Below are 71,527 nucleotides of genomic sequence, written 5' to 3' on the forward strand. Positions count from 1 at the left end.
GGTGCTACTCCCCTCAATGACCGGCACAATTGGTCATTGAGTGGAGTAGCACCTCCCCTTGATGACCAACACAGAACGGTCATTGAGGGGGGTGTTACTCCCCTTGATGTCCGGCACAATCATCCATTGAGGGGAGTAGCACCTCCCCACAATGGCCGGCACAGATTGTTCATCAATTCCTCCCCTTGATTGAAAAACTCCAAAGAACTAAGATTGTTTCTTTGTCAGACTTTCTGTTATTGTAAATACAAAAGACTGATGGATGAAAATAACAGAAGTCTTGAAGTGAGAAAGAATTACCTAAGAGCAGGAACTAGGCCGCTCTCTACTAATTAGAGAGAAAGAAAAGAAATGAAATGGGAAATGAAGATATCTGTTGAGTTGATTGATTGACTCGGTCTTATCTAGACAAACAATATCTCATTGTTAGTTCCCGACCTTTCTTTTCTCTTTTCTAAAGTTGCGGCGTTGTCTTACTGGAGGCGGTCGTTTGACCTGAGGGTTTCCTCACTCGGCTTCGGCGAAACGGCTAAGGAGCGATGCAACGTTGTCTGTTTATGAAACAACATTGCGTCAGCCACTGCCTTTCTTTTACCGCATTGCCTGACTAGGGACACAATTCTCTTACCGATAGTTTCTCCTGCTCTTTGAGCGGTATTGGAATGGTCGGTCTGGTTGCTCTTGGCAATTTTGCCTAAAAGAAGCGATAGCACGTTAGTGACTATCTAATCAGCTTATCTTGAGTTTCTGCAGTTGCTCACCTTTGGCGCTAACTGAGATTCTCTCGATGAGTGACCGTGGGCCAGGATTTTCCTTGAGCCTAATCTTGTCGCTCACGTTCGCTGGAACTGTAACGTCAAAAAGATGAGTTAAGTTTTGCAACTCCCGCTACGCTGACTTGGACTGCGGAAGTGGTTCGCGTTTGCTTACCAAATTCCGCAGCTGGTTCGGTTCCTGGCGCCTTTCTCATTTTATGAGGTCGGCGCCGCTCCCCTAAGCTGGAATTCTCACATTGATGACCAATCTGTGCTGGCCATCAAGGGGAGGGAGCGTAGCAACCCCCTCAATGACTGGTCTGTGTTGGTCATTGAGGGGAGGTGCTACTCCCCTTGATGTCCAATTGTGCCGGTCATTGAGAGGAATAGCACCTCACATTGATGACCAGCACAGACTGATCATTGAGGGGAGTCGCACCTCCCCTTGATGACCAATCTGTGCCGGCCTTCAAGGGGAGATGCTACTCCCCTCAATGACCAATCTGTGCCGGTCATTGATGGGAGGTGCTTATATTCCTCTCAAGGACCAATCTGTGCCGGTCATTGAGGAGAGTAGCACCCCCCTCAATGACTGGTCTGTGATGGTCATCAAGGGGAGGTGCTACTCCACTTGATGAACAATTGTGCCGGTCATCAAGGGAAGTAGCATCCTCAATGACCGGTCTGTGTTGGTCATCAAGGGGTGCCACTCCCCTTGATGACTGATGTGTAGTTGGGCGGGTGGGTGCAGCACCCCAGATACATCTGGGGTGTTGAGTGGCTCACCCCTTTCACAGGCTGACATATTGGAGTACATACTGGCGGTTTGCACCCCAGTATGATGGGGTGTTGTGGCTGTGTACACCATAGATTTCACCGGCTTGGGGATGCCCTGTGGCTCACCCCAAATTACGTGGGGTATGAGGTGCTGAACCCCATCTTCACAGGGGTGCGCAAAAGTACACCCCAAGTGGTTTGGGGTACATTTCAGCAGTACCCCTTTTTGGTGTACATGAAGTGAATGTTTGGGGTGCATTCAGGCTGACCCCATGAATATAAATATGTCCAAACTTTTTTTTAAGTGCAGTTTGTTTTTAAAATGCGCACTATGAGGTACCAACAAAACTGTAGGAGCAATAGCTAGTGATAAGAGGTGTCCTATTAGACTACAACCATTTCCAACAAAAATTTTCAATGTCACATTGACAGTGAATCATGATTATTGGAAAATCCAATACATAGTTTGGAAGGAAATTCCTTCCAAGTAAGCCAAGCTTTTTTGGATTGGCTGTACCAAGACCGCACATATTACACTAAATTACATTAGCGCCGCTACAAGTGTAGCTTAGCGGGGACCCACTGACAAATTTGGTTGTTAGTGTTAGCTGTAGCTAGAAACCGCTATTTTTATTGCTAACATAGTGCACTTTGCGCTACACATGCAAGCCCCTCCTTGTAGCTTAGCAGATTGGCCCTTGCTAACGCTAAAAAAACTGTAATCTAGCGGTGTAGGGTTCGGCAGCGCTAAAAGTTCCGCTGCATGCCTATTAGCGGGCAATGTATTACAGATTACCTATAGCGCAATGCGCTGCATTTGCAGTAGCGGTTGAAACAATACATTTTAAACCCAGCGCAGCTTAGCGCAGCACGCTAAAGTGTCAATTACGCAGTTAGAAGGCAACTTCTCACCCACATTTCTTGCCAAGCTTCAAACCTAAGTCCAGCTGGGCCAGCACCAAATCAACCCCTCCTGTACATCTAGGCTAATCTCCTACAATCTACCTGTGTGCTCTTCACTGGTTATACTCTTGGGTTGATATTTTTATTTATCCGGACCGTAGCCAAAAAATAGAAATTCATTCCTTCAAAAATTCTATCTTATCATGAGTGAACCACAACAGTCTACCCCACCAAATCAAACAAACTCCAACCCAAACCTTTGGCAATTGTCCCGTATTCGCACTCCCCTGCAGCGCCCTGGGTTTATTCAGACACACAATGAATCCCGAAGAACACATCCTGCTCCTTCATTGTCCCAGGAAACTCATATGCATACTAGTAACTCTAACTCTGCTCAGCCCTGTCAGGATTCAGGGTTAACCCCGAATCAAAGGAAGCGCAGGGCTATTAAACCTAACCCTACCAGGGAGCAAGGTAAGCCGGCGCGACTCCCAGGCGCATGCAATATGCATGCAGCTCCCAGGTGGATGGAACAAGCGAAAGCTAATTCCTCCGCCCCTTTACTTTTAGCCACGTCACCATCCAACGCAGAGCCCAAGCGACCCAAACAAGCCAAGCAACCTTCAAGGTAAGCTTGCTGATTGGGATAGCCATAGCTAGGAGGAGTGTAGCTGACTAGACTTTCTGTCTAAAGTTACAGCACACTCCCACCCGACGCCCAACCAGACCAATCAGGTTCCAGCCTTCGTGATAGGATCTCTAACTCTGCAAACAGAGGTAAGTCCATCACTGTTGTGCCTCTAGCTGCAAAGGTACTAAACTGATAAGTCGAACATGCTACCAGCATTTGACATTAGCAGTCTCGGTACCCTCGCGTCATGTATTGGCAATAATATTGCTCCAGGCTCATCAAGCTAAAGTAAGAGAAATCTTACCTTACTCTCCGCTATAAGGGAGAGCTTTTACTGATGATGACTACAGTCCTCATCAGCAGATCTATTGATCCCACAGCTGCACAGCAGCCAGCTTCTTCTATCCTTAGTACCCAAGCAAATCCGCTCTTAGGTACATCAACTACTCTTGTCTTTCTATTTCTTTTATCTTTGTCATGCGATCAGCATTAGTTCTAACAAAAGAAATATAACTCTTAGTTGTGTCAAAATTAACAGATTTACAGTCTCGACTGCTCCAACCTTTGATCTCAAGCGTAACTAAGAGCGGATCACCATGGCCGGTACTCGTCAAAATCCAGCAGCCTCCACCTCTGCTTCCACTTCAGCCGCCGCTAATAACACCACAAGCGAAGAACGGGACCTTTTTAAATGTCCTACCTTCGACGGCGATAAATTTCCTATCTGGCAGAGAAAAGTGAAGACGTACCTAGCAGTGAAGAGTCTGCTCAAATGCATAGAGCAGCCGCTTCTGGCGAACGCATCTCAGGAACTGAAGCAAGAATATATTTGAGCCGCGGCTATTCTAAGCGGCCATGTCAAGGATGATATTTACAATCACATCATCACCGACGCGAATATACACGATGCCAATGGTGGGCCGCTACGCTAAATTTAGTCCGTAGTTCAGCGCAGCGTAGCGGATCTAAACTACAAATGACAGGGTTTTCCGTTAGCGGGCAGTGATTGCCCGCTACCGCTAACAGGCACCCCTTGAAACTACAGGGCCTCTATCGCCGCTATCAGCGCTAGCAGTGCTATTCAACCGCTAAAAAAGCTGATAGCGCTGTTAGCGCCCGTTAGCGTAGCGTAGCGGCCCGTAGCGGGCGCTACAACTAACGGCAATGTGTCAGGAACTACGCAACGCTAAACTAGCGGATAGCGCACGCTACGGATAGTTTAGCGTAGCGGCCCACCATTGACAATGCCTTTGCTATCTGGAAGGATCTCAAGAACGAGTACGCCTCCTCGACTGTGCTAGCCATCTATCATGCGTGGCGCAAATGGGAGGATATTCAGTACGATAACGAGATCAATCGGTATATCACTCAGCTTGAAGCTATGCTGGCGGAATTTGCTGCCATGGGCCTAGATGTTCCAGCTACCATCCTTAGCTGTACTATCATTGCTTGAATCTCAAAGAAACGACCGTCTTTGATGGAGACCCTCATCAGTAACGCCGAACTCTTAGCGAATCCCAAGCATATCATCGCAAAGCTGCGAGATATTGTGCATCATGATGCTGTCACGGCTACCATGGATCGTGGCAACGCTACCTTTGGCAATTCCTCCACGGCACTTGCCACGCAAGCCTCCCAGTTTGCAAACAGAGGCAATAATCCCAGAAAACGCCGCCCAAACCCAAATGCCTGCTGAGATCACAAGCACAACCCGCTGTTTGGCCACCCGGAGGAAGAGTGCTGGACACTGCACCCCGGTCTCTACAAGAAATCACGCCAAAATCCACCAACTGGCCTTGTAACAACCGCAGCACCCAATGGAAACTCTTTGGCCAACATTGTACGCCCAGCCTTTGGCTACCTGACAGGTGTTGATGGCGATAGTGAGCGTCTGCGTATGGTTCTTGACTCAGGCGCAAGCCACCATATGTTAAATTCTTTCGACTTGTTCGACACGTTCACGCCGGTGCAAGTAAGCATTGCTACCGGTAACAAATGGGACCAGAAAGAATTGTTTGCTGTTGCTAAGGGCAACGCAACCCTCCAATTCTCAAACGGGGCCACCATTTTCCTTAGGGACGCCCTCTATGTCCCAAACCTTACTCAAAGCCTCATCTCATTCGCGCAACTGATGGAGAATCAAGCAGCTATCACTCCATCGCCAAGCGGATTCGAAGTGAAAATTGACGATTTGAGTGCTCTCACGGTTGACACATCAAATTAAATCTTTGAGATTGTAGGCTTACGGGATCTGCAAGACTGCCCAATGGCAAATCTTACGGAGGCTGCACCTTCGTCGAGGACAAGCGAGTTTGAGCTTTGGCACCGCCGTATGGGACACGCGAGCAGGAAGCGTATCGAAACAATGCTTGGCAGAACTCTGCCTCCTACTGCAACGAAGGCCTGCAACGCCTGCATGAAGGGAAAGATTACTCGTCTCCCTTTCAATAGTCACTTCAAGGCCGCAACTGAGCTGCTGCACACCGTGCACGCAATCTTAGTTGGACCAATAACACCAGCCACCAATAACGGAGCCCGATACTTTCTGACCATTGTTGATCAATATTCCGGCTACATACACACGGGAATCTTAAAGGAAAAGAGCGGAGCAATGGCTGCCATTCTGGAGTACAAGAAATTCTTTGAAAACCAAACCGGCAAATCCGTCAAGAGATTGATCACGGACGGCGGAGGCGAGTTTGTCAGCAAAAACCTGTCTGAAATCTTGAAGGAGGCCGGCATTCAACATCACGTGTCGCCACCTTACACCCCGCAGCACAACGGCTTCGCGGAACGGGCTAATCGCACTGTCATTGAAATGACTCGGACCCAAATGATGCAGGCCAACATGGCCCCGGAATGGTGGGGGGAAGCGGTTAAGTCAGCTACAGCAACGACGAACAGCCTACCTTCACTATCTAAAAGTCGAGCTTCCCCTATTGAACTAATGTTTCAACTGAAGCCAAATCAGAAGTTCTTCAGGCCATTCGGATGCCGCGCGTGGATTGTCAAGCCAAAGCAAAATTGAGGACAAAAATTTGGGTCCATAGCCTGGGACGGGGTAATGCTGGGCTATGACAATGATTTCTCCTCATATCAAATCTATTGACCCAAGGACAGATCAATAGTGACATCCAAGCAAGTCCACTTTGATGAAGACACCTTCCTGGAGTGTGCAGCAATGCACAAAAGTCTTAACGCCTTTGGTGTCAACAAACTACCGTCCTTCACTGCAGAGGAGCCGTTACCTTTCTTGGAGGAAGATCAAATCGCAGAACAAGAACAAGCTGATGATGAGGAGCGAGAGGAAGAGGAAGAAATCAATCAAATCCTTGGGCACGACGTCCCTGGCCTGCGTTGGGAGGATCAAGGCGACCCAGAAGATGACGAGGAGCATGGCAGCCCAGACCAAGAAGGCTCGATAATTGAATCCTCAAATCCGGCTAGAGTCATCAAAGTCATCGGTCCAAGGCATCCGACGCAAATAAATAGTAGCATTGATCCGGCCAATATTCAGAACTACAGTCGTCGGCAACTCTTCCATACAACGGTCTCGGCAGACCCGGCCAATCACAAACAAGCAATGTGCTCCGACGAGTCAATGAACTGGAAGGAGGCCGAGCTAAAAGAGGCTGCTAACATGAAGCAGCACAATGTGTGGCTTCAGCGAGCTAGAGAACCAACTGACGCGCGGATTCCGGCTACGTGGGCGTTCAGAAAGAAGCTTGGCCCGGACAACAAGGTTACGGAGTACCAGGCACAAATTTGCGCCCAAGGCTTTCAACAAACGCATGGCGTAAACTTTGAATCACGTTTTGCGCCAACCGGCCGCCCTTGCGCATTGTGATTGTTCATCTCCTTTGCAGTAGATAATGGCCTGGCGATACATCAACTTGATGTGCGCAGTGCCTTCCTGACATGTCCCCTCGAGGACAAAGTGACTCTTTTACCGCCCCCGGGTCTCGATTTTCCGCCAAACACGGTTCTGGAGCTGAAGAAAGCAATCTACGGATTGCGTCAAGCCCCCTTGGTGTGGTACAACCGACTGTTGACTTACCTGAAAACAATCGGCTTTTCTATCTCAGTGGCAGACCCCTGCGTCTTCTATCGACGTGGTGTACCTGGTCGCAAAGACACCTATGTCTTTGCGCATGTTGATGATCTCGTATTCGTCAGCAAGAACCCGTTGAAATTCAAAGAGGAAATGGAGGCGGAATTTTGAATAAAGTACCTGGGGGAAGCGGAGTTCTTGCTGGGAATGAACATCAAGCGGACCAACAATGCTATTCAGATCAATCAATCTCAGTTCATTCAACGCAAGCTGGAAGAATTTGGCTTCGATAAGCTTCATCCGGCCTCATGCCCTCTCAATCCAAAAGCCTATCTCAGAAAGGCAACTCAGCAAGAAATTCTAGATTTTTGCAAAACTGGTGTAAACTATCGAGCACTTATTGGGTCACTAAACTACCTCAGCGTCTTGACGCGCCCCGATATATCTTATGCTGTAAGCTCGCTATCCCAATACCTCGAATCACCGGGTATGCTGCATTATCACGCTGCAGTTCAAGTCTATCAATACCTGTCCGGCACAAAGGGGCTGGGGCTCACGTACATCAAGAACAGCAACAACGCGCTGAAGGCCTACGTTGACGCGGACTGGGGGAATTGTCCCGACACTCGTCGCTCCTCAACAGGATTCGCCATAATGTCAGGTACTCATCTACTCGCATGGAAATCGTCCAAGCAAGCAACAGTCTCCTTGTCAACGACGGAGGCCGAGTACAAAGCGCTTTCCGACCTGGGGCGAGAGCTAGCATGGCTTACAAACTTGATAACTGAGGTGAAGACTCGTCCTGAAGTCCAGCAAATCCAAGTTCTAGTCGATAATAAAGGAGCAATTGACTTGGCTAAGAGTGAAAATTCACAGAACAGTTTCAGAACCAAGCACATGTCAATTCAATTACACTTCGTGCAAGAACTGGTGGTCAGAAAACTCATCCAGCTCAACTACATTCGATCCGAAGCCAACGCGGCTGATTTTCTCACAAAGCCAGTAGGACGCGTAATCATTCGCAGAGCCCTCGAACTCATTGGCATCAAACCTTTAATTTCGTGTGCTTCCAGCCTACCGGCTCAAAGCATGGCGGGATGTCAGGATTCAGGGTTAACCCTGAATCAAAGGAAGCGCAAGGCTATTAAACCTAACCCTACCAGGGAGCAAGGTAAGCCGGCGCGACTCCCAGGCGCATGCAATATGCATGCAGCTCCCAGGTGGATGGAACAAGCAAAAGCTAATTCCTCCGCCCCTTTACTTTTAGCCACGTCACCATCCAACGCAGAGCCCAAGCGACCCAAACAAGCCAAGCAACCTTCAAGGTAAGCTTGCTGATTGGGATAGCCATAGCTAGGAGGAGTGTAGCTGACTAGACTTTCTGTCTAAAGTTACAGCACACTCCCACCCGACGCCCAACCAGACCAATCAGGTTCCAGCCTTCGTGATAGGATCTCTAACTCTGCAAACAGAGGTAAGTCCATCACTGTTGTGCCTCTAGCTGCAAAGGTACTAAACTGATAAGTCGAACATGCTACCAGCATTTGACATTAGCAGTCTCGGTACCCTCGCGTCATGTATTGGCGATAATATTGCTCCAGGCTCATCAAGCTAAAGTAAGAGAAATCTTACCTTACTCTCCGCTATAAGGGAGAGCTTTTACTGATGATGACTATAGTCCTCATCAGCAGATCTATCAATCCCACAGCTGCACAGCAGCCAGCTTCTTCTATCCTTAGTACCCGAGCGAATCCGCTCTTAGGTACATCAACTACTCTTGTCTTTCTATTTCTTTTATCTTTGTCATGCGATCAGCATTAGCTCTAAAAAAAAGAAATATAACTCTTAGTTGTGTCACAATTAACAAGCCCAGAGGCCAGATCAAAAGCAAAAACACCAAGGAACCTGTATCACTTCCCGCAACGGACAGTCAGGTATGCTTTTTTTTGGTGGTTGTATAGCTAATTATCCTTAGGTTCATAATGATTGATAACTTGCCTACACTGTACAGCCTACTCTCAAAACTAGAGATTGCCCGTGGGTACCCGGTATCCGTGGGCGGGTACCCGCCCGCGGGTGTTGTGTGTGGGTCCGGGTATGTAAATTTTGGATGGCGGGTACCTGTCCAGGTACCCGCTGCAAAAGGTCTGGAGACAAGCAGTTGCGGACAAACTTTTGCAGCGCGATCATGGCCCCTGAAAACCTAACCCTGTCGGTGTCCAGCGCATGCTGGATGCTGAGAGGGCATACACTCTTGACGTCCGGCACAGAGCGGACATCGGGAGGGTGTACACAGCGGGCCCACGGCAACCAATCGGGGACGCACCCGGATGGTCGCCGCGACCCCGCAACAAGGGGACGTCGGGGTCAAGGGAGTCAGGTCCCACGCAGCGGGGACGCAACCCGTGAGGGTCCTGGATGGGTGGCACGACAAGGGAAGCAGGTCCCCGGAACGCACTTCTGACCATATGACCCAGGGCTCATCCGTGGGCTGAAAGATTATTCGGTCGGATCACGTGGATCATGTTATCCGGTCAAATGACTCAAAAGTGGTCCGGACAGTGACCCGTGAGAAACGTGCCAGATATTCTTTGGGGGCCTGGGTTTTTGGCCGGACGGACCGAGCGATTACAGCAAAATACACTGGCAGTTTTTTTTTTTCTCGAGGGGCGGGGGGAGTATATGGATGAGGGTACATAGGAGATTACATAGAAAACTGTGGGACAGAAACTCAGCCAGATAATCGCTCTGCTGGGCCTGCTGGACACCGAGGGGGCATACACTCTTGATGTCAGCCACTGAGACAATTGTCCATCTGCCTACAATGATAATCACATCTCATGTAACCCAATGGCTAAAGACTACCTTAAGGTTGATCTTGATCTTGTGTAAGATCCTGTGTTCAACCCCTCCTGTTGCCTTATAATATTACTTTTGTTGCAATCATCACTTTATATGTACTAAACTGTATGATTTCACACTTATTATGTATTTACCTTGATTGAGAATAATAATGTACTAATGGAGTATATCTCTGTATGGATTTACCATACATAGAGAGAATAAATAATTATTCATGTAATTCCTCCTCTGAATTCCGTGGACCTCTTCTCCCTCCTTGGAGTTAAGGATCCCTCTGGGGCCTTGACTCAAAGGAGGATCAGGTCCCTGTAATATAAAAGGGGGGGATCTTTCCTCTGGAGAGATCTTCTCCCCCAAGATTATTACCATACAAACTTGTGCACCTTACTAGAACCATAGTGAGTGGGGTTTTACAATAATCAACTAACCTTTCTTCTTTTACAGCCTCAGTCCCTTTTGTGTATTTTCCTAGGTACAGGTGGGTGTTATAACACCTGTAACCTAGAAGATAAGAAGCTCATTCCTTATAAGCTACGGCGCCTGGCTCGAGTTATTGCAGCGTCCCCTTAAATTTTTAAGGGAGCTAGCCCCTCCGCTATTCAGCGTTGAGGTGTGGTTTATTCCCATTGGCCTGAAAAGGTTATAGTGTGGCCCTAATTCCTCTGGCCGCTATCCTAGCCGCTACAGCGCGAACTCAAAACCCTATCAACTCCGTGTCACCAAAGAGACCGGAGCTGACACTTGATGTCCGGCACAGAGCGGACATCGAGAATTCACACGCAGACATACCCTCTCAATGTCAGCCTTAGAGATACATCAAGTATCCAAAAGACTGCAATAACTTAGTAAATAATAATAATTATTAAATTATTATTGCAGAATCAAATTCCTCATCATAAATTAAGGGGGGTCACCCACTTAAAGTACCCCCTTGTTCCTATTCCTCCATGTACTAATTGTATAAATAAGAATTGGCCCCAGAAAGCGCCCAAAAATAATATTACATACATAAATTTAGTAAAACAAACAATGTACATAAAAATAAACTGTTGTACATTAATGAGTAATATTACTCGTGTAAAAATACCCCGTGAAAGTATTATTTAGACTTCTACTGAAGCTCTTTCACATGACAATTGGTTATAAACATGTCATGTGACAGAGTCAGGGAAATTAGTCTATTACAATACAATTAAATTACCCACAGCCAAGCCTTTTTTACGGTTACACCCCTGGATACTCCCATAGGGAGAAAAGGACTCAGTGTTTACGCCCACTGAAGTCCCCTCTATAAATAGAGGCCTATTTAGCCCTCAGGAAAAGATCCCCCAGATCATTCACCGCCCATAAACTGTAAGTTTGCCGTGAATATTCTCCTCTGCTACATGTGTAGCCACTTTTCCTTATAAACCATCCCCAGCACGTAAAATCCACTGGATTAAACCCTTTAAATCATCAAAAATCCCTTATTAGCATATTTAAAGCTTTATCCTTATAAGTAGTTGCCGTAAGACCACCGCCTCTGTCAAGCAGCCAATCAGTTTAAGCGCTTACCACCTACTTTTACGCCAAATTAATTCCCTGTAATTAATAATTACATATTATTAATTACATAATTAATTCCTCCTCTGTTACAGAGTGTTAAAACCCTTGTAGTGGCCATATTAGCCACGTAACAAGTTTGGTAAATTAAATTACCAGTGTTTATATCAGTACAGCTATAGTACTAGGGCCCAAAACCCTTATTTTGACGGGTTTTCTGCCTTAAGTTTCATAAACAGAGCTGTCACTCAATATCCGGCCCAGACCGGGCACCAAGAGGGTATCTACACCCTTGATGATGGTCTATGCCGGCTTTGAGGGTGGTGTAAACTCTTGATGATTGGCTAAGACCGGACATTGGGAGGGTATGCACACACCCTCTCAATGTCTGGTCTGTGCCGGTCATCAAGACTGTATGCCCTCTTGGTGTCCAGCAAAGACCAGACATTGAGAAGTTATACATACACCCTCTCAATACCTGGCCCAGGTCAGGCATTGAGAGGGTATATACACCCTTGATGACCGGTCTGTGTCGGTCATCAAGAGGTTACACCACCCTTGAAGCCGGCATAGACCGGCTAGAGGGTTGAATTGTAGGCGGTACCCGTGATACCCGCCACAGATACCGCTGGTACCCGCCCTACGGGTGCTGGGTCCGAGTCCGGGTATCTAAATATGCCCAAAATGACCGCAGGTACCCGCACCTGCCACAGGTACCCGGGTCCACTCGGCAATCTCTAATCAAAACCTCAAGCAAACCAGATGATTTGCCCAATTTGGAACAAGATTCCAATGAGGAGACCAAAAAGGCCCCAAAGGTCAAGAAACCAAGAAAGGGTAATGATGGCTTTGATAAACCAAAGCTATACTTCTTTGATGGCTCTCAGGCCGAGGATCAGGTGTGTTTTTTCATTATTTTTAATTCAGATATATGAAAGTGTGACACTCTACAAGCATGAATTGATATTATATGGGACTCCGTTGCCTCCCCGCTAATATAGCTGCCAAGTTAGCGCATACTGCTCAGTGCTCCCCGCTAATATAGCTGCTAAGTTAGCGCATACCACTCATCAATTACATGTTATTTTAGCGCTTAGCGCGCTAAGAAGAGCGGTAGCGTAGCGTTTTGTCGCTAATAAGCGCCACCATCTAGCAATAAGAAAAGTATCAGGCTTTAGGCACGCCAAAAAAATGCCGGATGCACACCAAAAAAGGTGTGAACTCCGGACGACTCCAAGATTTTTGGAGTGGAGGATTGTTCACTCCAAAACCAGCCCCCATTTGGAGTGCCCAACCCGGCACTCCAGGCTGGTATGGAGTGAACACCCTGCCACGCCAAAACCAGCCCCCCCTTGATGGCCGGTCTGCGCCGGCCATTGAGGGCAGTATGTACACTCAATGACCGGCACAGGCCGGCCATTGAGGGCAGTACAATCAATGACCGGCACAGGCCGGCAATTGAGGGCAGTACACTTGATGACCAGCACAGGCCGGCCATCAAGGGCAGTACACTCAATGACCGGCACAGGCCGGCCATCAAGGGCAGTACACTCGATAACCGGCACAGGCCGGTCATCAAGCGGACACACCCCTCTCAATGACCGGCATAGACCGGTCATTGAGAGACACACTCCTCTCAATCAACACTGGGCCGATAAGATACCAGTAACGGTAACATATTGATATCATATCAATTTTGACTGCGTTATCAGTACCGTTACCAGTAACGGCAGCACATTACCAACATTCAGTTTGAATTTTGGATTTTTTTTTAAGCCGTTACAATATTGCCGCTGATATGAAGTCAATATTGCCGCAGTATCAAGATTTGTTTGGCTCTTTTAGCCTTTTTTTTGCTCTAATACTGCCGTTACCACGTTATCTGCTTTACCATAACGGTAACGGTATGGTAACGCAGATAACTTTTTGATATGCACAGCGCGCAAAAAAACTTGTTACTGCTAACGGTAACGGGGATCGATTCAATACAAAATTTGGCCCAATATTGTATTGAATTGTATTGACCCAGTGTTGTCTCAATGACAGGCATAGACCGGTCATTGAGAGGATCCATCCCTCTCAATGACCAGTTTGTACCGGTCATCAAGAGGACACACCCCTGTTGATGACCGGCATAGACCGTTCATCAAGAGGAAAGATCCCTCTTGATGACTGTGATAGGCCGGTCATCAAGAGGACACGCCCCTCTTGATGACTGGGACTGACCGGTCATCAAGAGGGATGTATCCTCTTGATGACTGGGACCGAACGGTTGTTGAGAGGGATGTATCCTCTCAATGACCGGTCTATCCCGCTCATTGAAAGGACAGATCCCTCTCAATGACCGGTACAGACCAGTCATCAAGAGGGATATATTCTCTCAATGACGGGTGTGGAACTCCGACCGGTGCTGGGCCGTCGGCAGTTACTGGAAGGGGAATTGCGCCTTAGCGCTGCCTTCGCGGTGATCCATGAAAAGGGTTGTAAGGAGTTGAAGAGATAGCGCTAAGAGGTGGGGGATTTTGTCGAGAGGCGACGGGGTTTAGATCCTCGTCGGCGGTGGTTTGTTTTTTGTGAAAGATCTGGTCAAAAGGGGGCGGGAAATGTGATCTTAAAAGGATTCAGAAAAGGACTCGAAGTGGGCCGAGAGGCTTGGAAAACTCAGAAGCCCGCTGGTAGGATCAGTAAGGTTGGAATATTGATATTGAATCTTGATGAGTGATCTGAGAAGGTTCAGACGAAGTCCCATACTGCCCCATTGTCTGAGTTCAGGCTAAACTCAGACTCCGGGGTTGTGACACTCCTGGACAGGTCATCATACACCTGCGCGCGCGCGCGCGCGCGCAACAACAACAGAAAGAAACAAGCCACAACAACTCAACCAAACAAAGAAACCAGAATAAACAGGGATAAGACATATGTAAAAACCAACCCTCCTCATGCAAATCCTCTTCAACACGCGCATGAAAGAAATCAAAACAAAACAAAATAGATCAAAAGAAACAAAAGAAACCAAAACACCATCTTGATCCTAATAGGCCTTGAGGATTCCGACGCGCGCGCGGGCGCGCTGATTGATCTTGACACCCCGGGAGTTGATGTCTTGATGGCTGAAACTTTGAAAAATTGTCTGCGCCACGGGCGCCACAAAAATGATCACCACATCTCCACCACACTTGCAGTCTGTCCCTAGACTGCTCGTCTTCCATCCGTGCACTAAAGAAAAGAAAAGAAAGGAAAGAGGGGGAAAAGGATCCTAAAGGCAAAGGGGAGAAAACCGGGCGCCAACGCAATGATCACGAGTGTGGCAAGAAGTAGGTTTTTGACGTGACGGTAGTAGCTACCCAGGAAGTGCATACCAGGAGAGGAACTTACTTCTGGTCAGGAAAGTCCTCACGGGAATAAAACCTTTTCACCTGATCCGCGGCAAAACACCTTTTCAACTCCGTGCCGTCAAGCTCTGCAAGAACATAGGAGCCGCCGGGAACCTGCTTCACGACGCGGTAGGGGCCGTTCCAGCGGTGGGCAAACAACTGCCCCCACTGCGTCTCCAAAGACCTATTGAAAGCAAGAACTCAATTGCCAGGTTGGAGGGGTTCTTGAATCCGTGCCGCGTTCTTCTCTTCCCAATAGCGCAAGGAGTCACCCCGCGCGTCCATCAGCTTCTTTTAAGCAATACCACGAGTCTCCTCGCTGCGCTCTATTTGCCGGGAGCGCGCAAAAAGGAGGTTGGACGTGTCCTTCACCGCGTCCCAGTTGACGCAAAGATAAGATTCAATTTCAAGATCCAGGGGAAGCACTGCGCACTGGCCAAAAAAAATCTCATAGGGGGAGTAGCCGGTCGTCCTCTTGGTGGAGATCCGGTCGGAAAAAAGCACAAGGGGCAGGTACTTGCAACAATTCTTCCCGCTCTCACCGGCCAGCTTTACCAAAGCAGACTTGAGCGGTCCGTGGCCATGCTCGACCATGCCCTGTCCTTTGGGATAATAGGGTGTAGAGACGCGGTGCTGGCCCGGGAGCTCACGCAGCATCTCATCCAATGCACCGCCAAACTCGGATCCGCCGTCTGTTGAATAAGAGCGCGCTAGTCCGTAGCGCATCGTCCAGTTCTCTTGTAGAAAAGCTGCCACTGCCTCCGAAGTGAGATTATTCAGGATCTTGGCCTCAACCCACCCTGAGAAGTCGTCACGAGCCACAATCAGATATTTAGCGCCACTAGCCTTGAGATGAACAGTGTCCATTGAAACACGGCCAAAAACTGTTTATTCTCCGGTTGGATAACGCAGTTCTTGAGGGCGCCTGAGGTCTTTCTTCTGACAAGCCTTGCAACTCTGACACCAACGCGCCACAGATTGTTTGAGAGATGGCCACCAGAAGCGCTCCAAAACACGTCGATAGGTCTCTGCGGTGCCACGGTGGCCCAAGTTCTTGTGAAGCTTACACAGGATCAAGTCTTGCTTTGCTGGAATGGTTACGACGATGCGCGGCAAAGGGCTGCCGCGCTTCATGAGACGGCCTGCTTGCAGAAAGAAATCCACGGATCTACGCTTCAAAGCGTGAAACTCCTGCGCTTCGGAGCCATCAGGCTGAGCCAAAGTCGCCAGGAAGATCTCCATTTGGCGCCAAAAGCCTTCTTGATACCCAGAGTAGCCTGAAGCCGTGTCCACGGAAAAGGAAAGCAGAGGTCTAATCGCCGGCAAATCCTTGTCAAACTCTGAAGAGGGAGGATCTGAGTCTTCGTCGCCTTGAGGGCGGCGGGAGAGGCCGTCCGGCATGGTGAAGGATTTACCCGGGCGGTGGCAAGGCTGAAACGCTGCGCTGCGCTACAAAAAAGCCGTCTTTTAGCGCAGCGCAGCGGGAAACCGCTGCGCGGTCAGCCAAAAAGCAGTAGCGCAGCGCCAGTCCCGCTGCGCTACCGCTGAAAATAGCGAGGGCCCGCTTTTTCCCCGACCCAAAAAGCGGTAGCGCAGCGGACGGGGCCGCTACTTTCAGCGCCGCGCAGCGGGCACCAAAACAGCTGCGCTTTGCGCCGCGCTGCGCTTTTTTGGCTGGCAGTGGGGGAGCGCTACGCGGCCAGGTCAAAAAGCGGTAGCGCAGCGATGGTTCCGCTGCGCTACCGCTGAAAGTAGCGGGTCCCCGCTTCTTGCCAGACACGAAAAGCGGTAGCGCAGCGGGCGGGGCCGCTACTTTCAGCGCAGCGCAGCGGCCACCAAAACCGCTGCGCTTCACGCTGCGCTGCGCTTTTTGAAGCGCAGCGCTTTCACCCTTGGCGGTGGACAATGTCAAAGGAAAAAAGTTGGATGAAAGCCACCCAGCGCGTCATTGGCGCGTTGATCATTTGAATGAGGGACTGCGCATTGACCTGGAGCTCGAAATGCTGCCCCCACAAGATGGTCTGGAGCTTCTTGAGGATCCTAGCAACACCACATAACTCCAGTTTTGACTGAGAGTACCTTGACTCGACATTGGAAAACAGCAAGGACTCGTAGAGGGCAGGCCGGTCCAACCCATTCAAATCTTCCTGGGAGAGGACTGCACCAGCTGCGTGAAAGCTGGAATCTACCGCAAGCTTGATTTTTCCCGCCTCCGGTCCGTAATCAATCTTGACGAGGACAATGTCCTTCCCAACAATGAGCTTCAGCTCCTCAAACGCGTCCTTGCAATCCGGAGTCCAAAGAAAATCAGCGTCCTTGAGTGTCAGGCGGCAAAGTGGCAAACAGAGTTGAGACAGGGAGGGGATGAAGATCCTAATGTACACAACAACACCCAAAAACCCGCGCACCTCCGTCGCATTAACCGGGGTTGGCCAAGAGAGGATTTTATTGACCTTGCTCTTCGCCATACGACGGCCCTCCTTGCACACTACATGGCCCACGATCTCCAAAGCAGGCACACACGCCGCGAGCTTTGACGCCGACACAGTCAAACCGGATTCTTCAATTCTGAACAAGACGCGCTCCAGGGTTTCAGCATATTCCCAGATGAAGCACCCAATTCCGGAGTGCCAATCTAGAACTTCATTGTCGTAATCCAACACTGGGCTTTTGATCCCACCATCATCAATGAAAACACCCGCGTGCTCCAGGATTTCATCTTGAAGAATCCAAACCATTTGAGCCTGATACACTGCAACAGAATTCGTTGCGCCTTGAGGGAGCCGGGTGAGCTGGAACCTTCCAAGCGGCGTATCAAACGTTGTGAGTGGCCTTGAGATTGGATGCGGAGCGCGCTTGTTGTAGCCGCCCATGATGTCTCCAAGACCATAGCAAGCGCGGCCAGAAAAGGATTCTACGAATTCTTCAGTAGCCGGAGGGACACCGGCATCTCAAATTGTGACTTTATTCAATGGCTGGAGGTTGTGGACTATCTGCTGCTTGCTGTTGCCTTTCAACACGCAGAAAACAGGACTTGTTTAACTTGACGTAGATTGTTCTTAGAGGCCGTTGCGGACACGCTTGCGGATGATCCTCGTGTATTCTTCCATCTTGGCCGCAGGGATAGGAATCTTCTTCTTCTGCCAAGGTTCGCGCCCCACAACAGGTATAATGTAAGGAAGCCCGTATGACTCCTTAAGCAAACCGCGATGAGACTTGTCAAAAGCTATGGAAAGGTTTCTTTCTGCCAACACTTTCTTTTTGAGATCCAACTCCGCCGGGTATAGCCACCCTGAAGGACCAAAATTGACTACTTGAAGACTCTGCTCCGTAACTTGTCCGCACGGCGCAAAGGGGCCGGCCAAGGAACGCAAAAGCCCGCGGTAAGGATCACGAGACAGGGGAGGGCGCTGCAGCGGAGGGTTGAGGCTCTGCGGCATGGGTTGATTCACCGGCTTGACTTTTTGCGCCACCGGTTTGTATTTAGCCGCGAAAGAGGGAAATCCGCCCTCCTTCCACGAGTCCACAAGCGCCAGCTGCGCGCAATGATTGAGCCCACATTCAAGAAACCACCAGGTCCGATGTTCTGCGCTGTCCTCAAACGCTGCCTTCTCTGAGAAAGGGAGACCAGACGGATAGGAGTGGCTCACAAGTGTGGCGTGTGGTAGGGCTTTCAAAGGTGGCGGAGCATCACGCCTTGGAGGTGCACATTGGGAGGAACTTACTTCTACCCCAAATGACCTCCACGGCGGTCCAAACTCCGCCACACCACCCTCACAATCCAGGGTCCAAGAAAATAGTTTATCCTTGTTGCGGAGAAGACTTCCAATGGCCGCCGCGCCGCCTAAAGATGCCAAGAAACCAAAATTCGGGGTGCAGCTCACAGCGGTGGCATGTAATGCTGACAAAGACATAGGAGCATCTTGCCCGGAGGTGCATAATTGGGAGGAACTTACTTTTAATCCTCCCAGCCTCCGCAAAACATCAATTTCCTCCTCATACGCCCGGCCCTTTGAATCTGGGAAGCTTGACAGACTTTCATCTTGAGGGGATTCCTGAAACAAATCCTGAAACTTATAGCAACCAAGAACTTGCAGAGAATCCTGAAACGTTGTAAGACTCAAAAGTGGTAATGAAACCCTTTTGCTGAATGGTGAAGGGTATGGTGGAGTTGCAAGCTCTGCCCTTTTGTTATCAGTCAACAAGACCCACCAAGCTCAGCTTGGCAAGTTTTATTAAGTGATAGGTCTGGTCTGTTCCAGATGAAATCTGTTTGACCGGCAACGTGTAAGTTTTTTAATTACTTTGTTATAAGGGTTGAATTTTTGTTATAAGGGTTGATTTATTGTTATAAGGGTTTTAGGATTTGAGTGTGGATGAGTGTTGGGTGACCTGTGAGTTCTGGGTGAGGAACTGGGGAGCAGACCACAGTACTGGGGGTGGAGAGAGCTCCTTTTATAGACAAAAGTGGAGCCCCAAAGGGGCTTGTGGGTTAGGGTTTCACCTAATCTAGACAACAGGGTGAGGGATTTTAGCTGGTGGGAGTAGATACAAATGATGTCATAACCCCTCAGGGGCGCATGAATGGTGTCAGAATATACAACAGAACATTCTAAACATGCCAGGGGTGCATACATGATGTCAGAATATAAAAAAGAACATTCTAACGCATGCATGAGGTGACAGTAGACTGCATGAGCTGTCATCCAGGGGAAATTAGTGTATACACAAAGTCTGAGGCTGCAGAAACAGTGTAAATGATGTCATACTATGTATATAAAGGAGTGTATCTAGTTAATATGTAATGAGTGTAGCCTGACAGGGAGATGTATGTTTGTATCCTGTGATATGTATAAGTGTACTACTGTGAAACTTGGTTGGGGCAGGTGACAGCTGGGTTACTGGGGCTGGCCATGTGATAGGTGTTTGGTGGGGTCCACAGAGGTGTAACTTCTTATCCAGTGGGGTTGTAATGACCATTCCAGTGGTGAATAGGGGTGAAATTGGCCGTAGGATCCATTTCTGGGGTCCATTTGATGGTATCTTGAGGCCTAGTATGAGTAATTATGTGGCATAGAAAAAACTTTTTATTTTTCCACTTTTCCCTCTACCACAACGTCCCCCTAAACGCGTCCTGAGTTCCTTGCAAAGAGCGCGGCAAGGGGAGTTTATTCTTGTCGCGGAGACGTTCCGGATGGGATGAAGGTCCTCCTGGAACATGAGAAGAGATTGGAGTTTGTTCTTGGCTCACGAGTGTGGCGCATGGTAGAGTTTTTGACGACAAGGGAGCATCTAGCCCAGAGGTGCATAATTGGGAGGAACTTACTTTTACTCCTCCCAGCCTCCGTGTAACACCATTTCCTCATTGTGCGCCAATACCCGCGAACCATCGCCCAAAGACTGCGCCAGAGACTAGAGATTTGAGGAAGAAGCCAGAAGAGGGCTTGAGGAATCAGGAAATCTTGATGAGAAACCGGGAAAACTTGATGAAAATGATTCAGAGATAGGCAGGCTATTTTTAGGATTTTTAAGGATTTTGAATTGTTTTTCAGTTTTATTATTTTGACAACCACCGTGAGAAAAGGAAAAGAAATTGCGCCCTTGAGACTCTTGATTCAAAGTTGACTCAGCGGCGAGACTGCGAGACTCTACATTAAATCTGCCGCTTCCCGAGCCGACCTTATCTACAAAAAATGCTGGCCCTCAATAGGGTCCTCGCGGGCTTTCCCAGCACGGGTCAGCACCGCCTTCCTCCCTCCTCCGGGGAAATCGCGCTCCCACCGGCCAGAGTCGATCGCACAAAGAGAGACTTTGATCCGCCATCCATTCGAGTCCGGGAGGAGAATCCTCTCGCCTAATTGACCAGAGAAGGTCAATGTCGCGTCGAAATCCATGAGAAAGGGCCGGCCCAGTATGATGGGCCCATCCATACGCGTAATCAAAAAGTGGCACGTGCCCACAATTGACTTGCCAATCCTGATTGGGACATCTTCAGCTACGTCGACGAGCTTGCAGGCCTGGTTTCCAATACCATAAACCGCTGAGCTGAAGTTTACGCAAGGGCTGAGGTTGAGCTTTGTCGCCTTCGCGTCGGAAATCAGATTCAGCTGAGATCCTGAGTCCACCAAAGGGGCCGCGTTGCCTCCCTCCTCACCGATCAGAAAAGGGAGGTACCCCAACGGGCACGAATAGAGCCGATTTTAGTCCGCCTGATCCGGGGACTCCTCCATGAGAGTGCCTGACAACACTCGGAACTCGCCAACGCCCACCTCCACGCGTCGCCTGGAAACCCACTTCTTCATGCTGTCCGCGACCGCTGGGGAGATGGCGAATATCTCAGAAACCGTCAAATTCGGGACCGAGAGGTCTGATATCTTCTTGAGCACGCCATCGACCGCGTTCGGATGCTCTTTGGCGATGCCCCTCTCAAAACGAACCTTAGGCTGAGGTGGTCCTGACTTGGCAGCCGGTATCGGCGCCACGGGAGCTTTAGAAACCGGGTCTGGGGACGTAGCAGCTGGAGAGCGCTCAAACAGCTCGCTCTCTGCGTCCATGTCCTCCGCCTCTGATCCTGAACTCGGCGGGGGAGTCTTTCTGGCTGGCCTCTGTGAGAATGGCAAGACTTAAGGATTATATTTCACTTTGGTCAGCTCATGGTAATCTTCATGAGATAAAAAGAAAGACAAGTTGTGATGGTGTACCTTAAGGGCAGGGGTAGGCAAAGTGAGAATGAAAAATAGAAAGAACCGCGGTCTGAGAAGAACAAGAGTGCGGTACGAGGTCGTCGCAAGCTGTTGATGATAACAAAGAAATAAATGGAAGAACAGGAGAATAGAGCTGTGGTTTGTCGAGTGTGCTGAGGTGTGTGATCTGATTTTGGTGAGCAGGAGAGGTGATATGGTTGAGCTGATGTGTGGTTGGTGAACAAGGAAGTGAGTACTGAGGAACAATAAAGATGAGGTTGAGGGTTAGAGTCTTTATACCCGAGTAGCAGGTGGAGCTTCTGCTGATACTCACGGGTTTGTTGATGGCCTGGTTAAGCCACAGGGTCCAAAGTTTTCTCTACAAGTCGGGTGGTGCGCTCGGTTGTTGCTTGTAGCTGGTTTGGTTCAGGCGACAGGGTTGTTTCTTCCTGTATGTTCTGATTTGTTTCTCAGTCCATGCTCTCGTCGTCTAATGCGGACGGTATTGCAACGAACTGGTTAGTTTTTCTATCATATGGACCGGTTTGGTTGCTTCGGTACAACGATACAGGAGAATGAAGAAGTGTTGTACTTACGAGTGGGTGTGTGGGTGTTTGATACAGGAGACGAGATGGTTGTCTTGGCTACCTTTGAGTTGAGGAGCTCAGGAGCTGCGCCCGGGCCTGTCGGGCCATGGCCCAAATCCTGACAGGCTGCCGTGCTTCGTGCGTTGGAGCGCGAAGCAGAGATGCTGGTGGCGTCCCCAGTGAGGGGTTGAAGCGCCTGGACAATCTTGCTGCGACAGACCGGCTTTGTGAGGAAGTCGGCGATGTTGCTGGAGGAAGGGACATACTGAAGGCTGATGGTCTTGAGGTGGATTAGTTCCCTCACAAAGTGAAGGCGAAGATCCATATGCTTGGTTTGGAAGCTGTTTTGACTGGTCTCACTGCGAGCAAGGTCAATGGCGCCGCGGATGATGGAAGTCGTTTGCGGGGAGTCGGAGAAGATTTCCTTCATGAGATTGCTGATCCATGCAAGCTCCTTGCTAGCATCCGTGAGGGCTTTGTACTCCACCTCCGATGATGACAAGGAGACGGTGCACTGCTTGGTCAATTTCCATGAAACCAGGTGATTGTTCCAGAGTACCATGTAGCCCGTGTGAGAGCGTCTTGAGTCGGGACAATTGCCCCAGTCAGCATCAACCGAGCAAACCAGGGGAGTCAAAACAGACGGCCGAAAGAGCAATCCACAATTGATGGATCCTTTACGTTAGCGGAAAACCTGTACCACTGCAGTGAAGTGCAAGAGCCCAGGGCTCTCAAGAAAATGAGAGAGCTTGCTAACAGCGAACGAAATGTCGGGACGTGTCAAGATGCTGAGGTAGTTGAGTGAACCGATGAGAGCTCGGTAGTTAACGTTGAGTGGGACAAGTCGGGCAACGTCGGCGTGACTAGCTTTGGCGAGGTGGGTGCGCGGATCAAGAGGGCAGGACGCGGTGGGAAGGGAAGCGATGTCGAATTCAACTAGCTTGCGTTTGATGTACTGCGCCTGATGCAGGACGAAACCTCCCAGTGACCGTTCGAGCTTCATTCCAAGGAGAAACGACGCATCCCCCATGTACTTGATGGTGAACTCCGCCGCCATTTGGACGCGAAAGGAGTCAGGGTCCGCGCCGATAATTATGAGGTCATCAACCTGGGCAAAGATCCAGAGAGGGCTGGGGGAGGTGCTCCAAAAGACGCATGGGTCGGCAATGGAGATGACAAAGCCAATGGAGACAAGGAATCGACTAAGCCGTTTGTACCAGGCGAGAGAAGCCTGTTTGAGCCCGTAGATGGCCTTCTGAAGATGAAGCACGATGTTTTCGTCGGTTTTGTAGCCAGGAGGCGGAAGCATGTAGACTGTCTCTTCCAGGTCGCACGTGAGAAAAGCGCTTTTGACATCCAGTTGATGAATCAGGAGAGAGTTGGAAACAGCATGGGAGAGAAGGAGACGCAGCGACGAGGGTTTCCCCGTGGGGGCATCTTCAACGTCAAAGTTCAATCCATAGGTCTGACGAAATCCCTGCGCACAGATCCTTGCTTTGTACTTGGTGACCTGATTGTCAGATCCGAGTTTTTTCTTGTAGGCCCAGGTCGAGGGGATCACTGAGTGAGAAGGAAGCCAAGGAGTTTTGATCCAAACGTTGTGATCTTTCATGTTCTGGATTTCTTTCAGCTTGGCCGACATCCAATGTTTGCGTTCATCACATCACATTGCTTGAAAGTGGTTGCTGGGCTCAACGGTGAGCGTGCTGTAGGTCACTGCAGGTCGTTGAGGATGATTCACAATGTTCAAGGAGTCCACGTCGCTGGAAATCCTGGTGGGGTGAGGACCCAGGCGAAGGATGAGGCGCTGCCTTGGCGGTTCAGGTTCAGATTCATCATTGATGTCCATGTTATCATCATCTTCAGGGTTCCCAGGTGGGGACAAGTCTTTGGACAAGGGAACAGGTGCGGAGTGATCTTCATCATTGCTGTTGTAGGTCGTGAGAGGAAGGGGTGCAACCCCAGAGAAGTCCGGAAGGCAATCTTTGGGGTACATGTCAACGCTGGGGTTTAGTGCCGAGAGGGAGGGAAAAACAGACTCATTGAAGTATGCATTCCGAGTTTCAATGATCTTCTTGTCATCGAGGCAAACCACTCTGTACAAAGAGTAGTCATTTGTGTATCCAAGTAAGATACCTTCCCATGCTATGGGGTCAAACTTGGCCGCACGGAGTTGGTTGGGCTTGACGACCCAGTTTTTGCATCCAAAAGGTCGAAAGAAGGACATATTGGGAGGCTTTCCGAAAAGACGTTCAAGCAGGCTGACTTTGCTTTTGCTCAATGAGGTGAGACAGTTGGTGGTGGCCATGGCTGTGAGCACTGCCTCGCCCCACCACTCTTTTGCAAGGCCTGATTGGACCAACATGCATTGGGACATGTTAATGATTGTCTTGTTTGCTCGTTCAGCAACGCCGTTGTGTTGAGGGGTGTAGGGCGGTGAGACGTTATGTTGGATGCCATCGTTGCAAAGGGTGTCAGAGAGTTCTTGGTTGCAGAACTCCCCACCACTATCAGTGAAGAACTTCTTGATATGATGGCCGGTTTGTTGTTCAAAGAAGCGCTGAAAGTCGGCAATTGCCGGTGTCGCATCCGATTTCTGCTTGAGAAGAGTGACGCTGATATATCCGGTGTGTTGATCGACAAGAGTGAGAAAGTACCTGGACCCAGCATTCGTCGCTGGAGTGATAGGTCCAACGGGATCACCGTGAACAACCTCCAAGGGATGAGAGGTCTTGTCAAAGTGGCTCTTGAAGGGGGAACGGCACACTTTTCCTTTCATGCAGGTGTCGCAAGCCGAGTCGCTGACAAGATTTGGATCAGATGTGGCTTCCCTTATTCTGGCGACTCCTGCGTGTCCAAGTCTTGCATGCCAGGTTTTGAAGGCGGTGGTCCCTCCAGAGTGTGTTTTAGTGACGAGTGCCAATGTGGCCGGAGGTAGCGGGCCTATGTTGTCTTTGAGCTCGAGTATGTCGTTGCAAAGAACACAGTCGAAGGTTGCCATCCCGGTGATCGCCACTGTGCAGAGATCATTGATCCTAGAGATGTTGACGGAGGTGCAAAGGAACCGACCCATGGAAAGCAAATTGCGAGTCAGGCCAGGAACGTATAGACATTCCTTGAGAGTGACAATCTTTCCCCGGGAGTCAATGACGCTGGCAGTGCCAATTTTGGTGGCCGTCAAGTCAATCGAGTTTTTTCCCGTGCTGATGGGAATATTGCAGTCGGAGGTTTTGGAGAAGAAGGCTGGGTTGTTGAACATATGGTGGGAAGCCCCTGAGTCCAGAACTGTAGGGAGCACAAGTGGCGTTACCGAGAACATGCTGACCATGGTGACGTTGGCAAAGGCGGGGCGTTCAAACTGAGACGGATGAACGGTCGCCGGGGGTTGTTCTGTGGTTACCGTGTTGTGCTGGGTGGGTGGGACCCTAGGTTTCCTGACTGGAAGCTTCTCAGGGTGGAGCGCCCAACACTGATCCTCGGTGTGGGCCGCTTCCGGATTGTGACGGCCGTTCCTGCATCCGGACGGAGGTCTGGTCCTGGCACTGAGTGCAGTGGTGGTTTTTTCGGAGGATGACTTGTGTTTGGAAGGTTCCTCCTCCTCAGCAATATCCCTCAGCTTGCTTATGAGGAGTTCGTGATTGCGCATGAGGTCCGGTTACATAATGAAAGAGTCAGTGAGCGCCCGGCGAGAGGTTCCGAGCTTTGCGACGATGTATCCGCATATGTCTCTGCTGGCGCGAGCTTCTCCAATAGCAGCGAAGTTGGTGAGACAACGGTTGAGATCATCCAAGAAGTCGAGCATGTGGCCGTTGAATCGGAGGTTTTCCCATGCCGTGGTGCATCTTGTGTATTGGTGAGCTGTGTACCTTGAGTATTGAGTAGTGATTTTCCGCCACAAGAGGAAACCGTTGTCTTCAATGTCTTCGGTGACAAGGCTGGGGTAAAGTCAATCGCAGATTTTCATGCCGATGACTCCAGCGGCGTTGTTGAGCTGTTTCTTTAGCGCGCGCGCAGGATTTGGTCCAGGTTCAGCGTTGATGGCACCCCATAAATCCTTTTTCTTCATGAAAGTCCGCATGCGGAGGAACCAGAGGGCGTAATTGGTTTCTCCTTGTAGGGTGAGGAGGCAGGCGAGCTCTTCCTTGGTTGCAATGTTTGATGCCATTTTCTTTGCTTCCCTTTAAGTCGTTTGATTGAGGGAGTTAGGTCGTTCGTTTGAAAGCACCGAGACTGTAAATCTGTGAGAATGGCAAGACTTAAGGATTATATTTCACTTTGGTCAGCTCATGGTAATCTTCATGAGATAAAAAGAAAGACAAGTTGTGATGGTGTACCTTAAGGGCAGGGGTAGGCAAAGTGAGAATGAAAAATAGAAAGAACCGCGGTCTGAGAAGAACAAGAGTGCGGTACGAGGTCGTCGCAAGCTGTTGATGATAACAAAGAAATAAATGGAAGAACAGGAGAATAGAGCTGTGGTTTGTCGAGTGTGCTGAGGTGTGTGATCTGATTTTGGTGAGCAGGAGAGGTGATATGGTTGAGCTGATGTGTGGTTGGTGAACAAGGAAGTGAGTACTGAGGAACAATAAAGATGAGGTTGAGGGTTAGAGTCTTTATACCCGAGTAGCAGGTGGAGCTTCTGCTGATACTCACGGGTTTGTTGATGGCCTGGTTAAGCCACAGGGTCCAAAGTTTTCTCTACAAGTCGGGTGGTGCGCTCGGTTGTTGCTTGTAGCTGGTTTGGTTCAGGCGACAGGGTTGTTTCTTCCTGTATGTTCTGATTTGTTTCTCAGTCCATGCTCTCGTCGTCTAATGCGGACGGTATTGCAACGAACTGGTTAGTTTTTCTATCATATGGACCGGTTTGGTTGCTTCGGTACAACGATACAGGAGAATGAAGAAGTGTTGTACTTACAAGTGGGTGTGTGGGTGTTTGATACAGGAGACAAGATGGTTGTCTTGGCTACCTTTGAGTTGAGGAGCTCAGGAGCTGCGCCCGGGCCTGTCGGGCCATGGCCCGAATCCTGACAGCCTCTTCACTGCTGAAGGGTGGACCGCGGGGGCCTTGAAGGGTTTAGGCGCCTCATGCTTCTTGCGCGCTGGATCGGATTCGTAGACTCCAGAGAAGGATTGAGAGGATACTGCTGGGGGATACCAAGGGTCCAGCGAGCCGCAAGTTGTCCTGAACTCTGTTGTTGCTGAGCTCACTTGAGGTTGGTAGGAAGCCACAACGTGGCGAATCAGGCGCGACGCGTCAAAAGGGATCAGCGCGCCATTAGGGAGGAAGAAATTGGTCCCTTTTTGCTTGACCAACTTCTCCTCCTTATCCTTCTTCAGCTTGAAACAACGCGCCGTCCCGTGACCTTCAAGGTGGCAATAATAGCAGACGAGAGGTCCACGCGATCCTGCTCGCGCAGCAGCGACGGGAGAAGAAACTGCAAGCTCCTTCTTCAGCCGCTGCTCGAAAGACTGGAGCATACGGGAGAGGTTGTCCACAGTAGCCGGGGCTTGTGACTGAGCCGGCGCGTCTCTTGGCCGTCGGTCAGCCTCCATCTTCTTCATGATATTGTTAGACTCCTTGAAGCTTGTCGCTGGCGGCAAAGGAGCCTGAGGTTTGACTTGCTCAGAAGTAAAGGCCACCTCCTCCTCCATCTCCAACGAGGCCGCTGCGCGAAGTTCTCTGAGCGCTGGAAGAAGATACCGCCTGTCCAAAGTCTTTGCCATCTTCTTTTCCTTGATGAGATGAGACTTGATTCGTTGCTGGAACCCAAGAGAAAACAAAAAGAAGAAGTAGTCGACCGCTAAATCTTCAGACGACAGGTGTGCGTAACGGATAAGATACAAAAGAGCGACGTCAAAGGTAGATTTAAACGACCGATAATCCTTGAGGCTGGAGATTCCCTCCTTGCTGACCCAAGTATCCTTCAGGTTTTGCAGATGGGCGACCGTGTATCGCACAACGTCCACCTGTCCCCAGCGTTCCACCATCTGAGCCTTGAGCGTGAGCCACGACTTGCTTGTGTATCCACTCATATCCCACACGGCGTCCTGAATATCCTTGCTCCTGAGGAAGGACGGAATCTGGAGAACCATGTCCTCTTCGGAGGCACCGTCTAGGTTTGCGGCCAGCTCGTATTGACAAAGGAAAGCTTCAACGCGTGTCCCAAAGAACTTCAAAGCGCGGTCTTGGGGCTTGATCTTCACCATTTGACCGGTGGGAGGAGTTGCGGGCGCGTCTGCCATGCCAAAAAGAACCGTTCTGGGATTTGATTGGAAGAAGGAAAACGAATCCGGTGCGGCTCACAAACGTGGCAGATGTGATGCTTTGACGTTGCGTAGTAGAACCCTGGAGGTGCACAGTTGGGAGGACTTAATTCTACTCCCTCGCGCCTCCGCCGCTGAACACTAAAAAAAAAAAAAAAAAAAAAAGAGAGAAAAGGGATAGGAACAGTTGCTCAGTTGAAGAGCAGGACTGGTGACCGCCAAGCGTCTCGAAATCCCGTAGAGATGAGACTGTAAATCTTGAGGTCGCTGGTTCGATCCCGGCTCGGGGGACCAAATGTGGAACTCCGACCAGTGCTGGGCCGTTGGCAGTTACTGGAAGGGGAATTGCGCTTTAGCGCTGCCTTTGCGGTGATCCGTAAAAAGAGTCGTAATGAGTCGAAGAGATAGGGTTAAGAGGGGGGGGGGGGGATTTTGTCAAGAGGCGACGGGGTTTAGATACTTGTTGGGGGTGGTTTGTTTTTTGTGAAAGATCTGGTTGAAAGGGGGCGGGAAATGTGATCTTAGTAGGATTCAGGAAAGAACTCAAAGTGAGCTGGGAGGCTTGGAAAACTCAGAAGGCCGCTGGGTAGGTTCAGTAAGGTTGGAATCTTGATATTGAATCTTGATGAGTGATCTGAGAAGGTTCAGACGAAGTCCCATGCCGCCCCATCATCTGAGTTTGTGCTGAACTCAGACTCCGGGGTTGTGACACTCCTGGACAGGTCATCCACTACCAAGATGGATGAATTTGCGATGTTGTATATTTATCAATATAGCGTATATTGATCAATTTATATTGATCATTTTTTTTTTTTATTCCTGTTGATACCTTTGTCTGTGTTCCATGTCTCCTTAATACTCTTCTAAAATCTCTCTCCTTCCCCCTGTGTTAGCTTCAAGCCACAGGAATTTTTTTTTTTGCCTGATAAAATTCATGAATTTCTACATACACCATTCAATTCTTCCTGAAAATGCAAGTTTTAGGATTAATCCATGGTAGCTGAGGGGTCTCAATTTTTTTATCTTTTTTTTCACATCAACAATTGATGTTATCAGAAGTCTCCAAATCTACTTTTTTTCAAAAAAGGAAAAACATTGACCCCTGACCTCTCTCATGATACCATCCTGCACTCATTCTTAACTTGGTTGGTTGAACTTCCTGAAGATATTGCATATCATACTTGGAGTACTACATGCATAGAAGGCCTTTTTGAAATTAGTTTGCCATGGTTTAGCATATTTTTGTCAGGTTCTTTTTCTTATCTGCTTTCGTTATCAACCACAGATTGATGGGGAATATTTCCTCAGAAAATTTCATTGGGAAATTTTTCTGCATATAAAACCCAGAAATGTTATATTTGGGGTCACATCCCTTATGCAGCAGCTATAATCTGATTAGTTGCCAAATAGCACTACTTTGGTCGTTTCTTGGTGTTTCTGCGACTATATCTCATCCCAGCCCGGTAATTCTTCCAAAATATTGGTACCAAAATGTTTAAAAGCACACAAAGTTTCATAGTGTACCTTTACTGACCACAAAACCCCCAAATTTAGCAGTTACAGTCTGATCAGTTTCCAAATATCACTACTTTGGTAGCTTCTAGGTTTTTCTGCCACTATATCTCATCCCAGCGTGGGTGTTCTTCTGCCATATGTTTCCACAAATTTGGAAAAGCTCCCAAAGTTCCATTATGTACCTTTGCTGACCACAAAACCCCCAAATGTAGCAGCTACAGTCTGATCAGTTTCCAAATATCACTACTTTGGTAGTTTCTGGGTGTTTCTGCCACTATATCTCATCCCAGCGTGGGTGTTCTTCTGCCATATGGTTACCAAAATGTTTACAATCCACAAAAGTTCCATTATGTATCTTTGCTGATCACAAAACCCCCAAATGTAGCAGCTACAGTCTGATCATTTTTGAAATATTACTATTATGTACCTTTTCTGACGACAAAACCCCCACACGTAGCAGGTACAGTCTGATCAGTTTCCTACTATCACTGCTTTGGTAGTTTCTGGGTGTTTCTGTCACTATATCTCATCCCAGCGTGGGAATTCTTCTGCCAGAGTTTTACAAAAATGTTTACAAGCGGCCAAATTTCCATTATGTACCTTTGCTGACCACAAAACCCCCAGATGTAGCAGCTACAGTCTGATCAGTTTCCAAATATCACTACTTTGGCAGTTTCTGGGTGTTTCTGCCACTATATCTCATCCCAGCCTGGGTGTTATTCTGCCATATGGTTTCAAAAATGTTTAAAAGCCACCAAAGTTTCATTATGTACCTTTGCTGACCACAAAACCCCCAAATGTAACAGCTACAGTGTGATCAGTTTCCAAATATCACTACTTTGGTAGTTTCTGGGTGTTTCTGCCACTATATCTCATCCCAGCGCGGTTATTCTTCTGCCATGTGGTTGCCAAAATGTTGAAAAGCGCCCAAAATTTCATTACGTACCTTTGTTCACCAAAAAAACCCCAAATGTAGCAGCTACAGTCTGATCAGTTTCCAAATATCACTAATTTGGAAGTTTCTAGGTGTTTCTGCCACTATATCTCATCCCAGCGTGGGTGTTCTTCTGACATATGATTACCAAAATGTTTACAAGACCCCAAAGTTTCATTATGTACCTTTTCTAACCACAAAACCCCCAAATGTAGCAGCTACAGTCTGATCAGTTTCCAAATATCACTACTTTTGTAGTTTCTGGGTTTTTCTGCCACTGTATCTCATCCCAGCGTGGGAATTCTCCTGCCATATGGTTACCAAAATGTTTACAAGCGTCCAAAATTCCATTACATACCTTTGTTCACCACAAAACCCCCAAATGTAGCAGCTACAGTCTGATCAGTTTCCAAATATCACTACTTTGGCAGTTTCTGGGTGTTTCTGTCAGCCGGGCTACTATAACAAGTTAGAGCCCGGCTAACTATTGTATTATTCCAAAAATTGTATGTAATAATAGCGGCGCAGAGCGCCGCGTACAAAATAGAATTCTTTCTTGTAAAAAGACCTAGCTGCGGCGCGGAGCGCCGCGCACATAATAATAAAGATTCCTTAGACGAGTAAGGAAAATAAAGCTCCGGCTGAAGAATCGGCAGGAGAAAGAATATTAGTTTAAACCCGTTCTCAAGCCAAGAGAACGGGTCGTCAGACACTCTCAAGAGACTACTAAACAGAGAGTAGTCTCTATGAGAAATAGAAGCACTTCGGTCGGGGAGGAGAGAAACAGAATTATACTACTCCTCCTCCCCCGGCCAAGGATGGAACATAAACCACGCTATTCCTCGAGCCAAGGAATAGCAAATAGATCACAGGACAGATAACCATGAACGGGAGCGAAGGGACTAGTAGAATCCCCCTTCACTCCCGTCATCCTTGTTAGAAGCAAGGCTTCCTCCGGCCGAGAAACGGAGGAAGTATTTGCAATAAGAGCTACAACCCTATCGGTTGTAGCTCGAATATATAATCGAGGGCCTTCGGGCGAAGGAAGGCCCCTCAGATACCTTTCATAACCAGCTCGACGCCCAGCCAGTCTCGCCACTTGTCCTACCGACCATTACGCCAGCCTGCCTTTGCCTCAACTTTGGTTTTATTGGATCGCTTGTGTTTTTTTTTGCCGCAGACTTCCTTTTACAAGTAAGTCTGTGTTTTTTTCCTTTCTACCGGGATTCCCATCCCTTTATATCTCCTGGGAGCGTTTCGACGCGCAAATACCCCCTTGTTAAGGGCCCCAGACGTCACAGGCTACAAACACCCCTGCGCATTCAGTGCGTAGGCCCTGTAAGAACTGCAGAGGGCACTAAAAAACCCCAGGCGCCCCTGGCCCCTCCGTTAACCTATTTTTTGGTTCATTAGAAATAGCTTTCTAAGCTATTTCACACTTTTTACCGCGCGCTACTGTACCGTGCTCTGTCGCCGGCGTAGCTAGAAGAGCACTCGTGCTCTTGGCATCACCGAGCCTGACAATTGGGGGTCTGGCCGGGAACAAACCCTTTTTAAACCCATAACCCCATAACTTACCTAGTTTTTTTTGTTTATCCAACAAAATAAACCGAACCAAACCCCACCTTAAAGCTTATTTAAGCTCACATAACCATCCGGTTAAATCCCTGCGCTCCTAGCGCGGCAGGATACATATCCCCGCTAAAACACTTAACTTATTAAGTTTAGCGCGGCTCCATACCCGATCTCCTCAACGCACTACCCGCTCTTCATAAGCGCACCACCCGCTCTACCTAGCGCGGACCAAAAGCCGCTCTACTTTGCGCAACCTAAGCCGCGACATATAGCGCAACTGTCAGCCTGTATGTAACTAACCGTGTCTGAGAGGGTTGTTACTATCAAGATGATGGTGTAAGATGCCAAGGATGGGCCAATGGGTTCGTGGTAAGACCTGTAAAAGGTTTCACTCTATCAGTAATCTTGACTGAGAGGCTTGCTCAATTCAGGCGCATCCAGATCAACGCAGAGTGTTAATAGGCATCCAAGGAATAACTCAACTTGGGTTCGTGGTTTTACCTACAGAAAGGTAAGGGTAATCAAGAGTTGAGAGTATTCCTGAATTGAATGATGTGTGAGAATGAAAGCACTGTTTAACTATAGTATGGGTTAAACTTTGCTGTAATAATATTCTGAGGTATAAACAGTCCTGAGGGGCGTGTTTATATAGAGGGGAAAGAGCAGGAGGGAATATGAGGCGCTTCAGGACCAGGGGGGAACTGGAAGCGCTCAAGGGAAGCAGATCCTCATGAGGATCAACATTGGAAATGATCAGGGCGGTGTAATGATCAGTACTGATCCTGGATCAGTAGCTGTGCACACTAGCTGATCATAACCAATCATTGATTCCATTCATTGCTCCTTGAATTGGATTACATTATGTATTGTTTATGTAATTATATCATAACCAATATATTATGTAAATGGGGACTGAGGCGTAACAGGGGATAAATGAGTGATACCTGTCTTGGGGTATTTCACGTGTACAGTAATATTACAATGTATTGTAATCTTACTGTTGCACGTAACTTAACTCTCATAACAATAGTACATTATGGTAACTGTATTTAACTATGGTTATCTGTAATGTAATGTATAACAGGAGTACATTCTCAAGCTTGTATCAAATGATATACATATGTAATAAAGGTGTAAAAGGAATGTACTATATGTAAAGTGAACAATTGCAGGTACTTGGTACGTGTAAGGTACTGTGACATATACTCTGTGGCTGACACTTCCTCCCTCCAAAAAAGGCTGATCAAAGAATTAAAGATTTCTTTTATCAGCTCTGTATTGTCTGAGGACTTTTTCAGAGTCTGGAATTTGGTCAGTAGTGAGCCATTCATCTTCTTTAGAACCACTATATCTAACTAGATATTGTTTAATGTCCACATTTTTCTTTCTGATTTTTCTGTGTTGTAAAACCTTCTTTATTTTCACAACTTCTTTCTCCAGTCTTGGAATTACAACTTTAATGTTGTCTTTCCTTAAAGGGAAATTTTCCTTGTTACTAGGCACGTAAGGTTTGATTAAACTAACAGGAAAAGTAGGATGTTTTCTTTCTAATTCACCTGTCAGTATGACTTCAACTGCATTCTTTCCGTGTAAGGCTTTAATAACAAATGGTCCTACAAATGAGTCTCTCAATTTCTTAGGGCCAGTGAGGTTGGTAAAGTTAAATGTAGAAATAAGAACTTCTTCTCCAACTTTAAACTGATGAGGTTTATGAGTCTTGTCCCATCTAGTTTTGTTGTATTCAAAGGATTTTTTAATGCATTCTGCTGCGTAATTAGCTGTCTTAGTCATCATTTGATGGAAGTCTGACGCATTAGGATGTATTGTTACAGATTTAGATAAAACCAAGTCTTTGGGGAACCATGGAATCCATCCTCTTTCCAATTCAAAAGGAGTAATATTGATAGAGCTATGTTTGCTGGAATTGTAGGCAAACTCAAGGGCTGGTAAGAGTGAGCACCAATCATGAGTATAATTATCTTTGTCCTTAAATTCCAATCCATAGGCACAATATCTTCTGATCATGTCTTCAAGAGTTTGAATCATCCTTTCAGCTAATCCATCAGTCTGTGGGTGATAAGCTGTGGAGAACTTTAATTGTGTACCACATAGATCATAAATTCCTCTCCAGAATTCTGACGTAAATTTAGGATCTCTGTCTGTAATAATGTATCTTGGGCATCCTACATCAGCAATTATCTTTTGCCAGAACAACATAGCTATATCAAAGGCTGTATTCTCTTTATGACATGGAAGGAATTTGGTTCTTTTGGAAAATCTGTCTACTACCACTAGTACTGAATTATAGTTATCTTGTCCTGCAGGAGGTAATCCTGTAACAAAATCCATATTAATGACAGACCATCTTTCAGTAGGTTCTTCAATTTCCTGTAATAGTCCATATCTCTTTCCTGTAGCTTTGTTGGCTTTTTGGCACCTTTCACAAGATTCACAGTAGTCCTTGGTTTCATTCTTAAAGTTTGGCCACCATGCAATGTGCTTTACTCTCTCTGTAGTGCGCTCTACGGAGAAATGCCCAGCAGTGATATTATCATGGCATTCTCTAAGAAATAAATTGATATGTTCTCTTTGCACCAGTACTACCACACTAGTATGTTTGGTTCTATGGTAAAGTAATCCATCAAGAAGGGAAAATCTGTCTTCTTTAAAAGCTGTAGCCCAGGGTTCTTTTAATGAGTTAATTAAATCCATATTCTTATACTTACTCTGTAGTATTTCTTTGATGGTAGAAGTATTCTTATTGGTATCATAGGATTCTCTGATTTCATCCCAGAATTCTTCTTCCATTTCACATACATGTAAACCAAGGATATCATAATTTTCTGAAGGAGCATCATATGCAGGATTATCTTCATCATTCTCAAGGGGAAATAAAGCCATGATTTTTGCAGCATTTTCTCCGTCCCACGCTGGGTTCTCTGGTAAATTTTCTAGAGACCATCTGCTAAGACCATCCGCATTTTTATGGATATTTCCAGCTCTGTGGATAATAGTCATGCTTCCTCTCCAGATTTGAACAGCAATTTGCCATCTAAGCATATGTCTATTGGGAGTTTTCATACCTAAGAGACTTTTAAGGGCTATGCAATCAGTAATGACTTCAAAGTCACATCCATCCAAATAGTAGTGTAATCTTTCAAGTGCCCATACTAGACAAAGACATTCTAGCTGGCTGGCTTGATATCTTTTTTCACTGTCTTTCAAGGTGCGTGAAATGTAGCATATGACTCCTTCTCTGGGGACTTCAAAATCCTGTATTTGATGTAATGCAGCGCCTAAACCTTCCATGCTGGCATCTACATATAATCTGTAAGGTTTATGGGGATCAGGCATGAACAGTATTGGTGCTGATGTAAGTTTTTCTCTCATTACATTAAAGGCTTCAACTCTAGTAGTTGTCATCTCAAAGGCAGTGTTGGGACTACTGAGTTGGTAAAGTGGGCCACTTATTTTTGCAAAATCCTTAATGTGTTGTCTATAGTAACTTGCAAAACCTAAGAATGACTGTACTTCCTTCAGGTTAGTTGGCATAGGTTTGAGCAAAACAGCTGCTACTTTATTCATGTCTATAGCTATACTGAGTCCTGATACTATGTGTCCTAGAGCTTTAATTTCTTGAAATCCAAATTGGCATTTACTCATTGATATTTTCATATTCATTTTAATTACTCTTTCTAAGACTATGGTCAACTTCTTGAGGTGTTCTTCCCAGTCTTGGCTGAATATGATAATGTCATCAATGTAAATTATAAGCCTTCCCTCATGTAATTCTCTGTGGAATTCAGTATCCATCATTCTCTGGAAGTGAGATGGTGCATTTTTAATTCCAAAGGGCATTCTGAGATATTCATAAATACCCATATGTAATATAATGCGCAACAAATGTCTACTGTCTTCATGAATTACATTTTGGTGAAATCCTTTTAGTACATCCATGCAGGTAATAAATTTTGCATTCTTGAATTGTGTGATTGCTTCACTAATCTTGGGCATAGGATACCTATCAGGAATAGTGTAGGTGTTGAGGGCTCTAAAATCACCAACCATCCTGGACTTATCATTATGCCACGCAATGATTACAGGTGTTGTAACTTCCACATTCTCATTTGCGCCAACCTTGCGCAGAACTTTCATTCTAACTAATTCATTTAAATGTTGTTGCAAGGCTTCTCTGCTTCTAGGGGATGCTGGGTAGGAGGCTTTTCTCAAAGCTGGTGGATAAGGTCTGGAAGTATTAAGATTGATTCTTACTTCATGTCCTTTAATGCATCCAAAGGGTTCATCAGCTTTAGCAAAGGCCAATTTATGTTTATGCAGTAATGAAACTAATTTGTCTGTTTGTTCTGGTGTCAGATCTGGTGAAATTCTGGCGTCAGATATAGTGTTAGAGTGTTGCTGGCTGGTTGCTTCCTCTGCATTGCTCCTCCCCGTCCGCCTCTTGAACCCTGGATACTCCAAATATTTGGAGTTTGCCCACTCCACACTACAACACCCCCCCTCAAACTCCACATCACTAACTACAACTCTAAAGTTAAAAAAAATGAGAAACAATTTGAGAGAGGAATGAAAACATGTGAAAAAATCAAAACAAAGAAATGAGATGTGATAATAGAATGGATCTGGCCAAAAGAATTATTTGAAAATTTTGTCGAGTGAAACATTGTGAAGATTGGCCCGTAGAGGTTTGGTGAAGAAATCTGCGATGTTGTCCGAAGTCGCCACCCATTCGAGCTTGATCTTGTGCTCCCTAACCGCGTCATTCACAAAGAAGAAGTTTCGCTCCAAGCTCTTCATCCGCCCTTTGGATGCATTGTTGTCGGATACCAAAACCGCGGCTCTGTTGTCGCATTTCAGGATTAATTCAGGATTGATGTCGAGAGAGGAAATGATGGGAATGAGAAATAAAAGGAAATCAACCAATGAACCAATGGATATGAACTCCGCCGTGCAGGTTGACGTTGCCACTACTTTCTGCCGTCTGGAGCCCCACGCAATCGGGCTTCCAAGGAAAGTGATAATGAAACCTGATGTCGACCGTTGAAATTCACCCCCCCAGTTCGCGTCCGACCATGTGACCAATTTTTCATCAATGCATTCAAGTTTCGACCGTTTATCCCTAGTTGTCGCCAGATACTGGATGAGATGTTTGAGACTGTTCCAATGAGATTTGTCCGGATTGGCGCTGAACCGAGCAAGGTAGTTCACTGCAAAGCTGAGATCCGGTCTCAAACCTAGTGCCAGGTAGTTGAGTGAACCAATAAGAGATTGATAGAGAGGTGCGTCGACAGGATCGCCCGTCGATGTCACCAAGTCACTGCCTAAAAGAGGTGTATAAGTCGGGATGATTTTTGATTGTACCTGTTCCTGAAATTTCGATATTGTTTGGTCTGTCAGAAGAGGTTGACTCAGATAGATGGCCCCATTGTTGTATTCAATTTTGATCCTGACCAGCTTGTCGGGCTGAGAGTCCCACTTCACACGGAGATTCTGTTCCAGTTTGTCGCGTAGCAGTTGTAATGCGCGATCGTCATTGCTGAACACAATGCCGTTGTCCACGTGTATCCAGATGATGATTACGGAGTCGCCTTTCTTGTATTGATATAAGCATTCCTCCACCTCGTCGCAATGAAAACCCCAACCTTGCAGTAATCCCCTGAAATGTTTCCACCAGCATCTACTTGCTTGCCGAGTGCCATAAAGTGCTTTTTTGAGTTTGAGAACTTTGCCTTTTAAGTGGGGAAACAGTTCGACCGGCGGATCCACGTAGATCGTTTCATCGATTGGGCTATGCACAAATGCTCCAGTTATGTCGAAAGAATTGATCCTCCATCCGTTCCTGATGGCCAAGGTGAGGAGAAGTCGAAGTGTTGTGAGCGACGCTGTAGGCGCAAATGTGGACTTAACGTTGCGGCCAATTTGCTGTTTGAAACCCCGCACCACAAATCTTGCTTTGAGGCGATCGACCGATCCATCTGATTTCCTTTTAATGTCAAAAACGAACCGCGTACCGATCGAATGTTTGGAAGCCTTGTCTTCAATGTCACAGGTGTCTATTTGGACGAGTTGATCCCATTCGGATACGCAAGCCGCCCGCCATTTGTCTTTTGCCTGACAACTTAATGCGTTCTGGAGATTAGTAGGAATGTCCGCGTCTGAAATTGCCTGGATGTCGTCAATTTGGCTGTCCTGGGCATCGCAGATTTCCTTGGTTTTTTCCTCGCCAAGTGTGAGTACCCTACGGGCGCAAGAAGTGTCAGGAGATGAATTAGGAGAAGGAATCAATAGTTTCCCTTGATAATCAAGGAACTCAGCACACTCTGAGTTAATAATCTTCTGTGTCGCCGGATTCCAAAAAAACCATCCCCGTTTGTCATCTTGATATCCTACTAGATAACCTGTCCAGCCTCTCTGATCCATTTTCCGTCGACGCTCCTTGGGGATGTGAATGCACGCCCTCGTCCCAAATGGGTAAAAAGATTCAGCCGCAGGTTTCCGCTCCGACCAAAGCTCCAACGGACTGGACTTGCATTGACTGTTCGAGATGCGATTCACCAGGAAGCACGCGCAACAATATGCGTACGACCACAGTGACGCAGGAAGTTGAGAATGGGTGAGTGTTGTTCTCGCCACATCACCAAGTGTCCGGTTTAGTCGCTCTGCTTCACCATTTTGTTCGGGAGTGTACGGCAATGTGAATATAATCGAAGTGCCAACAGAGTCGAGAAAGGATTTGAAAGATGTAGTTGTATATTCCTTAGCCTTGTCGCATCGGATATGTTTCGGAGCACTTTTGAAATGAGAAATAAGACGTTTAACAAGAGAAGTTTTTATGTTCGGAACCTCCGAGCGACTTTTCATGGGAAAAACAAACGAATATGTTGTCGCGTGATCACAGACAGTCAGCAGGAACCGGTTCCCGTGGATGTCCGCATCTAACGGGCCAAGTACGTCGGTTACTAACAAGTCAAGCCGATGTGAGAGTGAGATCACTTCAGGAAGGTGGTGTCGGCGTCGCTCGCTCTTGCACTGTTTGCAAGATTCGCAGATGAAAGGGGTCCAAGACTTCAAGTCAAAAGAAGGAACGAAACGTTTCAGGAATTCCTTCACAACCGCATCCAAAACGTGACCGAGTCGGCAATGCCAGTCGTATGAGGGTGTTGATGGAATAGGCAAAAGTGTGGCGGATTTGATCAATAAAGAAATAGGTCGGAAGGAGTCAGGTGAAACGAACCAAGATCGGTTCCGATATGAGGCCGTGAAAGATAAGAAGGAAGAGGTCAAACGAATGTTGTTGTTAGGTAGGAACATCGGCCGGAATCCCGAATCGATGAACTGGCCAAGGCTAAGGAGTGTGCCCGTCATTTCAGGGCTGTACAGGACTTTTGGTACTGCTAGGGTACCAGCCCCACTGGTTATCTTGAGGTGTCCACTATGAGTTGCCGTCATATATCCCAATGAAGACACAAGATTTAGTCTTACTGGCGGCCGTAAAACGGAAATGAAAGAAAAGTCTAGGAGAGATCCGCTCACGTGGTGGGTCGCCCCTGAATCCAAAACTGTGCCAGCGTCGGCAACACCTGTCGCATCCGGACCCGCAACCGATCAAACCGCCACATTCTGATCAGGTCTGGGGGTTGGGTTGTTCGGAGGTGCAGCCTGACGGGCGAAACCGGAAGCGGGGCGACCTGGGTTGGAGGTATCTGGAGGCAGGCTGCAGGTTAGCATCCCTGCGGAGAATCGGACAAGTCGACCTCCAATGCCCCACACCTCCACAGTAAGCGCAGGGATTAGCGGCCAGGAGATTCGCGTCCGAGGGACCACGATTCCCCTTTTGTATGTTGTTGATGGCGGCTGCGATGTTGTCAATTGTTGGATGGCCTGGCCGGCCGACATTTTGGTGACGAGGTCGATTGATATTGGGATTCGGTTGTTGTCCTGGGGACGGGTTCTGAAATGTGCCTCGCCCCTGTTGTCGTGGTCGAGGGGGCTGCAAGTTCCAGTTGTTGGTCGATTGTTGTTGGTTAGGCCAAGTGCGAAACACCAATGGTTGGCTGGTCAATGCGGAATCAAATCTAACAGCCTCGCCGTATGCAGAGGTGATGATCGTCTGTATGTCGCGGGCTGTGACATCCTTCCTTGTGCCGAGTTGTAAGGAGATATTCTGAAACAATTGCGATCTAGACATGGATGGAGGCGGAGGAACGATTGACTGGAGGATGAGGCTCTCCACGAGCGGTGGGATACCCGCGCCCACCTTCTGGAGATCAGAGAATACGTCAAAACTTTTGTTGAACAGACCTGGGAGTTGTGATGGTTCGGTCGATGGTGCCAAGACCCGTATTTCGAGGAGTTTGTCGACAAGTTCCATTTGACGGAACCTAACCGTCCCTTGAAAGTTCGTTTGAACCGCCTCGAACGCATCTGTGCCCTTTGTATATTGGTCCACGATGGACAACAGTTCTTCGTGTACCGTGATTTGAACCAGGTACAGGAGACAGGTGTTCTCTTGGGCCGATAATTTCGTATAGTTTGTTGCATTGTCGAAAAAATTGGGATGACCGAGGGTGAGGAGAATAACTCGTGTGAGACCACGTTTCCACTTATTGAAGTTGGAACCATCCGGTAAGAGCTGGTCAACTTCGGACTTGTAGATACTGGGCTGTTGGATGAACTTGATTCTCGGCGAGATTTCGGTTGTGGTGCCTTGCGACATGGAGTAAGTAGGTGAGTCGGGAGTGTTATCAAGTTCAGAGGCAATGGATGTTGAATCGGACGTGGAATGAGGTGGAGATGTTCCCCTTGGGATGTTGTTTTTTGGTCGGTAAACAGGTGTTGGTATGAATGTTGTGATAGGTAGACCGAACGGGTTTTGGACAATTCGATGTCCAAGTGAGGATGAAGTCAATGTTGATGTGCCTTCGTCAATGTGTCGGGTTACAACCTTGGAAAAAACGTATGATATTGCCGAAATAAAAGGTGAAGGAGGGGGGTTGTATCCTAACGGATCTTGACGCTCGTCGACAGGGGAGGGAGGTAACAGAGGTAGCTTCAAGAGTTCTTTGTACGCCTTCGTCTGCTTCGGACGTTTCGCTCGTGTCGGTGGAGGTAATGGTCCCGCTAAATCAGGCTGATCCCGGCGGGTTTTTACCATAAACTGATTCGGATGCCGGCAAGAGTCAAGCGATGATGGCTAGCGTTTTGGTAGGCTATAGACTCTTAATCTGTTGCTGGCTGGTTGCTTCCTCTGCATTGCTCCTCCCCGTCCGCCTCTTGAACCCTGGATACTCCAAATGTGGAGTTTGCCCACTCCACACTACAACATAGAGAATTTTGAGGCTTCCACAGCATTACATTCTAGTTGCTCTAATGTAAATTTTTCCGTAATTCCTAGTTCAAATTTAGTCAAGAGATCTCCATTTATGGTAAAGTATCTGCCATTACTGTTAATGACGTCAATACCATAATTAATAATGTAATCATTACCAAGGATAATGTATTTCATCTTGAAATCTGCCATTACTACTAGCTCAACTGTAATTTGTACACTAGATCTTGTGTGAGGGAAAATAATATCTAGAGTAATGATACCTAGTGGGGACAATTTGCTATTGCAGCTGTAGAATTTCTCCTTCTTGACTAGGGATAGCTTGGTCTTCCAGTCAGGCATAATAGTGTCTAATAATTTGGGGCTAATTATTGAACAGAATGCTCCACCATCAATGAGACATTTAAGTTTATACTTATTACATAGTATATTGGTAGTGTTTGTTCCTCCTGTAGTGTGCATATTACCTACTTGGTCAGGTTTAACTACTGGTAACTTCCTAATATTATGTGGGGCTTTATCCTCTGGGATCTTGGAAATATTAGATATAAGCCTGTCTGCTTTACATGTAATGGCGTGATTAAAATTGCTTGCTGATTCATCATCTGAGTCATCAGAATCACTAGGAAGGAATTCTCCTGAGGAAATGCTAATAGTGTCACATGATAATTGGTTATCTTCACTCTGAATCACTGATATCTTCTTGCTGATCTTCTTGGTACATTTGGTAGACCTATGCCCAGTCTTACCACATTCATAGCATGTAATTTCTTTAGGAGCTGCTGGTTCTTTGGTCTCAGGTCTCTTGAGATATAGTGGCAGAAACACCCAGAAACTACCAAAGTAGTGATATTTGGAAACTGATCAGACTGTAGCTACTAAATTTGGGGTTTTGCGGTCAGGAAAGGTACATAATGAACCTTTGGGGGCTTTTGAACATTATGGTAACCATATGGCAGAAGAATACCCACGCTGGGATGAGATATAGTGGCAGAAACACCCAGAAACTGCCAAAGTAGTGATATTTGGAAACTGATGAGACTGTAGCTGCTACATTTGGGGGTTTTGTGGTCAGTAAAGGTACATAATGAGATTTTGGCCAATTTTAAACATTTTGATAACCTTATGGCCAAAGAATTCCCATGGTGGGATGAGACATAGTGGCAGAAACACCCAGAAACTATCAAAGTAGTGATATTTGGAAACTGATCAGACTGTAGCTGCTACATTTGGGGTTTTGCGGTCAGGAAAGGTACATAATGAACCTTTGGGGGCTTTTGAACATTTTGGTAACCATATGGCAGAAGAATACCCACGCTGGGATGAGATATAGTGGCAGAAACACCCAGAAACTGCCAAAGTAGTGATATTTGGAAACTGATGAGACTGTAGCTGCTACATTTGGGGGTTTTGTGGTCAGTAAAGGTACATAATGAGATTTTGGCCAATTTTTAACATTTTGACAACCTTATGGCTGAAGAATTTTCACACTGGGACAAGATATAGCAACATAAACACCCAGAAACTCCCAAAGTAGTGATATTTGGAAACTGATGAGACTGTAACTGCTAAATTTGGGGGTTTTGTGGTCAGTAAAGGTACATAATGAAACTTTGGAGCCTTGTAAATATTTTTGTTACAACATGACAGAAGAATTCCCACGCTGGGATGAGATATAGTGGCAGAAAAACCAAGAAGCTACCAAAGTAGTGATATTTGGAAACTGATCAGACTGTAGGTGCTACATTTGGGGGTTTTGTGGTCAGCAAAGGTACACTATGAAACTTTGTGTGCTTGTCAACATTTTGGTACCAATATTTTGGAAACATTCCCAGGCTGGGATCAGATATAGTTGCAGAAACACCAATAAACAACCAAAGTAGTGCTATTTGGCAACTGATCAGATTATAGCTGCTGCATAATGGATGTGACCCCAAATATAATATTTCTGGGTTTTATATGCAGAAAAATTTTCCCAATGAAATTTTCTGAGGAAATATTCCTCATCAATCTGTGCCGGTTGATAACAAAAGTAGATAAAAAAAAGAACCTGACAAAAATATGCTAAACCATGGTAAACTAATTTCAAAAAGGCCATCTATGCATGTAGTACTCTAAGTATGATATGCAATATCTTCAGGAAGTTCAACCAACCAAGTTAAGAATGAGTGCAGGATGGTATCATGAGAGAGGTCAGGGGTCAATGTTTTTCCTTTTTTGAAAAAAAGTAGATTTGGAGACTTCTGATAACATCAATTGTTGATGTAAAAAAAAGAAAAGAAAATTGAGACCCCTCAGCTACCCTGGATTAATCCTAAAACTTGCATTTTCAGGAAGAATTGAATGGTGTATGTAGAAATTAATCAATTTTATCAGGCAAAAAAAAAAATCCTGTGGCTTGAAGCTAACACAAGGGGAAGGAGAGAGATTATAGAAGAGTATTAAGGAGACATGGAACACAGACAAAGGTATCAACAGGAATAAAAAAAAAAAAAAAAAAATGATCAATATACGCTATATTGATCAATATACAACATCGCAAATCCATCCATCTTGGTAGTGATCATACACCTGCGCGCGCGCACGCGCAACAACAACAGAAAGAAACAAGCCACAACAACACAACCAAACAAAGAAACCAGACCAAACAGGGATAAGACATATGTAAAAACCAACCCTCCTCATGCAAATCCTCTCCAACGCGCGCATGAAAGAAATCAAAACAAAACAAAATAGATCAAAAGAAACAAAAGAAACCAAAACACCATCTTGATCCTGATACGCCTTGAGGATTCCGACGCGCGCGCGGGCGCACTGATTGATCTTGACACCCTGGGAGTTGATGTCTTGATGGCTGAAACTTTGAAAAATCATCTGCGCCACGGGCACCACGAAAATGATCACCACAACGGTACAAACCGGTCATCAAGAGGGATGGATCCTCTTGATGACCGGTCCTTGCCGGTCATTGAGAGGAGTGTGTCTCTCAATGACTGGTCTATGCCGGTCATTGAGAGGGGTGTGTCTGCTTGATGACCGGCCTGTGCCGGTCATTGAGTGTACTGCACTTGATGGCCGGCCTGTGCCGGTCATTGAGTGTACTGCCCTTGATGGCCGGCCTGTGCCGCTCATCAAGTGTACTGCCCTTAATGGCCGGCCTGTGCCGGTCATTGAGTGTACATACTTCCCTCAATGGCCGGCGCAGACAGGCCATTGAGGGGGGGCTAGTTTTGGCGTGGCAGGGTGTTCACTCCATACCAGCCTGGAGTGTCGGGTTGGGCACTCCAAATGGGGGCTGGTTTTGGAGTGAACAATCCTCCACTCCAAGAATCTTGGAGTCGTCCGGAGTTCACACCTTTTGGGGGTGGGAGGAGGGGATTGGCTAACCTGAACATCTTCCCAGCAATCCCGACCATGTTTTTCATCTTTCGACCGACCAGGGAGAGGATGGCCATTTGGTTGAGGACGGAGACCTCACCGATATCTTTGAGTTCCTTGACGAGCCGATCAAAGCCCTTGAAGCGGTAGATCTCATTGACCATGATGGCCATACTGACGTGGACCTCGCTGGTAGAGATGAGGTCGACGGCGATGCCGAACTTGTCGAGGGTGCCGAAGATTCGGGCAAAAAAGCCGTGGGAGATGGTCTTTTGGTTGGAATGGATGTTGAGCACGACGATGTCTTCCTTGATGGTGATCGCCGTGGGTGCCTTGCTGTGAATCTCATCGGCTCCCCCAGTGATCTCGACTATCTTGGGCGAGGATGGGATCGATCGATTGGGGTAGATCACCGTTCCAGGTCCTTGGGGATTCATGACGTTCTTGATCCGGATGGGGATCGAGGCTCGGATGACTTGTTCCATGGTGAAGGGATGGATGACCTCGGAACCGTAGTATGTTAACTCTGTGGGGGAATCGCCGGTCAATGCGTTGACCAGTTGAATGAACCAAAATAATTCCTCCTGACCTGCTGCTTCTTCGGGGGTGACTACACTGAGTAGGCGTGCTTTGGGAACTTTTCTAGGATCGGCAGTGAAGATGCCATCGACCTCTTTCCAAACCTGAAGCTCTGCCGCACCGAGACCTACGGCACACAGCGAGGCGCATAGATCGGTGTAGCCACGGCCGACCTGAGTCAAGAGTGATCCGGGTACGACGCCGAAGAATCCGGTGACGACCGGGATTCGATCTTCGCACTGCTTCAACCTCTCCCCGAGTCGTAAGGCCAAGCGGTCGTAGAATGGTTGCCTGAGTTGGCCGCCGGGGGACTGGTAGACCCCATCCGGATCGCCATCTGGGGCCTCAAATTCGATGCGCTCGACGATGTTATCCAGACAAACCAGTTCGACATCGAATCCCTATGTGGTCAAATTGTCTCGAGGTTGGTTCCAAGATATCTGCTCGATTAACAATTTTGATCGGGAACAGCTTACCTGATCTGTTAAGTAGGCCGTCACCAGTCGACATGATAGCTTTTCGCCCACTCCGATGATCAAATCCTTTGATTTGGGAGAGATTTCTTCCAGGATCTATTTTATCAGGGAATAGAAGTTAGATTGGATTGTGAAAAAGTGAATAAAAAGAAGCCTGTTATTGACCTGAGTGGCTAGGAGTAAGCTACGTAGCCTTTCGCAGTCGTAGGCTATGTCATACTGGAGATCCGAGAGCAGGTTTTCGTTGGAGATCAGCTCGGAGGCGGCCTTGAGATGATCAGCCTTGAGGATTTCGATAGTTTTCTCGAATGGGCTGTTGTTGTTGTTGTTCTGTTCCTCGGCAGGCTGGTGAGTGGAGTCCCCCAGGGAGAGGTTGTTTATTCCTGGCGAGTGATGGCTGGTATACAAGCTGGGGGAGGTGAAGCCGTTGGCCGTCGAGTTGGTCCTGGAGAGTAGACGAGGGGTTGGGGAGCCGCGCCGGGCGAGGATTTGGGAGAGGATCGATGGGTTTGGTCCGGCGAGGGTGTTGGTGGTGCTCTGAGGGGGCGAGAAGGTGGCTTGAGAGGGGGAGTGCTGGATGCTGGCTGAGGATGTGTTTTCGAGTGCTTCTAAGGCAGCCTTGAGGAGCAGGTTAGTCGTCCCGGTGGATTTGGTATTCCCCGATCGGGCTGAACAGACGATTGCGACCCTGTGACCGGCATCGAGGGTAGAGCTGTGACGGGGAGGATGTATTTTTTTTTGTCAGTAGGTAGAGCGGTGCCAGCTGGTAGGGTTTTTTTTTTTTGCTGCTTACGGCAAGATTTGAGTGGCGACGTTGGCCAGGAGCTTTCCGACGCTCGTTCCGCCGTACTTCTGGATGACCCATGCTGGCTGGTGGTCGTTGGTGGGGGGTGGGTTGGCTCGTCTGGTCATGATGGTTCTTGGGTTCGTCAGAGGTGGTCGTTCTTGGCGGCTGTTCCCATTGGGGAGTTGGGTGATAATTTTCTGTTTGTTTTTATTTTCTTTCCGGATCGGATGTTTATGTAACTGAAACTCCCCCGGCCGGCGCTGTGGTGCGCCGGTCCGTCACATGTACAAATGTAAATCCCGACCTCGAGACTCTTCATCTTATCTTGGATTTAATATTTTTACTAGAAATTTAGACTTTGCACAGATTCTTTTGAAAGGTCAGACCTCACACATTCCAGCTGAGCAGTAATCACAGTGGGTGGGGCCTTTCTGGAGTGGCGTGGTCTTGTTGTGTTGCAGTCCTCCGGTGCAGCGGGCGTAGTCAGAGAGACTAAGGGGAGAGGCTTGAGAATGATCCCTGAGCTTCCGAGTCTCAAGGCTTGATGCCAGCGACCGCCAGGGTGGCCAGCGACGCTTCCCCAGGAGTACATAGTGGGCTCCCAGTCCCTCCCAGTCCCATCCTTCCCTCATTCTCATGCACGATTCTTGATCCCAACATATGTACCATAACCATCAACTGCTGCTAAATGCAATCGACACTTTCTCTTCATCCCGCAACTTACTTCTTCAAACTCCTACTGATCCAGGCTATTGTGCAAAGCCTATTGATCGCACTCATACCCAACGTTAACGCGCAGGCTCTTCAAGTCTCCTCTGGCCGGAAAACGCCGGGCCTTTCGCACTTGTTGTACGCCCGCCGCCCAGCCGATCCGCGTGAGTCAGCCTGCTCGAGTTCCTGAATCACAGCAGAGTTTGATGAAAAAAATCTCAGCGGGAGGGCCGCAACCACCTCCACCACCACCGCCGCCGCCGCCGCCGCCGGTTGACAACAGCCCACTCCAACCGTACGAATGCGACCGGAAACCACTGAGTCCTGAAACCTGGAAAGAACTCAGAATTGATGACTACCTTAGAAATTACCCGGGCGGACTGCAAGTAAACCTAACAGTCAGTTCACAGAATCCTATCTATCCTCTCCTCTGCTCCAAACTCATCCGAGCTATCTTCCCCCAGGTGTTTGCCGCTCAAAATAGCGCCCTCAACTTCGAATGCGGCTTGAATCTGTTTTGCTCAGCCGGTCAGGTAATCTCCTTTTCGGCTTTGAATCCTCACTTTGTTCTAGCTATTAAATTCACGCTCCTTCTGATTTCCCAATCAGCTCTGTTCTCCTATCAGCGGCAGGGCATGGTGGGTGCTAGCGGCTGCAGAGCAATATACCATGTATCATGATTCCCTCTACACTGCCATCGCCTTCGCGGCCGGTCAAACAAAAGGTAAGTTATTCCCAGACCAGCCGAGTGATTTTATTTTTTTATTTGTGGCTTATGAAGGAACCCATTCGATTCAGCCATTGGAGCCGAGCTTGTAAATGATTTGTGAGTGATCTCACAAGACAGATAATATCTTGCCACCTCTGATCATTCAACAAACTATTCAATTCTTCCAGGTACAAACAAGATGCCAAAAGGAAATTTCAACTGTTCCAAGAAATAGCAATGATACTCACCCTGATCATGTCTGTCGTGGCCCTCATAGCCGGTGTAGTAAGTACCCACTTTACCACGAATAAAATATTTACCGGCATTTTAACAACATTATCAAGGTTTTTATGTTCTATGGTGCGGTGCCTTTTGCGATAGCGGCTGCCGGTGGGGCAATAGTGGCAATCGCACAAGTCACGATGATCATGAAAGCACAAGCCCAAGAGCTTCAAGCCGGCAAACAAGACACGTTCACCAAGGTAAGCGCGGGAAGATTCAACTCACGAAACCCAGCTGAATTTCGTACTTTGACTTGTAGTGGGCTCATTACGAAGATCAAATTTCACACTGGCAACAAAATGCCCAAACAAAGATCGGTGAGAGAATGAAGGAATTCATTGAATCTCCTGTAAGTAGCCCCAAAGGTCTGCTTGGAGCCTTGGCGGGTGGCGATTACTGTTGTAACAACCAAAAACTGGATTCAATTGACTTGGAACAAAAATTGTCTCGGATTCTTACCATCCAAATGGCCGGTCAGATACTTCGGGCAAAGGTGAGTCACTGGAATGAAGTACTACCTCTAGATATTTCCATCTCTCTCACACTAACCATTTTGAATTGTAGAAGCAACGGTGGGTCGCTACTTTACGGTTATTGGTAAAGTAGCGTTATCGTAGTTTTTTTTTTGCTCAATAACGCTACTACTCTTTCCGGGATCCATTTTTTGGACTACTCTACGATAACCAGACTTAACAAATTTTTTTGCGTGTAAGGATACAATAACCAGCAATTTTTTTGGATACAATAACCAGCGTGAGGATTGGGGAGGGGGAACAACTAGGTGCTGGGTTTGCAACCCAACCCTTTTATAACCTCTCCAGCCTTGGTGAAGTCTCCTGTTAGGGGCACTTCCTGACGAAGCCACATAAGGCTGCTCACACAATGTGACATTGTGGAGGGGAGCAAGCGGCCTCGGTTGCTTCTACATACATTGGCCGCTGCCGAGAATAGTCGCTCAACCGCACAGGAGCTACCTGGAGTCCCCAGATAAGCACGGGCCATCACAGCCAGGGTTGGGTACCTCGCTTGGTTTTCCTGTATATTACATAGTAAATCAGTTTCCTGGATGCAAATTGATGAAAGAAGGTAAAAAAATGAATAAATACCTTCCACCAAGTCAAAGGTGTGTTTTTATTTTCGATTGCACCGTCACCAAATGTCAGATTAGCAGACAAAAATTGATCAACCTCATCTTCCTGAGGTGTTGGTTGTGCGCTGATACGAGAGGCCAGACGAGACATCAGTGAGTTTCCTGCCGATGGAGCCTTTGAGGGTTTTTCCGTAGAAACCAAATGCGGATCCGTGGTCTGCGCTGTCTTCAAGTTGGCTTTTCTTTTGAGCTCGGCTTCAGTTGTACAGAATTCTTGCTTGAGTAACTGGCGTATTCCAGTAACCTCAGTGCTTTCGGCCCCAAAGACGAGCTCAAAAAGATGCATCCTGTAACATGGATGCATCAATGTAGAAAGCACAAGAGTCTCGCATTGCATGGCCTCATCGAGATATTTTTTCACACGTGTTATCATTGCCTTGTACATTGGGTATAACGAGTCCGTTTTGGCTGAACTCAGGAGCTTTTCCGTGAGGCTTTCTCTCAGATTGAGGTAGTTAGGTATCACATGTGTACCTGTCGCTGAATCACCCTCCATCTCGGAGGTCAACTTGACAAACACCTAGCAAAAAGTACAGAAACAAAGAGCGGTTTGTTAGAAATGCAATCAACGAAGTGGGAAGTAGGAGATCAGATTACCTCGAGCTCAGAATTCAATTTCTCTATCTCCATCCAATCACGCGGGGAGAACAGTATGTCGTCAAATGAGCTGGCAGTTTTTTGTTTTTGGTCTTCTTTAAGAATCTGGTCAATTACATCGCGGGCATCAAGCGCTTTTTTGTAGCTATGGTACTTGATGTTCTATCTGATACCGTATCCCGCGATCAGAGGCGCCACTTTGATCTTCAAGTTTTCAGCAGTTCTCTCAAAATTAGCCCGCTGAGCTGCCAAGCGGGTGATTTGTTTGATCACTGTATCAAGCTAGACGCAACAGCAAACAACGCAAGGGCAAACAAATCAGACCCAAGCTCAACTAGAATAAAAGGACGGCTTACTTTTACAGTTAGCTGCCGAAGTTTCTCAGACTTGGAATGTACAGTCCGAGTGACATCCTCGTCTTGGTCCAGAGTGCTAGCATCATCCTTGACAGAACACGCTTCAGTGGCGCTACTGTAGTCGCTTTCGGACGCTGCATCGTATTCCTCAGGATGCGGCACCTGCTTCTGGGCCGCCTCTTTTTCAGTTTTGGGTGTATCCTCAGGCTCCTCATCTTTGTTCAGTCTACCTAGAACTGGGAAAAATCCCAAAACAGACTCTTTGGTTTTTGCTGTAGGCAGGGTACCAACAGACAATGCCTTGAGTCCTGAATTCACAATGAGGGCCACTTTGTGGCAAAAGCACCGGATGTGCATGGTCAAGGGGTCCCATCCAGGCTCTAGAAAATCTTCTGAAATTGTTCCAAGGTCTATTGCACATTGGGTAACATTATCGAGTATAAGATTGTACATGGTCCTTGCCATTGTATTATTGTTTGAGCCTGAGTCGGTTGTCTGGGCCAACATGTAATGAAACATAAAATAATGGTTAGCACAGGAACCATGGCCAGCAAAGAGGAAGCAACTCATCTTTTTGTAAAGCTTGTTCTTTTTAAGTATGGCAGTAATTGGTCGGGCCAAGAGGTGACCGGCATGTCTCCAGGGGAGCATCTTCAATGCCAAATGCCGAACTACATACTTCCAATCAGCATTGACGTACGCCACTGCGGCTCCGATGTGTTAAACTATGAATCCTAAACTATGAGAATGAAGCGGAAAACTCCCCCAAGGGAAATATATTTCATAGAGTGAGGATACTATATATAGTGTTTGTAAATACATACTTGGGTTGATGAGTAAATAAAACCATAATAGACTATAAATGTAGAAACTATGTGAAACCAAATAATGTAAAACCATGAGAATATATGTATATATAAATAAGAACATATTTTGATATAACACTCCCCCCCTCATCAACCACAAAACAGAAAAAACATAAGGAAAAGGAAGAGTAACAAAAGGAACAAAAGACAAAAAACATTTGTGTTGGCAGAAAGGAAAAATAACAAAGAAAAAATAAGAAAAATTGAAAACAAAGGAGATGTGAATAAGAGCATGAAAGAAAAATCCCGATCCATACGGCCAGAGAAACGGAAACTGTGGAGTATAAGGTGTGCATGGTTAGCGTCCGTAGAACCAATCAATCGCCTGCATGCGGTGTTATTTGTGGAGGGAGACGAACAGATGCGGGGGGCGCATGATTCTCGCCGCCAGCGCATACTGTCCCCCCTTTACTTGCCATCATATTGGATTGCACATGCAATCCTATCCCCGTCAAAAATTCCGACACTTTTCGCCATCCCAAAGCCTTGGTGAAAATGTCGGCCAGTTGAACATCCGTCGAGATCCACTCGAGTCGGACTTTCTTCATGTAAAGAAGTTCATTGATCACATGGAATTCTCGATCAACATGACGATGTTCTTTCCGGGTACGGCAGTCGGAACTGATTTGTACGGCAGCCTTGTTGTCGCAGAGGAGCAGAGGAGGCGGGAGTTCGAAAAAATGAGATAGGATCGAAGAAACAGTGCAGGCGTCCTTGGAAGCAAAAGAGAGTGCCATGTACTCCGCTTGGCAAGTCGATCGAGCAACGCATGTCTGTCTTTTTGACGACCACGACACCGGGGCGCCCCAAAGGGTTGAGATAAAACCGTGTACAGATCGAGAGGCTTCGCCACCCCAATTAGCATTGACGTATGTCGTGATTCCGTCAGTGAAAGGTTTGGAAGCGACCAGGGGCAAAGAAAGACTAGAGCTGTAGCGGATATAGGAAATTAGATGATCAAGAGCCGCCCAGTGAGAGGCATCGGGAACCATAGAGAAACGCGCAAGAAAATTGACAGCAAATGCGATGTCCGGTCTTGATCCCATTGCAAGGTATAAAAGACAACCTATCCGGGATAAGTAATCAATGTCCATCGAACCGTTGGACGGGTTTGATTGAAGATCGGTCGAGGCAATAGGCGTGCGAGTGCAGATGGTGGATGGTTGAAAGCTAAGAATCTTCTCAATTAACATTGGCTGGTCGATTTGAAACCCGCCCTCTACCTCTCGGACCCGCAAGCCGACAATGCTAGAGAGGGATTGATCCCACTTGAGATCAAGGACCGATGAGAGTTTGGACTTGAGAGTTTCGAGTAGCTGCTTGGAACTTGCCGTAAAAAGACCGTCATCAACATGGACCCACAAGAAAGCCATGTCCGCCCCTGAACGATATACATAAGTCGACTGATCCTCCATAGTCGGAAAGAAACCAATCCGCTCAAGCCGAGTCTTCAGGTGTAGCCACCAACATCGAGCAGCCTGACGAGTCCCATATAGGGCCTTGCGGAGTTTTAGAACACAACCGGGCCGAGCCGAGACACCTGGCGGAGGACGAATGAAAACATCGTGATCGATGTCGCTATGAAGGAAAGCGCTTTTGACATCAAAAGACGCCACAGGCCACCCAAGCCGGGAAGCAATTGCCAGTAGAATTCGGAGCGACGGGAAAGTCGGAGTGGGAGCAAATGTCTCACCGAAATTTCGACCATGAACCTGTTTGAAGCCTTGCGCCACAATGCGAGCCTTGAATTTCGAGATGTCGCCTTCCTGGGTCCTTTTCAAGGCAAAAACCCAGCGGCAAGTGAGGATGTCTCGTGCCTCGGACTCCGGGACTTCCTCCCATACGTGAAGGTCAATCATCATCCCTATTTCCGCATCAATTGCTGCCTTCCACTCCGCCCGAAGAGTCGAATTGATGGCCTGTCGGTAGGTGTACGGTGCATCGGATAGAAATGGTGATTCCGATACGGCGGATTCCAAACACGCATCCTGAAGCTCCAATTCTCGCAGCTGACTGAAGTCACCCAGACGTTCCACTCGAATGGAATTGAGGACTGCATTGAGAGAGCCAGAATTTGTCAGCTGCGAAGGGAGGTCATCCTCATGGAAGATAACTGAAGCTCCACGTTCGAGTTTCTTGGAATTTGGATTCCAAAGTAACCATCCGTGAGACTCGTCAAGGACACCAACGTGGATTAAAGCCGTTGACCGCGGGACAAATTGCTTCGGATAGTTGATGTTGTGGAGATAGGCGCGGCATCCAAAGACACGGACCATGTCTAAAGAAGGCTGTTTTCCAAGAGACAACTCGTAAGGTGATTTCTCAGCTCCGGTGTGAACAACGCGGTTAAAAATATAGGCTGCCTGCTTCATAGCAAGAAACCATAAAGAATTTGGTAACTTAGCGTGTATTAAGAAAGTCCGGGCCATGTCCAGCAGCGTACGATTTGTCCGCTCAACGTTTCCATTCTGGTGATGTTCGTAGGGAATGCTCAATTCATGGCGAATGTCGTTGTCCTTAAGAAACTTGTTGAATTTATTTGAGGTGAACTCGCCCGCATTGTCAGACCGGATAGCCTTCACTGTGTGAGGAGTCAGTCGATTGAAATCCGCAACCCAATTCGATACCGCCGTACCCGCCGCCGCCTTGGTCTTAAGCCCAATAACCGAAGTCATCCGTGAGAACACGTCATGCACAACCAATCCGTATGTGCTGCCATCAATGGCTTCAGGGAAGGGACCAACAAGGTCAATGGCAACGATATCGCCAGGAGCCTCAGCAGATTCACGCGAAGGCGAAGAAACCGGATCATGAGTGCTTTTCGCAAGGGAACATGAGTGACATTTTGACTTCGGAAGAGACAGCTTTTTCATTGGGATACCGTGAACACATTGTCGGTTTATAGTTCGATTGAAGAATCTAACAGCTATGTGTCCAAGTCGGGCATGCCATAGATCAGAAGCAGCAACAGCGGACAATTGAGGGGAGGGAGAACAAGAATTGACAGAAACAGGAGAGTCCGCGGAGAGAATGAACCATCGGTATTGTCGAGTGTACGTCGGAAATTCCATGCCGCGCTGAAGAAAAGAGAAAAGACCGTTGTTGAAGTTGACCGACCCATCCCATCTGTCAAAATAACCAACTGAGATTACAGTGCCGGAAACCCTTGGAACAAGCAGAACATTGCTCAGGCGTAAGTTGCCATGCCGAGTCGGTATAATAGCGTCCCCAATGCCGTCTACGGGAATGCGGTCTTGAGAGGCGACGCGCAACCGTATATCAGCAGGACGAATGTTTATGAAGAAATGCGGGTGCGACGTTACATGATGCGTCGCTCCTGTGTCACACAGGATGTCCGCCTGGTCTTCTGGAGGGGCCGAGATCGAAGCCAATTCGCCGCCGGTGTTGACAAGTCGGCCAGAGAGCACATTTGATTTGGTAGGTCGCCAATTCGGATTTTTCTTCCTCGGGTCTTCAAGTGGTGGCTGGTTATTTTTTACACGAGGACAGTCTGGTCCCCAATGTCCCCACTCCCAGCAGATGTTACAGGGATAGTCGGGCGTGAGATATTGCCTAGCCCAGTTATCGGGAGGGGGAACCGACCCCGGCGTTCTCGATTGATTGCCTTGGCCATTAGGCCTGATTGAGCCACGAGATCCTCGAAAACCGCCGCGACCACGAGCGCCACGAGCCGATCCTTGTTGTCCGTTCCGATTTCCAGTGGACGCCATTGCCATCGCCGAAGCCGATCCAGACACCGTCGCGGATTGATGGAGCCGAGTAGCCATGTGAAGAAGTTCCTCTCCGGTGACGTCGTAGGTGGGGTTGATCGCAATTCGAGCGTCGATTGAGTCAGCCATCGTTTGTTTGTAGTCCTGGACGGTGGAATGAAAGGATAAAGAGAGTAACTTCTCTTTAGTCAACCCCCCAAGACGCTCGTCCAGATCCCACCAGCTGCGCTTCAAAGCCTCAAAACTGGGGGACAGCGAATTGGTTGAATTGGGGGCCTGAGCAATTTCCAACCATCTTCCCAACAGCAGAGACCACGACACTCCCGCAAATCGTCCCTTGAGTGCGTTGTACGCCGCGTAAGCTGAAAGACCGTTAAGGGATGGTCGAAGCGCAGGGTCAATCGAGTGTTGAATCAGAGCCGAAACCCCACTCGATAACGTCGGGTCGGTGGCCGAGATGTCGGTGTCGAAAAATTTCACGTTTTGAGTGACACCCGTTACCGTGTTTATGACGGACGCAGACCATTGCGGAAAGTTGATGCCATCTAAGGAAAGTTGGGGCGAGACTTGCTGACCGAGTTGATGCCATCGAAGTTGGTTCGCAACCAAGGAATTGGAGGCGGCCGCGACTGAAGGACCGGAGAGACTAAGGTTTCGAATGAGGAGAACTTTGAGCAGATTGTCATCGATTCCTCCTAATCCCGACCTTTCAAGCTCCCTCGCGATGATAGAGTCCAGAGACGGTGCTGCGGGAGTGTTGCCATCAACAGGGTTATCATCCTTTGGAGGCGGTGGGGCTGAGGACGAGGATTGAGGACCGTTGGACGATGTCGGAAACGGGACTTGGGAACGCTCGCCAGACATCGTGTCGGAGGATGACGAAGAGAACGACGATTCGGCTGACAGAAAGGGGTTGGAGTCGAAAGATTCTTCGGGGATAGACGCTAATTGTTGGCGAGGAGGAGTGACTCTGGCCGTGAAATCGGGAGTGATGAGTTCCGGGCGATCAGAACGAGTATGAACCATAAAAGATGAAGTAACCGGTGATCACGGAAGGGTGATTTATCGGAGTAACAGAATGACAAACAAAGGGGATGATTTTCAAGATTCACGGAAGGGTGAAGCCGGATGAGAGATTGTTTACCACGGAATGATGGTAAGTTTGTCTATACGAAAGATGAGATACCCCGCTGGTAACAGCGCGGGCTCATAACCTGTTAAACTATGAATCCTAAACTATGAGAATGAAGCGGAAAACTCCCCCAAGGGAAATATATTTCATAGAGTGAGGATACTATATATAGTGTTTGTAAATACATACTTGGGTTGATGAGTAAATAAAACCATAATAGACTATAAATGTAGAAACTATGTGAAACCAAATAATGTAAAACCATGAGAATATATGTATATATAAATAAGAACATATTTTGATATAACACGATGAACGCAAACCGGTTTCCCTTTGTTGTCCAGACATCATGGACAAGGGTAAACTTGGTATCAAGATTCTATGCCAATCATGTAGCAAACATGTCAGCTGCATTGTGTGGCAATAAATTGTTTAAAAAAAAGACAAACATTCAACTCGGCAAACACATTTGACTTGAGTGTGGCATGTAGTGCCTTTGACTCATCTGCAGACCATCTTCGGCCATACAGAACTGCTTTCCTGTTGGCATACTGAAATGCAGCTCGGAGATAGGGGTCCTCGATGCGCGACCAGGGTAGTGCTTGTCGTATTTGCCAGATCATTATGAGCTGGTTCAGTACACGGTTGACAAAGAGCGGCTGGACTTGTAGAAATCCAGCGATGCCAGTCTGCTTCAGGTCACCATTAAGGTTGGTCTCCATTTTCCTGCGCTCAGCAACGGAGGGGGGAAGCTTGATCCCTGCTTGCTTGGCTTTCTCTCGGTTTGCACACCCGCGGTCGTTTTTCCCGAGCTGGGTGTAGCCATCGCGATGGGAAACCAAGTTCCCATTGGAGGTCCTATTTGAGCAAAAGACACATTTACACCATCGACATTTGAAGCTCAGAAGTACCCCCTCAGGATCGCCTTGCTTGTAGGTTGGTGGATAAAAAAACTCTTCAATCTTCGCGAATTCGTTGTCCTTCTTAGCTTTAACGCCTCGCGACCGGATGATCATTGATCCTTCATCAGTATCCTGGTCGTAATCATGGGCCTGGTCATTGCCAATTGGCTTCAGGTCATATGAAGGAAAACACAAATGTTAATCATTCCTTTCAAATACATTACAAGCAACAAAAAACAAAACAATAGATGAAAGTAACACACCGTTGAAACAGTTTTTTTGGAACTCTCTTTTTTCTTCGAGGCTGGACTCGGAGCTGAAATTTTTGTCCTCTTTGCAGGAATGATTGACGACCGCTTTTTCTTCTTCTTTGGCTTGGTTTTTGGTTTTGGTCCGACTGAATCAGATTCGCTCTCTGGTTCAGCTTCAGACTGAGCTTGAATTCTAATTGATTCAGCTGAATCTGCTGAATCCGATGCCGGGGCGGGTCGTTTTTGAGTGCCAGAACGGGTCAATCTGACCCGCGAGTCGGTTGCCACAGGCACCATATTTGGTGCAACAACTAGAGATGATGCACGTGAAGAGCGGCGGAGATTTGGAGCTTGAGACTGATCAGTTGCATAGCCAGCATTAAGATTATCGCCGGAGGGGTCTTTGGGGGTGCTACGATGGGTTTGGGAGACCATGATGATGATTGGCTTTAATTCAAGCTGATGGGGGATTAAAAATGGGTTGATGTGGAGATAATTGACAGTGGGAGCATGTCGAGCGCTCTTTATCATCTCATTACAGCTTTTATGCCATGTGTCACCCATATTTCTTTTGATAACCAGGGGTAAAACACATACACGCGTTTCTCCCCTGATTATCGAAATAACCAGGGGGAAAACACGTTACGATAACCAGCGCCTGTGCAAAATTGGCGTTACTAGTACCGTTAGCGTCGCGGGGATCATCCCAAGGTCGCTACTTTGTTAGGTTTTACACAACTAAGAGAATTGTATTTCATGTAAGTTGAGGTCAATCCAACAGTTTTGGAGACAGAAAGATAAAATAGAAAACAGTTTTGTACCTAAGAGCAGATCCGCTCGGTACTGAGATAATATAAAAGAAATCTTCTAAGGCTGCAATGCAGCTGAGGGAATCCACGGATTCTAGGGACTAACGAGACTGTAGACAACGTCAGTATTTGCACTCCATGAGATGCGTTGTTAATCAAACAGCTCCTTACATGGGCTCGAGTGTCTTGTATGTCAAGAATCACTGATGCGAGCTAGGAGAGATTTGGGACTGCAGTTATCTGTCGCAGTGCACAAGGATAACTTTCAGTCTATGATCATTTATGACTAGGGCACTGCAGCGATGAACTCACCTCCGTTGTTGGGGTTGGTGATTCTATCGCCGAGGCTGGGACCGGTTCGATCTTGGGCGTCGGATACGAATGTGCTGTGAGATCGTGAAGATACTCAGATCAGCTCCTTCGATCCTAGCTGAGGCTATCCCAACGGACTCACATACCTTGTAGGTGTTTTGTCCTGTTTGGGTCGCTTAGGCGCTTCGTTGATTGCTGACGTGGCTAGAAAGTTTGGAGCGGAGGAATTAGCTTTAGCATCTTCCATCCGCCTGAGGGCGGCATGCATATTGCATGCGCCTGGGGGTTGCGCCGGCTCACCTTGGTCCCTTGTAGGGTTAGGTTTAGCTGCCTTGCGCTTCCTCTGATTCGGGGATATACCCGAATCCTGACATCCCGCCATGCTTTGAGCCGGTAGGCTGGAAGCAGACTGCAATAAGCATTTGACGCCAATGATTTCTAGCGCTCTTTGAATGATTACTCGTCCGACTGGCTTGGTGAGAAAATCAGCCGCGTTGGCTTCGGACCGAATGTAATTGAGTTGTATGAGCTTCCTGATGACGAGTTCACGAACAAAGTGTAGGCGGATCGACATATGTTTGGTTCTGAAGCTATTCTGTGAAGTTTTGCTTTTGGCCAAGTCAATCGCCCCTTTGTTGTCCACCATAACCTGAATTTGCTGCACTTCAGGGCGAATCTTGACTTCAGAGATTAGATTTGATAACCAGGCGAGTTCTCGGCCGAGGTCGGAGAGTGCCTTGTACTCAGCCTCTGTCGTTGACAAGGAGACAGTTGCCTGCTTGGACAATTTCCAGGCCAACAGATGGGTACCCGACATGATCGCAAATCCGGTGGAAGAGCGGCGAGTGTCGGGGCAGTTCCCCCAGTCTGCGTCAACGTAGGCCTTCAGAGCATTGTTCTGGTTCTTGGTGTAAGTGAGACCGAGGTTGCGAGTGCCGGAAAGATACCTGTACACCTGTACTGCGGCATGATAGTGCAGCATACCCGGCGATTCAAGGTACTGCGACAGCGAGCTCACAGTGTAGGCAATGTCCGGGCGCGTCAAAACGCTGAGGTAGTTCAGAGAGCTGATAAGCGCGCGATAGTTGACGCCGGTCTTACGGAAATCAGCTATTTCTTGCTGTGTTGCTTTCCTGAGATACGCCTTTGGATTAAGCGGACAGGTGGCTGGGTGGAGTTTGTCAAAACCAAATTCTTCCAGTTTACGATTGATGAACTGAGATTGGTTGATTTGGATGGCTCCGGCAGACCGCTTGATGTTCATTCCAAGCAAGAATTCGGCTTCGCCCATATACTTTATTTTGAATTCAGCCTCCATCTCCTCCTTGAACTTTAAAGGATTCTTGCTGACAAAGACCAAATCATCTACATGCGCAAAGACATATGTATCTTCTCGGCCTGGAACTCCGCGTCGGTAGAAGACACAGGGATCGGCGATTGAAATTGTGAAGCCAATAGTCTTCAGATAGCTTGACAGACGATTGTACCACACTAAGGGCGCTTGTCGAAGACCGTAAATCGCCTTCTTCAATTCTAGAACGGTGTTCGGCGGAAAATCAAGACCTGGAGGTGGTAATAGTGTCACCTTGTCTTCAAGAGGGCACGTAAGAAATGCGCTCCGCACGTCGAGTTGATGGATTGCGAGGTTGTTGTCCACCGCAAAAGAAATGAATAGTCGAAGGGCGCAAGGACGGCCAGTAGGGGCAAATCGCGATTCAAAGTTCACTCCATGAGTCTGCCGAAAGCCCTGCGCACAGATTCGCGCCTTAAACTCCGTAACTTGATTATCTGGGCCGAGTTTCTTTCAAAACGCCCAAGTGGCAGGAATGGGGTTATCGGCAGGCTGCCGAGCTCGCTGCAACCAGACATCATGCTGCATCATGTTGGCGGCCTCCTTCAACTCAGCTTCCTTCCAGTCAAGAGACTCATTTGAGCGCATGGCCTGCTTGTGATTAGCTAGATCGGCCGACACAGTGGTGTGGAACAGTTGTCGACAGCTGTGGTTGCAAATGTTAGCCGGATCGATATCACTTGTGATTTGCGTGGGGTGCCTGGGACCGATGACCTTAATGCGCCTGGCTTGCTGAGTCTGTTGAAAAGAGTCTTCATCTTGAGGGCGTGCAGACTCTTCGACATCAGATAGTCGCTCTTCATCTTCCAGTCGAGGGCCTGGAGCCAGTTCTTCCAGGATCCGATTAATGTCATCAGCCTCCTCACGCTCGTCCTCTTCCGCTTGCAGCTGGTCTACCAGTTCTTGTTCTTCTGAAAAGGGCAGAGGTTCAGACGAGGCGAAGGATGGCAGCTTGTTGATGCCGTAGGCGTTATGACTTTTGTGCAAGGCCGCACATTCCGGGAAAGTCGACTCATCGAAATGAACTTGTTTCGAGGTGACGATAGTTCTGTCTTCCGGTCGATATATTTGATAGGAAGAGAAGTCATTATCATAGCCTAGCATTACGCCATCCCACGCTATGGGGCCAAACTTTTGACCTCTATTTTGCTTGGGCTTGACAATCCAAGCACGACAACCGAATGGTCTGAAGAACTTCAAGTTGGGCTTCATTTGAAACATAAGCTCGATCGGTGATGCTTGACTTCTGGACAGGGAGGGCAAGCTGTTGGTGGTTGCTGTGGCCGCTTTTACCGCCTCGCCCCACCATTCAGGGGCAATGTTGGCCTGCATCATCTGCGTCCGCGTCATTTCGATGACCGTGCGATTGGCCCTTTCGGCGAATCCGTTGTGCTGCGGAGTATAAGGTGGCGAAACATGATGTTGAATGCCGGCCTCTTTCAGAATCTCACCGAGCTGCTTGCTGACAAACTCGCCTCCGCCGTCAGTGATCAGTCGCTTGACCGCCTTGCCGGTTTGATTCTCAAAGAACTTTTTAAACTCGAGTATGGCCGACATAGCACCGCTCTTCTCCTTCAGAACTTCTGTGTGAATGTAACCAGAATATTGATTGACAATGGTCAGGAAATAGCGGGCCCCGCTGTTGGTAGCCGGAGAAATAGGGCCCACTAAGTCTGCATGAACGGTGTCGAGAGGTGCTGGTGCTGCCTTGAAGTGACTGTTAAAAGGCAGTCGCGTGATCTTCCCTTTCATGCATGCGTCACACGCCTTCGTCTCCTTGGTTGCTAAGGCCTTGCCAAGCATCGTTTCAATGCGCTTTCTGCTCGCATGTCCCATGCGGCGATGCCAGCGTTCAAACTCACTCATTTTTGAGGCGGATTTGACTTTGGTTAGATTTGCCATTGGCTGCTCTTGGAGATCACGGAGACCAACTATTTCAAAGATAGAGTTTGAGGTGTCGACCGTAAGGGAGCTAAGGTTGTCTATCTTGACTTCGAAACCGTTCGGGGATGGCGTGATTGCGGCATGGCTCTCCAGTAGCTGCGCGAAGGATATGAGACTTCGCGTCAAATTCGGGACGTAGAGGGCATCCTTCAGTACAAGGGTTGCTCCATTGGTGAAACGTAGCGTTGTGTTGCCCTTCGCGACGGCAAAGAGCTCCTTCTGGTCCCATTTGTTGCCAGTGGCTATGCTAACTCGGACCGGCGAAGACGTGTCGAAGAGCTCATAGGAGTTGAGCATATGGTGACTAGCTCCCGAATCGAGAACCATTCGCAGTTGCTCGCCGTCACCTTCCGCTCCGGTCAGGTAGCCAAATGCAGGTCGCACAATATTGGCAGACGAGCTTGCCTTGGTTGCGGCCGTTGTTACAAGGCCCGTGGGCGGATTTTGGCGTGCTTTCTTGTATAAGCCGGGGTGCAGAGTCCAACATTCTTCTTCCGGGTGGCCAGACAATGGGTTGTGCTTATGGTCACAACAGGCATTTGGGTTGGGACAACGCTTTCTTGAGTTATTGCCCCGGTTTGCAAATTGAGAGGCCTGAGTAGCTAGGGCAGTAGTGGAGCTTCCGAGACTAGTGTCGCCTCGATCCATAGTTGCGGTGACAGCGTCGTGGTGTGCTATATCCCGCAGCTTAGCAATGATGTGCTTCGGGTTGGCCAATGTAAGAGCCGAAGCTCTTCACTGGGCTAGAGGGTTGGCACAGGGGAGACGAGGGTCTCAGGAGTTCTGATACCAACGTGGGGCTTGTATTGCACGTCTAGCTCAGGAGAGATGAGTAGTCAGTCGGGATCTCTGCTCTATATACAACTAAGTGGAAGGGAAATGGAAGAATGAAAAGGGGAGGCTCACCTAGCTCAGGAGAGATGAGTAGTCAGTTGGGATCTCTGCTGAGCTAGGATGAGACCGGGGAACAGGCTATATCGGATCGAAGTGGAGTCTTGTGAAAGGCTTGTGAAATCCGCGGCGCCTCCGGCGCGGGGGTTTTACAGTCTCCCCCCCTATATTGAAAGGGAAGGAAGCTTGAGTGGTTGATTGGGACAAGGGCGGTTGAGCGGCACAACGGTATTTTTGTTGGGTCGCAGAGGAGGATGGTCGCGAGCTTGCAGTGGTTGGAGCAGTGGAAGGCGGTGCGGTGGGGCGCGTCGCGGGGGGCTTTGGTTGGTCGCGAGTGTTTTTAGTGGAAACGGGCTTTTTGGTTGGGTGGGTAGCGGACAATTTGATGGTCGGGTCTATTGCGCAGACAAAAAATGTTGGAATTTTTGAATGGAGTCGGATGGTGAGCGTTCTATCGTGTGGAGTCAGGCCGATTGTCGGCGCTAGGGGTCGCCGGTGCAATCCTGGTGGTTCAATCCTCCGACCTGTATGAACAGCGCCTCGTAAGCACCTACCAGCGTGGAACTGATGGAGTCTCGTCTGCCGGGGTGAACGGGGCCGGACGTACCCATCATCAGCCGAATCATCTTCGGTGAACTCCGCCGCCAGCTCGTCGAGCAAGGCCGGGTTAAATCCTGGGTAGTCCAGCATGAGCGCCTCGCCTTCCATGAAGGCTTGGCGTTCCGCTTCAATGATTGAATCCGTTGCTGTAGCAGCAACGGAGGCGAAGGACGAGCCGGGCGGTCCGACGCCTGTGTTGTCACGGAGGGAGGACTCTATGTTGTCAACCGTTGTTATTACCGCCGCATGATACTCATCAAAGTCGGTGTCGTCGTCAATCACGGCCATTGGGTCCAGCAAGTCGTCCCCCTGGTCGGCGACTGCCGCTTCTCCTGCCGGTTTACCAGTTGGGCGCCCAGGTTGTGAGAACCCGACCTTGGCTCCGGTTGCCTGCGGTTTGTTCCACGCCCTGGGGGCCACGTAGTCTGCTGGCTTAGGAGGCACGATGAAGGAGGGAGGAACGTTGACGGGGCCGCGGTAGGCCGGACCAGGGCAAGTGCCGGCTGCGTTGCCGCAATATTGTTTGCAATGATGGCACTTACCCACCGAGTCCAGGTACAAGTGGATCCGCCAGATGTATTCCTCTCGGGGCAAGGAGCTCAGGGTTGATCCTTGTTGAGCTGTCGAGTTTGATCCTCCAAAACGGGAGCGTGGGGTCTTCTTAGGCATTGCGTCGTAACAGTTCCCTACCCTCCTGACAAATTCTTTGAATTTGAACTCCTCTGGCTTGAGTATGTCCAGCTTCTTGACTTCATTCTCAAGCTCTTGGGGAAGACCAAATGTCATCCCCTCCGCGAGCTGGAAGTCGGTGAGTGAGGTGCCGTTGAAGTTAATCATCCGCTGGAGCGTCCGCGCGCGGGTTGTGTACTGATTAAAGGACTCGGAGTCCATCATCTTGAGGTAGCGGACCTCTCTCTGAAGGTCGGAAAACCATTGTGACGGTAGTGCCGCGTCGAACAGATCTGCCTTTACTTCAGCCCAAGATCTTCCAGTCATCTTCTGCGCCTCGGCTTGAAAGAAGGACAAGAGGTTCGTTTCCGAAATTAGACGGCCGATGATGAGGAGTTTGTCGTGGTCGTTGGTGACGTGAAGAAGATCTCCACGGCGTTGATCCAAAGTAGAAAAGGCTCTACCTCCATGTAGGGACCTACGTACTTCGGCGCATCGGTTGTGTTGAATCGACGGTGATCCACTCGGTCCCTTGGTGTAGCTGTGAACCGACCCAAAGCCAGGGAGCTATCCAGGAGGCTTGCGAATGCCTCCTCCAGTCAGGCTGTACGATTGGCGGCGGCCTCCTCAGCTCTCGCCAGACGGGCCGCATATTCCACCCTACCCGCGTGAGCCTGAGTAATGCTGGCGTGTTGGGAGGACATCAGCATCTTCATGCAATCCCTTGTGGAGAGGCTGCTGGATGGTGGGGGTGGCGGCGGGGGGGGGGGGTCAGTTTGGAACCCTGTTTTGGGGTCTGTTGGTTGGCCTGAGTCCTTCGGCTTGGTTTCCTGTCCCGCTCCAGGATCTCCCGAGGCGCCCGTCGTAGTCGTGTTCGGCGGGGCTTGGAGGCTAGAGTCGGTCATGGAGGGGGGAATCATTGGGGAGGAGTCTTCCGCCGGGTCCTGCGGGTCCGGGCCGGGTGTGGGGAGTGGTTCTTGAGGGTCTACCGTGAGGGCGAGTTGTACACCAGAAGGGAGCGACGCTGGTGCGGAGCCTACTATCAGTGGAGCAAACGCGTGGGGCGCGATCGATTCAGTTTCCGTGGCTTCTAGGGGACTGTTGAGTTGGGCCGCGGTCGACGCCGCTTGCTGAAGCCTCCTTTGTTCGGCTCGTGCCCGCCGTAGGATATCCTCGGGATCGGTCAAGGGAAGGAGTTGATCAGACGAAATCGTTCGTCGAGTGGACATGAGCTGTCCACCGTTGAGTGAGGAGAAGAAGTTGTAGATTGGCAACTTTGGCTGGGGTCAAGAGGAAGAGTTAGGAGAACTCGATGAGTCCAGGAGTTCGTGAGTTCGGGAAAAAAAATGCGGGCAGTTCGGTAGTTTGTTTAGTTCGTGTAGTCCACGCAACGGAGTAGTCAAGATCCCGTCGTCAGTCGAACGGGTCCATTGCGATCAAGTTCGGAATGAGTCAAGAGAAAGGAAGAAGAAGAAAAAAAAAAATCCTTCGTCGGGATCAGAAAAAAAAAGTGTAAGAGCCGAAGCTCTTCACTGGGCTAGAGGGTTGGCACAGGGGAGACGAGGGTCTCAGGAGTTCTGATACCAACGTGGGGCTTGTATTGCACGTCTAGCTCAGGAGAGATGAGTAGTCAGTCGGGATCTCTGCTCTATATACAACTAATTAGAGTGGAAGGGAAATGGAAGAATGAAAAGGGGAGGCTCACCTAGCTCAGGAGAGATGAGTAGTCAGTCAGGATCTCTGCTGAGCTAGGATGAGACCGGGGAACAGGCTATATCGGATCGAAGTGGAGTCTTGTGAAAGGCTTGTGAAATCCGCGGCGCCTCCGCCGCGGGGGTTTTACAGCCAAAAGTTCGGCGTTACTGATGAGCGTCACCATTAGTGAGGGCCTTTTTCTTGAAATGCGGGCAATAATCGTGCAGCTGAGAATAGTAGCTGGCACGTCAAGACCCATGGCAGCAAATTCAGCGAGCATGGCTTCAAGTCGAGTAATATATTGATTGATGTCGTTATCATATTGAATATCCTCCCATTTTCGCCAAGCGTGATAGATGGCGAGGACCAAGGAGGAAGCGTACTCATTCTTAAGCTCTTTCCAAATGGCGAGGGCGTCATGTATGTTCGCGTCGGTGATAATATGATTGTAGATATCATCCTTGACGTGGCCGCTGAGTATTGCTGCCGCTCAAACGTACTCTTGCTTCTGCTCTTGCGTTGCATTGGCCGGTAGTGGCTGCTCAATACATTTCATCAAACTCTTGACTGCTAGATAGGTTTTCACCTTCCTCTGCCAGATGGGAAAGTTGTTGCCATCAAAGGTTGGGCATTTGAACAGATCCCGTTCTTTGCTAGTGCTGGTGTTAGCGGCGGTGGATGAGGAAGAAACTGGAGTTTGTCAAGTGCCTGCCATAGCGGTCTGCTCCTAGTTGCGATAGAGATCGTTGATTCGAGCGATCGAGACTGTAAATCTGTTAGGTTTTACACAACTAAGAGAATTGTATTTCATGTAAGTTGAGGTCAATCCAACAGTTTTGGAGACAGAAAGATAAAATAGAAAACAGTTTTGTACCTAAGAGCAGATCCGCTGTAAGACTCAAAAGTGGTTGTGAAACCCTTTTGCTGAATGGAGAAGGGGATGATGGAGGTGCAAACTCTGCCCTTCTATACTATCAGATAACAAGACCCACCAAGCTAAGCTTGGCAAGTTTTAATCAAGTGATAGGTCTGGTCTAGTTCCAGATGAAGTTGTTCGATGACAGGTATGTGAGATTTGAGAGTGAGTTCAGTAGTTATTTGCAAATATAAGGGTTGTAGTGATGGGTGAAGGTGATGGTAAGTGTGAAGGGTAGTATGTAAATAACTGGGGAATACTGAGCTGAGGGAAAAACAACTGGGGGAGGGAGCTCCTTATATAGACAAATGTGAGGGATTTTAGCTACAAGGGGGACCCTGGATGAGGGATTTTAGCTGGTGGGCTGCATACAAGTGGTGTCAGAAGATATTAAATACAGGCAGAAAGTGGGGTGAGAAATGAAAGATGATGTCATACTAATGCAAGGAGCGCATAAATGAAGCGGAGAATGTCAAATACAGAGGTACTTCATGCAAGGGGTGCATGAGTGGTGTCAGACTAATGCAAGGAGTGCAGAAATGGGGTCAGAAGACTGCATGCAGATGTAAGGGGGTGCATAAATGAAGCGGGGACATGTCAAATACAGAAGAAATGGGGTTGGTCCCCTGCATATGCAGTGGAGATAAGAGGGATAGAAAAGAGTATGTGTTTGGCTGGGGCTGAGTATGCGTATACCTGGGAAAGGTGACTTGAGGGGTGTGACAGGTTAATGACTGAGGCTGGCCGTGTCCATGAGGGTCCAAGAGGGTGTAACTTCCAATCCTGCGGGGTTCCAGTGACGCTTCCAGTGGTGACTAGGGGTAAAATCGGCCGTAGAATCCATTTCTGAGGTCCATTTGGTGGTATCTTGAAGCCTAGGGTGAGTAAATATATGTATGAGAAAAAACTTTTGATTTTTCACTTTTCCATCTACCACACCGCTCGGTACTGAGATAATATAAAAGAAATCTTCTAAGGCTGCAATGCAGCTGAGGGAATCCACGGATTCTAGGGACTAACGAGACTGTAGACAACGTCAGTATTTGCACTCCATGAGATGCGTTGTTAATCAAACAGCTCCTTACATGGGCTTGAGTGTCTTGTATGTCAAGAATCACTGATGCGAGCTAGGAGAGATTTGGGACTGCAGTTATCTGTCGCAGTGCACAAGGATAACTTTCAGTCTATGATCATTTATGACTAGGGCACTGCAGCGATGAACTCACCTCCGTTGTTGGGGTTGGTGATTCTATCGCCGAGGCTGGGACCGGTTCGATCTTGGGCGTCGGATACGAATGTGCTGTGAGATCGTGAAGATACTCAGATCAGCTCCTTCGATCCTAGCTGAGGCTATCCCAACGGACTCACATACCTTGTAGGTGTTTTGTCCTGTTTGGGTCGCTTAGGCGCTTCGTTGATTGCTGACGTGGCTAGAAAGTTTGGAGCGGAGGAATTAGCTTTAGCATCTTCCATCCGCCTGAGGGCGGCATGCATATTGCATGCGCCTGGGGGTCGCGCCGGCTCACTTTGGTCCCTTGTAGGGTTAGGTTTAGCTGCCTTGCGCTTCCTCTGATTCGGGGATATACCCGAATCCTGACATACTTTACTCTACAGGCTTGGTTATCGTAGAGTAAAGTAGCGACCCACCGTTGGTAGAAGGGATTTGTGACAATTAATGTAAGTGCACATATCAGTATTGCGTAGGTGTGGGAAGGCCTCCGAAATTAATTTCGTGAGTTGTTTTGTAGTCGGACCCCTGTAGACAAAAGGGACCCAATGGAGCTTTTTCCCTCGACAATGGCTGGTTGAGTTATTGCAACAAGCCAGACGGCACGTGAGTATAGATCTTTATTTTTCTTCTGGTGGAAGCATTCATTGTATAATTTTGCGCTGACCGATTGGGCTTTGTGGCGGCAGAATGATGAACGTAATCTACAACAACCATGGTGATTCTGGAAATAAATTTTACAATGCTAAACTGTTGGTTGAAAAGTACCAGATAACAGCGGAGTTTATCACCAAGCAGGCAGTAGAATGCGCCAAGCTAGGCAAAGGGCTTGATTATGATCCATATGCAGACGGGTGAGTTAACATGCTAGAAACCTAAAGATGGGTACCCAAGAAAGACACTGATTGGGTTGTGATTGGATTGGTGGGCTTTCATAGAACCAATTTGTCCATGGACAAAAACGCGCCCTGTTTGATTAATTTACCAGTCTGCGACACCAGCGCTCACGGTAAGAGCACTCGAGCCAGATACCTTACCTCCATTTTCACCTGCTGACACAATGGAACTTGGCCTCTACCCAGTTGTTCACAAGAAGCGAAAACACACAACTACTCCCAAGGCATGCCAAGCAGGCGGAATGGTTTTCTAGCTCTGATGGAGCCCATTCCTTGCCGAAAACCCGTCCGAAAATCCTCCGACTCACTTTCACTAAACCTGTGCCGGTCATTGAGTGTACATACTTCCCTCAATGGCCGGCGCAGACAGGCCATTGAGGGGGGGCTAGTTTTGGCGTGGCAGGGTGTTCACTCCATACCAGCCTGGAGTGTTGGGTTGGGCACTCCAAATGGGGGCTGGTTTTGGAGTGAACAATCCTCCACTCCAAAAATCTTGGAGTCGTCCGGAGTTCACACCTTTTTTGGTGTGCATCCAGCATTTTTTTGGCGTGCCTCAAGCCTGACCCTAAACATATGGCCTGGCCCTCTCTAGAGAGTGCCACAAATCCCCCCCTAGTGATTAATATTTTTTTTTTTTACATCATGGAGGACACCTCCAAAAACACAATCCTTTTTGGAGGGGGCAAGTAATACCCCCTCTTTTGATCCATTGAAAAATAATACAGAAAAACCCCATCCTTCTTTTGGGGGAAGTTGCTGTGCACAAAGTATTTTTTGGCTTGCGCACACAGTGGGCTTGACGTTGGGGGACGGTTGATTCTATGGGTGAAGAGTTTTCTGCTGCTGCGCAAAGTAGGCCCGAAAAATAATTGCTGGGTTTCCCATCACAAAAAAGACACAAGAAATTTCTCAACCCAGCCTTCCAACAGCGGCAAAACTGTGTCCACAGGCTCAACACCCAGCCTGTGTCAAGTGCATGGGTCAAAAGTGATGGAAATGAGGGCCCCCAGCCCGCAGAAAAGGCTGCAGACCTGTAAGGGGTCCACTCTTTGCCACGCTGTAAGAGTCCTTCAAAAGGACTCTTCACTGGGCAGACACAAGGGTTGGCGCAAGGCCAATGAGGCTCAAAATTCTAGGAACCACTTATTTCTAACCCAGGAGAGAAGATCAGCTTCTCTCTCCTATTATGTACACTCTGAGAATGAAGAACAGAAAAGAAGGTGCTCACCTAACCCAGGAGAGAAGATCAGCTTCTCTCTGCTGAGTTAGGTGGGGCGCGGGGCAAGTCGAGTTAAGCACTCCCAGGTTGCTGATGTAATCTGGTTGCGATCTTCATGTGAAACTTCCGGGTCTTCACACACGCACACGCAACAGTGGAGGGATTGAGGACAATGGATAGCTGGAAGTGGAACATCTCTAATTGCCTGGGGATTCAACTCACTGCCAAACTATCCAATTTTTAAGCTCTTTGCTCACGGCCCCTGGACTCAAATTTTGACATACTCAGGCCAGAACACTTGCTCCCCCCACTCAAACGCCAAGCCGTGGTTCTGGGGACTGAGATCTGGGGATTCAAAGGATAGCAGAAGTTGGTTTTTAATTTGTTGAGAGAAAATAAGGGGTAGATCCTTGTCGGTGGTGGTTAACTTAGAAAGATTCAGCAACAGGAATGCCAGCAAAGGAGCCAGAGGATGTGATCAAAAAGAAAAGCTTCTAAGAGGAAAGTATTGGCAAAGCTGATAGCTTCAATAAGCTCCAACCCTAACACAGAAAAAAGGTTTGCATCGGAACAAAGTCAAAAAAGTTTTGACTGCATTCCAGGAAATACAGACTGGAATCTCATTCCAGTATTTTTCCTGGATTTTTCCCGGATCATTTTTGTACATGACTGATCAAGCCTTGCAGATGCAGGCTCATATACATAAATTACACCTTACACCGTATGGCTTGTCTAGCATAGTGGTGAAGGAGCTCCAGTGTGGGTGGCTCAGCAACATGGCGCTGGTTCAAGCCCCCCTTTTGGCTGGGTGATTTGCTTGGTCCTCATTTTGAGCCAATAACCACCTGCAACAGTCCAGAACCATTCCAAATAGCGTTCAAAAGCAATTAGGAAGGGGGTTGGCAATCCATGATATTTTCAGATTGCCCTCCAGTAGATTTCCAGAAAAATTCCAGTGGAAAAGCCGACCATCTGATGATGGTCCCCCCTTGCAGGCAGACACCTCAAAATGATATTGGTTGCCAACCAAAATCATTTCAAAGAACATCACGCGTGGTGTAGACTCTGGTATTGTGAAACTTTGTGGACAAGTCATCATACACCTGCGCGCACAACAACAACAAGAGACAAAACCGGAATTTCTGAAAACGGACAAAACAAAACCAAAGAGGAACACACAAATAAAACACCAACCCACCACATAAATCTCCATCCAAACAGGTGCATGGAATAAAATAAAAGAAAAGGCAGATAAAAAAAGAAAAAGGAAAAAAACAGAAAGAGGGAGCCATAA

General features: G+C 48.0%; 4 protein-coding genes across 4 annotated transcripts; 3 read left to right on the top strand and 1 right to left on the bottom strand.

Moving 5' to 3' along the window:
• Positions 1 to 4,543: 4,543 nt before the first annotated feature.
• Positions 4,544 to 4,762, top strand: PtA15_14A4 (uncharacterized protein; the record flags this gene model as incomplete). The annotated part of the gene is made up of 1 exon (XM_053163218.1): positions 4,544 to 4,762. The coding sequence occupies one exon, from the start codon at positions 4,544 to 4,546 to the stop codon at positions 4,760 to 4,762; it is 219 nt and encodes a 72-aa protein (XP_053026679.1).
• Positions 4,763 to 4,993: 231 nt separating this feature from the next.
• Positions 4,994 to 5,290, top strand: PtA15_14A5 (uncharacterized protein; the record flags this gene model as incomplete). Its single annotated transcript, XM_053163229.1, has 1 exon — positions 4,994 to 5,290. The coding sequence occupies one exon, from the start codon at positions 4,994 to 4,996 to the stop codon at positions 5,288 to 5,290; it is 297 nt and encodes a 98-aa protein (XP_053026680.1).
• A 227-nt stretch (positions 5,291 to 5,517) lies between these two features.
• On the bottom strand, positions 5,518 to 47,141 carry PtA15_14A6 (uncharacterized protein; the record flags this gene model as incomplete). Its single annotated transcript, XM_053163240.1, has 5 exons — positions 5,518 to 5,542; positions 45,184 to 46,154; positions 46,230 to 46,325; positions 46,395 to 46,941; positions 47,023 to 47,141. The coding sequence occupies 5 exons, from the start codon at positions 47,139 to 47,141 to the stop codon at positions 5,518 to 5,520; spliced, it is 1,758 nt and encodes a 585-aa protein (XP_053026681.1).
• A 563-nt stretch (positions 47,142 to 47,704) lies between these two features.
• PtA15_14A7 (uncharacterized protein) lies at positions 47,705 to 49,411 on the top strand (the record flags this gene model as incomplete). Its single annotated transcript, XM_053163251.1, has 9 exons — positions 47,705 to 47,895; positions 48,011 to 48,125; positions 48,192 to 48,260; positions 48,337 to 48,451; positions 48,526 to 48,553; positions 48,625 to 48,725; positions 48,818 to 48,918; positions 48,978 to 49,211; positions 49,406 to 49,411. 9 exons carry the CDS (start codon positions 47,705 to 47,707, stop codon positions 49,409 to 49,411), a joined length of 960 nt encoding a protein of 319 aa, XP_053026682.1.
• Between the last annotated feature and the right edge of the window lie 22,116 nt (positions 49,412 to 71,527).

Source organism: Puccinia triticina, chromosome 14A, assembly GCF_026914185.1.
Source record: "Puccinia triticina chromosome 14A, complete sequence".
In the NCBI taxonomy this organism is placed as follows: Eukaryota; Fungi; Basidiomycota; class Pucciniomycetes; order Pucciniales; family Pucciniaceae; genus Puccinia; species Puccinia triticina.